The 67091-nt window shown below is 56.5% G+C and overlaps 6 protein-coding genes across 10 annotated transcripts in view; 5 read left to right on the top strand and 1 right to left on the bottom strand.

The window, feature by feature from the left end:
• The window catches only part of LPCAT4 (lysophosphatidylcholine acyltransferase 4), a 15751-nt gene extending 10413 nt beyond the window's left edge, over window positions 1-5338 (top strand). The window contains exons 4-14 of one of the 2 annotated variants that reach the window (XM_037877080.2): window positions 1-3; window positions 108-168; window positions 1248-1306; window positions 1389-1423; window positions 1850-1904; window positions 2016-2098; window positions 2805-2930; window positions 3132-3255; window positions 3835-3933; window positions 4369-4525; window positions 4959-5338. The exon at window positions 1-3 is cut by the window's left edge and continues 110 nt beyond it. In XM_037877080.2, the coding sequence (XP_037733008.1) occupies window positions 1-3; window positions 108-168; window positions 1248-1306; window positions 1389-1423; window positions 1850-1904; window positions 2016-2098; window positions 2805-2930; window positions 3132-3255; window positions 3835-3933; window positions 4369-4525; window positions 4959-5098 (942 nt within the window). In that variant the 3' untranslated portion in view covers window positions 5099-5338. The remainder of the gene's footprint in view (window positions 4-107; window positions 169-1247; window positions 1307-1388; window positions 1424-1849; window positions 1905-2015; window positions 2099-2804; window positions 2931-3131; window positions 3256-3834; window positions 3934-4368; window positions 4526-4958) is intronic. The other variant, XM_043527203.1, reaches the window with a different exon arrangement.
• A 9254-nt stretch (window positions 5339-14592) lies between these two features.
• On the top strand, window positions 14593-16310 carry NOP10 (NOP10 ribonucleoprotein). Its single transcript, XM_007069707.4, has 2 exons — window positions 14593-14844; window positions 15982-16310. Exons 1-2 carry the CDS (start codon window positions 14791-14793, stop codon window positions 16120-16122), a joined length of 195 nt encoding a protein of 64 aa, XP_007069769.1. The 5' UTR covers window positions 14593-14790; the 3' UTR covers window positions 16123-16310.
• A 2512-nt stretch (window positions 16311-18822) lies between these two features.
• Window positions 18823-41011, top strand: SLC12A6 (solute carrier family 12 member 6). 2 transcript variants are annotated; one of them, XM_037915670.2, is made up of 26 exons: window positions 18823-19027; window positions 20180-21317; window positions 29739-29783; window positions 31380-31468; window positions 31922-32053; window positions 32328-32474; window positions 32884-32938; window positions 33159-33289; window positions 33446-33687; window positions 33866-34080; window positions 34485-34643; window positions 34819-34917; window positions 35137-35194; window positions 35691-35865; window positions 36282-36400; window positions 36592-36690; window positions 36870-36989; window positions 37538-37642; window positions 37722-37890; window positions 38342-38537; window positions 38620-38789; window positions 38906-39037; window positions 39258-39365; window positions 39446-39630; window positions 39866-39999; window positions 40079-41011. In XM_037915670.2, exons 2-26 carry the CDS (start codon window positions 21044-21046, stop codon window positions 40168-40170), a joined length of 3450 nt encoding a protein of 1149 aa, XP_037771598.1. In that variant the 5' UTR covers window positions 18823-19027; window positions 20180-21043; the 3' UTR covers window positions 40171-41011. The 2 variants fall into 2 exon arrangements, with proteins under 2 accessions (XP_037771598.1, XP_043382868.1); XM_043526933.1 differs by lacking the exons at window positions 18823-19027; window positions 20180-21317 and adding an exon at window positions 26192-26361.
• On the bottom strand, window positions 40651-43745 carry EMC4 (ER membrane protein complex subunit 4). 2 transcript variants are annotated; one of them, XM_043526938.1, is made up of 5 exons: window positions 43622-43745; window positions 42809-42894; window positions 42266-42380; window positions 41913-42066; window positions 40651-41241 (listed from the first exon to the last, which is right to left on the bottom strand). In XM_043526938.1, exons 2-5 carry the CDS (start codon window positions 42886-42888, stop codon window positions 41153-41155), a joined length of 438 nt encoding a protein of 145 aa, XP_043382873.1. In that variant the 5' UTR covers window positions 42889-42894; window positions 43622-43745; the 3' UTR covers window positions 40651-41152. The 2 variants fall into 2 exon arrangements, with proteins under 2 accessions (XP_043382873.1, XP_043382872.1); XM_043526937.1 differs by lacking the exon at window positions 43622-43745 and adding an exon at window positions 41382-41542 and having other exon boundaries at window positions 42809-42913.
• Window positions 43746-44331: 586 nt separating this feature from the next.
• LOC114022418 (mast cell protease 1A) lies at window positions 44332-50666 on the top strand. Of its 2 annotated transcripts, XM_037877208.2 has the most exons (5): window positions 44332-45377; window positions 45679-45826; window positions 47255-47390; window positions 49080-49340; window positions 49484-50666. In XM_037877208.2, the coding sequence occupies exons 1-5, from the start codon at window positions 45236-45238 to the stop codon at window positions 49631-49633; spliced, it is 837 nt and encodes a 278-aa protein (XP_037733136.1). In that variant the 5' UTR covers window positions 44332-45235; the 3' UTR covers window positions 49634-50666. The 2 variants fall into 2 exon arrangements, with proteins under 2 accessions (XP_037733136.1, XP_043382869.1); XM_043526934.1 differs by having other exon boundaries at window positions 49080-50447.
• Window positions 50667-53815: 3149 nt separating this feature from the next.
• Window positions 53816-60813, top strand: LOC102932252 (mast cell protease 1A). Its single transcript, XM_037915256.2, has 5 exons — window positions 53816-54442; window positions 55432-55579; window positions 56351-56486; window positions 57377-57631; window positions 60294-60813. Exons 1-5 carry the CDS (start codon window positions 54379-54381, stop codon window positions 60438-60440), a joined length of 750 nt encoding a protein of 249 aa, XP_037771184.1. The 5' UTR covers window positions 53816-54378; the 3' UTR covers window positions 60441-60813.
• Window positions 60814-67091: the final 6278 nt, after the last annotated feature.

Here is a 67091-nt window from a genome sequence, read left to right as displayed (position 1 = left end):
CAGGTGAGACTGGTCCCCCGCTCCTGCAATTCCCATCCCTTCCCCTGGATCACCCCCCCTCCCCCCCCCCCCGGGTATCTGACACTCTCCCCTTTACTCTCCCCCAGGTGCTCTTCTTCCCCGAGGGGACTTGCTCTAACAAGAAAGCCTTACTGAAGTTTAAGCCAGGTATGAGGCATGGCAGCACAGCCTGGCTCACACAAGGGTGTGGGGGAGTAGGGCGACCCCCACCCTGGGACCTCCTTCCCGCTGGCCAAGCAGGGCCTGGGTGTAATGACTCTCGAGTCCAGAGACTCCTCCCTGCGGGGTTGGGACTGGGGGGTGAGATGGGTAGTTGGAGCTGCAGGAAACTCCAGTGTGAGCAGCGCAGTCGCACTGGGTCTGGTGGGAGGAAACGTGGTTGTGGAACACGGTGTAATCCCCTGTATATGGTAAGGGTAAACCTGGAGTAATCTGCAGCATGGATTGAGAGTAGCGATGCCATTTGAAGCACAGACTTAAACCTGGAGTAAACCTGGAGTAACACGCTGTGTGTATTGAGAGCAGCTGCTCTGTTTGAAGCACAGAGTAAACCTGGAGTAAACTTTGAGTAACATGCTGTGTGAATCAAGAGCAGCAGCTCTGTTTGAAGCACAGAGTAAATCTGGAGTAAGATGCTGTGTTTATTGAGAGCAGCTGCTCTGTTTGAAACATAGAGTAAATCTGGTGTAAACCTGGAATAACTCACTGTGTGGATTGAGAGTAGCTGCTCTGTTTGAAGCACAGAGTAAACCCAGAATAATCATCAGTGTAAATGTGGCCAGTCTCAGGGCAATTCTAGAGAACCAATCTATGTAAACTAAAATGTGAACCTCAATGTAAATGTAGAGCAGCCTTAGTGTAAATGCTGGCTAACCCCCTATGTGTGAAGCTAGAAGAGGCAGAGAGTAACCTCAGTGTCAATCTAGAGTAACCCTCCAAGTTAACGCTGCAAAAATCCACTGTAAAGTTAGAATCAGTGTAAATCTGGAGTAGCCATCCGAGTAAACACTGTGTAAACTTAGAGTTACCCAAGTGTAAACCCAGAGCAAATGACAATAACCCACAGGGTGAGTCTCAGTGGAAAGGCTGTTAACCTCTCTGTGTGCCTGACATAACTCCTTGCGTGTATGCAGGTGACACTGTAACACCCTACACCTCTCTCTGCACCTCCGTGTAAATCCAGAGTGAAAGCCTTGGTGTAAACAGGTTGTCTCTCTCTCTCCCAGGTGCCTTCATTGCTGGGGTTCCTATCCAGCCCATCCTTGTCCGGTACCCCAACAGCCTGGTGAGTGTCTGGCAGGGATAATGGGCTGGGTGGATGGCGTGGTCGGGCAGCACAACCAATGCCTCTGTTCTTCTCTTGGCAGGACTCGACAACCTGGGCGTGGCAAGGCCCCGGAGTGTGAGTTATGCATGGGGGAGGGGTCTGTCTGTCTCTTGCCTCTTGCTGGAGGGAATGAGCCCTGCTGTGTATCTGTCTGTCTGCTGCCCCTTGCTGGAGGAGATGAGCCCTGCTGTGTATCTGTCTGTCTGCTGCCCCTTGCTGGAGGGAATGAGCCCTGCTGTGTATCTGTCTGTCTGCTGCCCCTTGCTGGAGGAGATGAGCCCTGCTGTGTATCTGTCTGTCTGCTGCCCCTTGCTGGAGGAGATGAGCCCTGCAGTGTGTGTCTGTCTGTCTGCTGCCCCCTGCTGGAGAGGATGAGTGCTGCTGTCTGTCTGCTGCCCCCTGCTGGAGGGCATGAGCCCTGCTATGTGTCTGTCTGTCTGTCTCCCTGCTGTACTCTTGGACGACTAACTTGGGGTGTCATGTCTTTCTCACCCTCGCCAGGCTCAAAGTCATCTGGTTGACGGCATCACAACTCTGCACCACCGTGGAAGTGGAGGTGAGATTGCACAGCACCCCCTAGTGCCGTTCCAGGGCAGTAGGGCCAATGCCCCACAGCTGAGCTCCCCACACACTCCCTGCTGCCCCCTAACCCCCTCGTCTTTTGCAGTTCCTCCCCGTCTATCAGCCCAGCGCTGAGGAGAGCATCAACCCCACCCTTTATGCCAGCAATGTGCAGAGAGCCATGGCCCGGTGAGCGGCCCTGTTGGGGGGCTGACTGGGCTCCCTTTGGGGGTCACTGCAAGGGGGTAGGATGGGGGGCCCCCATGGGGTTTGGCAAGGGATATTGGGACAAGGCGGTGGTGGGGAGGTTGGCGTGAGGCCCCGGGGGGTGGGCCTAGGGTGTCTGGGGTATGTGGGGTGTGGGGTTCATGGGAGGGGCACATGGTACCAGGGAGTTGGTGTGAGGGGGCCGTGGGCAGCAGTTGTCACAGGATTCCTGGAGGCAGGTGAGGGGAGCACAGAGGGGGCTGGCATGGGAGGGCATGGGGGGGTTGGTGTTTGGGGTCTCAGGGGATTGGCATGGCTACAATGTAGGGGATGGTGGGTTATCAGGGTACTCAGATGGGGTTGAAGCAGGGGATATGGGGGTTGGGCCATTTAGGGGTACGCAGATGAGTTGGCATGGGGGTCCTTGGAGGGGTTGGCAGGGGGGTTATGGGGTCAGCATGGCCACATGGAAAGTTTTTGGGGAGGTTATGGGGGGTCAGTGCTCTGAGGGGTATGCGAGGGGTATGTATGAGGGGTTGAAGGGAAGTACATGGGTTGTTTGGGGTACGGGGGTCGGGGCACTGTAGCGGGTACAGTGGGGTTAGGGGCACTCGGGGGGACACAATGGGGGGCTCGGTGTGGGGGGGACCCCTCGGTCTGACCACTCCCTGCCCTTGTCTCCCCGCAGGGCGCTGGGCATCCCGGCCACCGAGTGCGAGTTGGTGGGGACCCTGCCGGTGCGGGCGGTCGGGCACCTGCGGGTGGCGCTGGAGCCCCGGCTCTGGGAGCTGGACAGGGCACTGCGGAGGGCCAGGTGAGGGGCCGGAGACAGAGGGAGAGGGGGGAGGAGGTGGGGGGAGATTGAGAGAAGAGGGAAGGGGTGGCAATAGGGGCAGGGGAGGATGGATGGGCAGTGGGAAGGGACCGACAGAGGGACAGTGCTATGTTGGGGGTGGGGCTGTGCTGCCCCGTGTCTCTGACCCCTCTCCCCCCATCCATCGGGATTCCCCTGCAGGTGGGTCACGGGGGGCCCCCTGCCTGACGGTGGAGCAGGGCCTCTGGGGTGCCAGGAACTCGCCCGCTGGCTGGGGCTGCCCCACCCTGAGGCGCCTGAGGGGCTCTGTGCCTACTTCCAGCAGGTACCGGGGGGCAGGAAGGGAGCAGGAGAGGGCTGAGGAGGAGAGCACCCCAGGAGCGGGGAATGGAAGGGGATTGCCCAGGGGCTGGGGGGAATTGCCCCTGGGTGGAGAGGGGAGAGGAATTGCTCCAGAGGTGGAGGACTGGGATTGCTCAGGGGGCGGTTGCGGGAGGGGAATTGCCCCAGGGTTGGAGGAGGGGAGGTGAATTGCCCCAGGGGTTGGAGAATTGCCCCAGGGGTCAGGGAGGAGAACTGATCCTGGGGTTGGGGGAGAGGGGGGGAATTGCCGGAGGGGGTGAGGAATTGCCCTAGGTGTGGTAGGGGAGAAGGGGATTGCCCCAGAGTGTGGGGAATTGCCCCAGGGTGGGAGAGGGGAGGGGGATTGCCGCAGAGGTGGAGAATTGCCCCAGGGGGTGGGAAATTGCCCCTGGGATCGGGGAGGGGAATTGCCCCAGGGGTGGGGGAGGGGGAGGGAGGGGGATTGCCCCGGGGTGCATAGGAGTGCACCCCTGGGCAGGGGAAGGGCTTGTGGGGGGCTCTGTGTCCAGAAGTAATTCCCATCCGTGTGTCTGTCCACAAGGACCCGGGGGGTGCCATGGATGCCCGGGCGGTGCGGCTGGCCCTGCAGGCGCTGGAGGGGGGACGTAGCCCTGAGGACCTCACACTCCTGGCCTTTGAGGTGGGGGGCAGGGAGTGGGAGGTGGGGGAGGGGCTCTGGCAGGAATAGGGCAGGGATGGGGCTATGGGGGGATGGGTTGGGAGTATGGGGGGGAGGGGTCTGGGAGGGTATGTGTGGGGATATAGAGGGTGGGGGGAGGAGGCTGGGGTTGGAGGATGTGCAATGGGGGAGTATGTGTGGGGGATATGGAGGGTATCTGGGAGTGCGGGGGGATTTAGGGGCTGAAGGGAGATATGGGGGCTATGGGTGAGGGTATCTGGGGGATGTGGAGAGGATAAAGGGGCTGCGGGGGGATATAGGGGCTCTGGGTGGGGTATATCTGGGGGCCACGGGCGGGGGGATATGGGAGCTGTGGGAGGAGTATTAGGGGACTGGGGACATGGGGATTGCGTGCGGTCTTTCTCCCGCTCACACCGTCTCTCCCCCTCCCCACAGCTGTTCTGCGAAAGGGGGGCCGGGCAGGGGCCCCCACGCCTGCCCCGGGAGGGTTTCTGTGCCATCCTGCGCCTGCTGCTGGGGACGCCCTGGGCCGACGGAGCCAAGCTCTACACTGCACTGGGCGGGGCTGAGCCCCACCATGGGCTGAGCATCGGTGAGCACCCCAGACAGATGGGGGGCCTGGTAGACAGACAGATGGGGGTGGACTGGCAGACAGACAGCTGGGAGGACCCAGAAGACAGACAGACAGATGGGTAGACAGAGAAACTGACACGGGGGGAAGAAGAGAGAGAAAGAGAGGGAGGCTAAACATGCAAGGCAGACAGACAAACAGAAAAGAGGATAGGGCAGAAAGACGGGCAGACAGACAAGAGGGCAGATAGATGGACGGAGAGACAGGCGAGAGGGCAGACAGATGGATGGACAGTCAGACAGACGGATGGAAGAGAGGGCAGACAGACAGAAAGGTGGATGAACAGACTGATGGACGGGGAAGGGGGCAGACAGACGGACGGACGGATGGACAGATGGGTGGCCGAGACAGCCCAGTGGCTATTTGTCCCTCTCCTTCATTCTCTCCCTGCCAGGTCAGTTCCAGGATTTCGCCCTGTGCCACCCCGACTATGCTCCGCTGTTCAGCACCTATCTGTGCCTCCCAGTGCCCGCCCGCCGGGCCCACGCCCCCCATGCCAACGGCCTCTCCCCCGCCAAGAGCAAAGCAGACTGAATCACGCCCCACCCTCACCATACAGTGACACCCCTTCCCCAGCACACTCGCTACCCGGGACACAGCCAGCAACTCAGGGCTTCAGGAAATGGGGAGGAAACAGCCAATTTTGGGGGGAGGGGAGGTTATTTTATTTTAATTATTTTGGAATTTATTTTATTTTTTGGAGTGAAGCGGACGGGCTGGGTTTTTTCTTCTGTTTTGTAAAATGCAAACAAATGCTATTTTATATATCAAATATCTATATCTCTATGAAAATATTATATATATATATATATATACACACACACTAACTTTTAAAGCAAAGGCGGTTTTGAGCGGCGTTCCTTGGAAAAGAGGGTGTCGGAGGGCCTTGTGGCTGGGCCTTCACATGGACGGAGTGGTTTCAGTGGTTTCAAGGTCACCTTCATGCCACATCGTGAAACTTCAATGGCGGTTTCCAGGGGGCCCCTTGGAACAATACCGAAGAATTTCCAAATCTAAGGTAATTACCCCGATCCAGGCCCAGGGCAGGGGGCTGGCTGGCTGGCTGGGGGGGGCGGGAAAGGGACACAGCCCTGGGTAGCCCCCTCAGCAGGACCCCAGTCTCAGGGTTGCCAGAGATGAAGCCGGATTCATGACATCATGATGGGGCCAAAATACTGATCCAAATCCCTTTAATCAACTCAGTAAATGACAAGGTTGCTCTGCCCCCGGTACCGTGTTTCCTAATGGTGCGGTCCATTCAACAGGAAGCAAATCAGTGTCCTCTGCTTCACCTTCTACGCTCCAGGAGGCGGGACTTTGAGAGTTGGGAGGAGTCGGCTCCTCAGCATGCCAAGGGATGGGGCGGTTTTCTAGCCAGTGAGGACTCTCCATTTCATCCTCAACGCTCCACGGGACAGGGGGATCTGCCAGAGTGCTCTTTGTTTCATCCTCAACATTCAAAAGGGTGGGGCTTGGGGGAGAGAGGGCCCAGCAATTGGCTGAAGAAGGAATTTAAGGCATCCACAAATATCCCTAGCTGGAGCTTTTCGGCCAATTGCAGTCAATCCTCATCATGGCCGCCCTCTCTCATTGGCTGCGCAGGCGCTTGCTCCTCCTGGCGGCCATATTGTCGCTCCTCCTCTTATGGCTGCGCCGAACGCCAGTGTCCATGGCATGTGACCCGTCGAGCACCCCACCTGGGCACAGCCGTGTGGAGCGTCTCCTCATGGGATCCCATCTCACTGGCTCCCAAGTCGGGGAGAGGGCTCTGCCGTGGGACCCCACTCGGTCCCTCGGGGCAGGGGCAGAGCCAACAGGTCCCTCGGGACTGGAGAGATGGAGTTTCGATGCCAACAGAGAGGAAAAAATGGATAGCTCTTCATCATCTCCATCATCATCATGATGTTTCCCAGCATCCTCCATGCCCCCCGGGGGAAATTCTGAGCTGGCCGTCTTGGAAGGGCCATCGCCCATGGCTGAACTGGCCTCTCCAGCCTCCTTTCCATCATCCCTTGAACTGGTCCCATTGCCACAGCTCCTGGTAGCTCCTGCCTCACATTGTCCTGGATCTCCAGGTCCGGCCATGGTTCTGACTCCAGTGCCTTCACTGTTGCCACCATCTTGGAGGTGAGGCTGTCTTGACCCCATCTCTATTGCGAATCTCCATTCTAGCTCTGCTCGGCGACTGGACTCAGTGTCTGAAGCCACCCGGGCCTCAGTAGGTCCCTTCAGGCCACTCAGGCCAAGCGGAGATGGGTCAGGATGCTGGCCGTGAATGTTGGACACTGGTGGCAATTTACCCTCCCCTCGCCCATCAGCACTCAGAGGGTGAGCAAAGAGGCCTAAGGGCTGCCCATTGGTCCTGCTGAGTAGTAACACTGTAGGGTGGCCACCACCCACCCTAGACTCCACTTTGGTTGGTTGACTTGCTTGACTGCCATCTTGTTCTCCAGACCTAGTGGGAGTTGATGCTGGGCTTTCTTCTCCTTTCAGGTTGTTCCCACTCAACTTCATGCTCCCAGGCTGGAGGTCACGCTCTCTCAGGGTGGCTTCACTCCAATCAGCCTCCTTCTTGTTTTGACCTCTGACCTTCCCTTCTAGGCCACCATCTTGTTTTCCATGTCCATTGAGAGTTGACTCTAGAGCTCTTTGTTTCACCAGCTTTTCCCTGTGTGACCTCATGGTATTGGCTTGGCCTGTGGCACTTGGGATGTCTCCCAATGGTTCCCATCCAACCTGTGGTTGGCCTTTGACCATCTCTCCTTGGCAGCCATCTTGTTGCCCATGTCCATTGAGAGTTGACTCTCGAGCTTCTGCTTCCACCAGGTTGTCTCCTTGACAATTACACTTTGTTCCCATTGGCGCATCTCTTAGTTCTTCCCCATCAGCACTGGCTTCAGATTGACTTTTGACCTTCCCTTCTTGGCCACCATCTTGTTTTCTGTACCCGCTGGGAGTTGATGCAAGGTTTGCCGATCCTACCAAATTGTCCCCTTGTGACCTCACGCCCCAGGCCTGGCTGCCAGGTTGTATTGTGCCCAGGGGGACTGCTGACTCTTCCATTCGGCTTCCATCCTGGCCCTGCCCCTGAGGCTGCTGGGACACCCTCTCAACTCGACTCCTCAGTGAGACTAATAGTCCCCCTTCACCACCACATTTGCGAGGGGACAGACATCTTGGAGCTGCCGCGTCCTCTGGTGCCACATCTCCTGGCTGCCATTGGCATGGCTGGGATGTCCGTACAGGTGCGGGGTTGGGCACCTCTGGTGGCTCTGTCCCCAGAGCCCTGCACTTGGCCCCGCTGCCCCTGGGGGGTGAGGCTCCGCTTATGACCTGCTGACAGCTGGCTGGTCCCTTTTGGCTGCTGCCTTCATCCTCCTCTTCGGACTGGGAGGGGGTGGAGTCCGAATGCGGGGCGGGGCACGCCGGGGGGCTGAGCTCATCCTCCGAAAGGGCTAGGAGACGTTTCTCAACCAGCTGTGGGGAGAGAGAAAAAGCGGTCACCGGCAGGGGGCGGGATATTCTGTGTAAAGGGGGCAGGGAGACAACTGCTCTCCCTTGGGTCTGGCTCCCCCTCAGTGGCCGTGTGGTGTGGTACCTGGCTTGGGGTGAGTCCCAGCTCTTGCTCCAGCTCCTCGCTGAGATCCAGGGGGTCGCGTCTCTTCTCTGGAGAGAGCAGCTGGGCCAGGAATTGGGGGTGGATCACGGCTTCTACCTGCCGAGCCAAGGGGCAGGGGAAGCGGGGTGAGAGCAAAGCCCTGGTGCAGTGCTGCCAACTGGGATGCCTGGGTCCCATCTCCTGTCCTAGTCTCGCCTCCTGCGGGGTGGGAGCTATGGGTTCCCCTTGGGATGAGCACCTTACACCGCCGACCTGGACACCTGGGTCCCATCTCCTGTCCTGGTCTTTCCCCATGTGGGCCGGGGAATATGGGGAACCTTGAGGGTGAGCACCTGGCACTACCATCCTGAACGACTGGGTCCCATCCCTATCCTGCTCTCTACCCATGGGCTGGGAGCTATGCAGCCCTGCCGTGCCATCCCGGACACCTGGGTCCCATCTCCGTCCCAGTCTGTGCCCCCTGAATGCTGGGAGCTGAGGGCCCTGCGGGTGGGATGTGGTGCCCCCTAGGGGAGACACTCACCTTGCAGACAAAGCTCTCGTCCTCACAGAGCTGCTCGACGTACTGCAGTAGCGCGGGGTCTGGGAGCACCCCCTGCGCCTGGCTCTGGGGCTCACCACGCCCACCGGCCTCCTCCTCCCAGCTGGGCCGCAGCCCCTCCATGATCTCAGCGTACTGCCGCACGGCCTCAGGCGGGATCTCCCGCGGCTCCCCTGGGGCCGGCAGGCCAGGCGGGCGGCGCTGACGGCGCCGGGGCTGGCGCCCCTTGGATGCTGCCTTCTTGGGGATGTACACTGCCAGGGAAAGGGAGAGCGCCGGGCAGAGACTATGGGGATGTCCACTCAGTGCACTGTGTCCTCAGGAACCCCACCCAGTGACAGAGCACCCTGCATCCCCAGGGACGCCCCCACCCAGCGCCACCATGGACCGCCCACCCAGCGCCCCCTGGTGCAGGGATGTAACGTCCTCCGTGCCTCCACCCAGCCAAAAGGAACATGCAATGGCACCAGGCTAGTAGGGAAAAAATGTACAAAGGTTCTCAGTCTGTGCAAAAATATCCTGTGCGAAAGTGCTGGATGTGTGCAAATGTTTTAAGTATGTGCAAGAACTGTGCAAAAGTGCTAGATGTGAACAAAAAAAAAACCATGCAAAGATTCTAGGTCCACGCAAAAAAAAAAAAAACCCACACAAAAGTGCTGGGTATGTGCAAAAAATGTGCAAAGGTTCTAGGTATGTGCAAAAACTGGGCAAACGTGCTGCGTACATGCAAAACCTGCAAAGCTAGGTAGATATGAAAAGTGCAAACGTTCTAGGTACTGTAAGAGGCGCAAAGTTTCTAGGTATGTGCGAAAACATGCAAAGATTCTAGTGCATGCAAATTAACATGCGCAAGTGCTGGGCATGTGCAAAAAAAGAGAGAAGGTTCTAGGCATGTGCAAAAATTATGCAAGAGTGCTGGGTATGCACCAGAAAACCCAGGCCAAGTCGCTAGGTACATGCAAAAACCTGCACATTCTACATTCTAGACATTCTAGGTACGTGCAAAAGCCAAAGTTGCTGAGTGTGTGCAAAAATCGTGCCAAAGTGAAAGGCTTGTGCAAAAAAAAAACAAAAACAAAACCTGGGTGTGTGGAGGGAGCTCTGCAGTCAGTCAGTCAGTGACTATCTCCTGTCACCTGTGAAGGGGGGGTTCCCTCCACCCTCGGGTATTCTGGGGGGTTAGAAGGGAGGTACCTTGCTGCTGGCCAGCATCGGGGGCTGGCGGGCTGGGAAGCTTGGGAGGATCGGCGGGTAGGGGCTGGAATTGGGAGCTGTTCAGGAGCTTCATTTTCTGGATCTGCAGCTCCTCTTCGGCCTCAAACTCCATGAACCTGAGGAAGAGGAGGAGGGTCGGGCTCGGAGTGGGGGCGACTTCCCCGGGATCTCCAGCGCAGTACTTCGGGGGCGGGATCCCCAGGGCCAGCCCCAGGGGCAACACTCACTTCTCGGCCATCTCGTAGAAGATCATGCGCTCGAAGTTGCTGCTGCGCTCCCATTCCTGCACAGCCCGTGGCACCCCCTCCTCCAGAGCCAGCTCGGGCCGCAGGCGGGTCAGCGACCGCAGGACAGGGCTGTGGGGGAGCCCAGATCAGCACCGGAGGGAGGTCCACACTCCCGACCCGCAGCCCCCTGCTAGCCCAGCCTTGGGCTCCCCCCCCAGCCCCAGCTCTGCTGGTGCCCCTCACCCCGGACCTGCAGCCCCTGCTAGGCCAGCCCTACCCCTCCAGCTCTGCTGGTGCCCCTCAGCCCGGACCTGCAGCCCCTGCTAGGCCAGCACTACCCCTCGAGCTCTGCCGGTGCCCCTCGCTCCCGACCTGCAGCCCCCTGCTGTCCCAGCCCGAGTCTCTCCAGGCTCTCACATGAAGAAGCAGGCCAGCGCCTCGGCGTCGGGCGTGCCCGGGAAGTGCCGCCTGGCCAGGGTTTTGTAGCGCTGCCAGCGCCGATAGTTCTCGTAGACACCCTTGGAGGTGCAGGAAGCGGAGGGGTCGCTGGTGGAGGGCGCCCGGACCAAGGGTGCTGGAGGAGTTTCCCTGGGCCCTGGTTCCTCCCCGGCCTTGCTCAGTAGGACGGTCCTGATCCCAGTGGCCAGCTGGAGCCGGAGGGGAGCCCCATCCCGGCGCGGGGGGGCCCAGCCCGTCGGCGTCCCCGTCAGGATGATGGTCTGTGCCCGGGGCAGCTCCTGGGCCCCCTCCGGCTTCAGCTTGACAATGAGCTTGCCCCCAGGGATGTCGGGTGAGGTCAGGAGCAGGGCGGCACCAGGGAAGGTGGGCAGCAGGAGAGGGGGCAGCGGGGGGCCGTGGCGGGGCTGGGAGGTCATGGCAAGGAGGGGTGAGAGGGTTGGGGAGCATGAGGGGGTAGGGAAAGGGGAGGCCGTTCTCTGCAGAGGGTGTCGGCAGCACCCGCCAGAGAGCAAGGGCTGCTGGGAAACTCAAACCCCAATCTGGCCCCAGGGCCGCCGCCCACCCACCCCCAGCTGCCAGGTCAAATCAAAACAAATCCGGAACCCCGAGACATCGGGGGTTCCAACCGGGGGGGGGGCATTCAGAACCTGATCCTGAGGTTCCCCTTCCCCAGCTCTGCCTGTGCTCCTCAATCCTGACCCACAGGCCCCTCCTATCAGACCTTGGCTCCCAGCCCCCCAGTTCACCTGGTACCCCCAATTCCGACCCACAGCCCCCTCTATTCCAGCCCTGGGCTCCCCATCCCCCAGCTGTCACGGTGCCCCCCAGTCCCAACTCATCATTCCCTGGTTTGCTCCTGTGACTTTGAGGTGAACATTAGAGCAAGCAGGACACCCCCCAAAAAATGTACCCAGCTGCCAGGCTTTCAGTGTGGCCCCCCGATACTAAGGAAAGGAGCCGCATGGACATACTCATGTCCAGGCCAGAAGGAACCATTGTGATGATCTGTATTAGGGTCACTCAGAAAAGGTCCAGCCCGACCTATTTAAGGACATGGTGGGGCAGAGGGCGCGGACTTCTGCTGGCGCCGGTGAGTGCTCAATCCCCTCTGCCCCGGCCCTGCCCCGACTCCACCCCTGCCCCACCCCCATTCCAACCCCTTCCCCAAAGTCCCTGCTTCGGCTCCGCCTCTTCCCCTGAGCACGCCGCGTTCCTGCTCCTCCCCCCTCCCTCCCAGAGCCCCTTACGCTGCAAAACAGCTGTTTTGCAGCAGCAAGCACAGAGAGGAGAAGCGAGGACCGGCGTGCTCAGGGGAGGAGGAGGAGGCGGAGGTGAGGGGGGGGCGGGGAGGGGAGCTTGGGTGCTCCAGCCCCGGAGCACCCACAGAGTCGGCGCCTATGTGCTGCGGCCCAACAGATTTCACAGACCAAGGTGCTGACACTTCGATGCATCTCTTTACCAGAAGACAGTTTTTCACCTGTGCAGAACATGTAGGGAGTCAGTCACTAAAGATCTGAAAAATTGAGAAGACTGAAAATTTGGTAGAGAGCAAGTACCTGCATAAGAACGTCTTGAATGCATAGGACATCCATGAGGATGGGACGGGGGGGGGTGGGGGCAGAATGCTGGGAGATGGTGCCACCGTAAACAGTAGAGCTGCTGAATTTAAGCGAGAGCGGATCAGCACAGAGGGTGAGCCAGAGTCAGGATGTCCCAGAGATGCCACTACACTAGAAGGACAGAAGATCAACAATCAGGTGCACAGTTCTTCCAGACTGAAGACTCGGGCACAAGAAAGGGGTCAGCAAGGCAGGTGCCCCGAACATGAGAGCACGACCTGATGTTTCCAGGGATAATCTGGAGCTTTTTGCTTCTTCAAGACAATGTGTCACCTTACATGTCCCAGTGGCCACAGCTAGCTAATGTGGCTTTCAACTGCTTCCCATCCAGCCTCTGCGGCAGATCTGGCTCCCTTAGATGTCCACCTGTTCCCCAGATTGAAGAAGGACCTTCATAGGTAGAGTTTCAACTGTGATAATGAGGCAGTCGCAGCAGTGCAGGCATTTCTGGCCATGCAGAGCAAGAACTTCTCCAAGAGGGGCCCATGCATTGGCATCAAGGGGAATTATAATAAAAATAAATAAACAGCCGAACGCAAATGGGGTTTTTTTCCTTTGTCAGGCTAAAACTTTCTGAATACCCCTTGTATTGCACGGGCCAGAGAATGTCCCCCAAATAATTCCTAGAGCGGATCTTTTAGAAAAACATCCCATCTTGAGTTAAAAGTCGCCAGCGATGGAGATTCCACCATGACCCTTGGTCAGTCATTCCAGTGCTAATTACTTTCACTGTTTACGCCTTCTTTCCAATCTGAATTTGTCTAGCTCCAACTTTCAGCCATTTGATCCTCTTAGACCTTTGAGCTCATCATTAAATATTTGTTCCCCTTATAGGTACCTATATCATGTAATCGAGTCACTCCTTTACCTTCTCTTTGTTTAGCTACATAGCTTGAGCTCACTGAGTCTCTCATTCTAAGGCGTGGTTTCTAATCCTTTAATCATTCACACATTCCCTATTTACAGTATAAGGCTAATTAAAACAGGATTAGGGGATGACAACTCTCACAGTGCATTGGGATGGGAGAGATACTACAATTCCCAGAATGCACTGGATGTTAGACTACAACCCCCATGGATCAGTGGGAGCTAAGAGACTACATGTCCCAGGGTGCACTGGGGAGCTGAGAGACTCCAATTCACAGGGTACAGTGGGGCAGCTGAGCCACTGCAGAGTTTGTCTGGGGAGCTAAGAGGGGGCAAATGATTTAGGTCGGGGGGGGGCAAACTATGGCCTGTGACCCATTTTAAGCCAAGGTCCTGGGTCAGGGGCCACACCACACGGCTTGGCCCCGCTCCTGCCAGGGTGTTGGGTCGGGACTGCATCACCTGGCTCAGCCCCACTCCAGGCAGGGAGCAGGATCAAGGCTGCTCCTCGCTCCAGCTGAGGTGCAGGGTTGGGGGCTGCACCACGCGACTCCCGGAAGCCATGGCATGTGTCCCGCTCTGGTTCCTACGTGCTCCAAAGGGAGCTGCAGTGGCGGTGCCTGCGGAGGGGGCAGCGTGCAGAGCTGCCTTGCTATGCTTCCACGTAGGAGCCGGAGAAGGGACATGCCACTGTTTCCGGGAGCTGCTTGAGGTAAGGGCCACTCTGAGCCTCTCCCTATGCCCCAACCCCCTGCCCCACCCCTGTTCCCCCTCCCGCTCTCCAAACCCCTTGATGCCAGCTCAGTATGCCCCAAACCACTCATCCCCAGCCCCATCCCAGAACCCACACCCCCAGCCAGAACCTGCACTCCTTCCTGCACCCCTGCCCCAGCCCTGATCCCCCCCCCGCTCTCCAACCCCCTTATTCCCAGCCCAGAGCACCTTCCTACACTCCAAACTCCTCATCCCCAGCCCCAACCCAGAGCCTGCACCCCAACCCCAATTTTGTGAGCACTTATGGTCCACCATACAATTTCTATTCTCCGATATGGCCCTTGGGCCAAAAAGTTTGCGCACCCCGGTTTAGGTCATGGGGCTGGAAGAGCTCTATTGGTACCAGGGAGGTTAGAAGCCCAGAAAGGACATATCCCAAAATGCACTGGGGTGCAGATCATTGGTGTGCCAGAAGGCTAAGAAACTACAACTCCCATAATGCACCGGGTTAGCCAAACAACTACAACTCTCTAAAGGTTTTGGGGGCAGAAAGAGAATGGCTCCCAGAGTTCACTGGCGCTGAAACACACTACAACTCTGAGGGTAGACACCGTGCCGCTCTCTTAGGGCACTGGGGCAGTGCACTATAACTCCCAGAGTGCATTAGGGTATACACCCTCCATCTCTCCTACGTCATTGGGGCTCGAGGTCCCTCCCCTAGCGTGCATTAAGGTACAATTCCCAGAGTGCCCTGGGGTAGAGACCCTACGGCTCTCCTAGGGCATTGGGGCTAGATTGCACTACAACTCCCAGGGTGCACCGCGGGCAGTGGGCGGTCCCTCTCCTAGAGCGCATTGGGGCTAGAGCGCACTACCGTTCCCAGTGTGCGCTGGGGCTGGCCTCCCTCCGGCGCAGGGTCCCGGGGTTAGCAGCACGTGCGTTGCGGGGCGGTCCGGCTGTGCAGCATGTTCCTGCAGTATTATCTCAACGCGCAGGGGGACAGGGTCTACACCCTCAAGGTGAGTCCCCCCCTCTTCCGGGGTGCAATCCGGATTGCAGAGCTGGGCGACTCCCGTCCAATCCGGAACCTTCCGAGCCTTCCCTAGTGCTCCCACTCCCGGCCCTGCCCCAGCCTACCTGCTGCCTGCCTCCAGGGCTCGGCATGCAGCAGCTGAGGAAGCCCAGGGCTGGGCTAGTAGGGGGCTGCGGGTCGGGAGTGAGGGGCACCGGCAGAGCGGGGGCAGGGGGCTGCGAGTCGGGAGTGAGGGGCACCGGCAGAGCGGGGGGGGCAGGGGGCTGCAGGTCGGGAGTGAGGGGCACCGGCAGAGCGGGGGGGGCAGGGGGCTGCAGGTCGGGAGTGAGGGGCACCGGCAGAGCGGGGGGGCAGGGGGCTGCAGGTCGGGAGTGAGGGGCACCGGCAGAGCGGGGGCAGGGGGCTGCGAGTCGGGAGTGAGGGGCACTGCAGAGCGGGGGGGGGGGCGGGGGGCTGCAGGTCGGGAGTGAGGGGCACCGCAGAGCGGGGGGGGGCAGGGGGCTGCAGGTCGGGAGTGAGGGGCACCGCAGAGCGGGGGGGGGGCAGGGGGCTGCAGGTCGGGAGTGAGGGGCACCGGCAGAGCGGGGGGGGCAGGGGGCTGCAGGTCGGGAGTGAGGGGCACCGGCAGAGCGGGGGGGCAGGGCTGGGCTAGTAGGAGGCTGTGGGTTGGGGGTGAGGGGCACCAGCAGAGTGGGGGGGCAGTGGGGTGCGGGTCAGGGGTGAGGGTCACCGGCAGAGCGGGGGGGGCAGGGGGCTGCGGGTCGGGAGTGAGGGGCACCGGCAGAGTGGGGGGGGGCAGGGGGCTGTGAGTCGGGAGTGAGGGGCACCGGCAGAGCGGGGGGACAGGGGGCTGCGGGTCGGGAGTGAGGGGCACGGCAGAGCGGGGGGGGCAGGGGGCTGTGGGTCGGGAGTGAGAGGCACTGGCAGAGCCGGGGGGGCAGGGGGCTGTGGGTCGGGAGTGAGGGGCACTGGCAGAACTGTGAGGGGCAGGGCTGGGCTAGCAGGAGGCTGCAGGTCGGGAGCAAGGGGTGGGGGAGCACAGGGCTGGGATAGCAGGGTGGCTGTGGGTCAGGCCCGGGTTGTTCTAACATGTCTTGTCCTTCCTCTGTCCCGTCCCTGGCAGAAAGTGGACCCCTCTGGCCAGCTGACCTGCTCTGCACACCCTGCCCGCTTCTCGCCGGATGACAAGTACTCCCGCCACCGCATCACCATCAAGAAACGCTTCGGCGTCCTGATGACCCAGCAGCCGCAGGCCATCTTGTGAGCCAAGTTCCCAGCCTGCTGGAGCTGCAGCTGAGCCGAGATGGGGTCAAGCCGCTCCCCGAATCCAGCCCCTGGCTCCCACAGACCCTGTGCTCTGCCCCCCTGTGAGAACCCGGGTTAGATTGCCCATATCGAGCTCCAACTGGATATGCTGTTCCTCTGGGGTGCAAATAAATTGTATTGATCCCATATCATCTGTCAGGTTTTGATCATAGACCCCTAGATTTCAAGGCCAGAGGAGATCATCTAGTCTGGCCTCCAGGGTAACACAGGCGGGGGAACACCCCCAAAATAATTCCTAATAAACCTGCCTAGTGGTGATGCTGGGCCAGTCAGTTTCATGCTAGGGGATCTCTGCCTTATTTAGCAGGCAGAGATCCCCTTCAGGAGAAGGTGTAGGGCAGAGGGGCTGATTTTCCATCTCTGGCGAACTTTAGAGGGAGACAGGGTTGTTTTTCACAGCAGATTTGCTCCAGGTAAAGCAGGAATTAATTCGGCCCGTGTCACCGGTAGGATTAGACCAGTGGTTCTCAAGCTTTCGAGACTTCTGTAGCCCTTTCAGGAGTCTGATTTGTCTTGCTTACCCCCAAGTTACATCTCACTTGAAAACTACTTACTTATACAAGCATACATAAAAATACAAGAGTGACTTAGCACACTATTACTAATTGCTGACTTCCTCATTTTTACCATATCATTATAAAATAAATCAATCAGAATATAAATATTGTACTTACATTTCAGTGTATAGTATGTAGAGCAGTATGAACAAGTCATTGTCTGTATGACATTTTAGTTTGTCCTGACTTTGCTAGTGCTTTTTATGTAGTCTGTTGTAAAATGAGGCAAATATCTAGATGAGTTTATGTACCCCTGGAAGACCTCTGTACTCCCAGGTGTACGTGTACCCCTGGTTGAGAACCACTGTACTAGACAATCACCCTCTGTAGGAATTGCTGATCTCGGCCATAAAGATTATAGAGACTGGCAGCGCGTGCGAGCAAATTTGAAACGGGAGAGGGACTGGCAGGGTAATGGGGCTGGTTTGGGGAGAGGTGGCTGGACTGTGGGACCACTAACGGAGGGATCTGTGGGGAACGCTACAGGCCTGTTGGGAGGGGAGGCTGAGGGGCGATTTGGATAGGCTCTCCAGCTCATCTTATTTAAATCATGGAGAGAGGAGTAAATTCATCTCATCCCCAACACCTCTTGGGGAATGATGGCCCCTGGTGTCCTGCAGGGGGCAGCATCTGCCCGGCATAAATGGAGATGGGCATTTTGGGTGGAGCACCAATCGGGCAGTAGGAGGGTATGAAAACAAGCCCTGGGGTGCTGGGGACCCAGGGCAGATTAATGTACGGCAGGGCACAGGATGCGGTAGAAGCGAGCACGGAAAGCCCTGCTTGATCCACTGCGAGAATGTGGAGGGAACCCAGGAGTCCTGGCTCCCAGCCCCCTGAGCTGGCCAGGAGACCCCGCTCCTCTCCCCAGTGCAGGGAACCCAACTGGACACGTCCTACATGCTCTGTCTGCTCCCTCTGGCCCTGGGCCAGCTTTGCTCACTTCACAGGCAGTGGCAAGGGACCAGGGCTTGGCAGAGGGGAAAGGGGTGGCACCTTGGTCCCAACGCCACGCTTGGCACTGGAAGGCTGCAGAGCTGTGGGGGAAAGCCCAGGGCTGGGATAGTGAAGGGCTGCAGGTTGGGAGGGAGTGGCACCAGCAGAGCTGAGGGGGAAAATCCCAAGGATCTGCGGGTCAGGAGTGGGACACGGCAGAGCTGTGTGTGGTGGGTGGGATCGGGGCTGGCGGGAGCTGTGCTCCCTGCAGTGCCTTTCACGGGGCCCCAGGACAAGCTCTGATGGCCAGCTGGAGCTGTTGGCGGTGGGTTCGATGCCTCAGGCCCCTCGGCGAGTGCCAGCAGTGGAGGCGGCATGTCAGTAACCCTGGTGCTGGCTCTGCGGGCTGTGCCAGTCCAGCTCTTGCCAGGAGAGGAGTGAGGGCGGCATCCATCCCTGGCATGAGCGGGAAGGGGCTCAGCCTGGGGCCCCTCACGGGACAGCTCACATCTACAGCAGCCTGATCCCTGGAGAGAACACAGGGATGGGGGCTTTGCTATGGGGAAGGGAGCTGGGGGCACCACTCCCACCCTGCTCTGGGGGTGGGGGGGTATCAAAACCCTGTCAGGCTGGAGGCAGGAAGTTGGGGTGACCCCCAACTGCCTTCCCCTTCCCCACACCCTGCTCCCCCCTTCTCTCACCAGAGACTGCCCTCTCCCCAAAGCCCCCCGGTTTGCCCTTCCCCTCCTCTGTCTCCCAAATAGCCCCTTCCCCACAGTTACCCCACCTCTCCCACTGCCCTCACCCCCAAAGACCCCCCTCCTCCTGCATTTGCCTTTTCTTATCCCTCAAATGCCCCCTCCTCTAATTTGCCCCAGCCCCTAATGCCTCAAATGCCCCTTCCCCCCACATTTGCCCTTCTAATGCCCAACCCCCGAATTTGCCCCTCCCCCATGCCCCAAAATGCCCCTCACACTTGCCCCCCATTCATCCTGACCCCTAATGCCCCTCCCCCACATTTTCCCCTTCCACATGTGCCATTGCCCCTAGCTCGCCCCCTCCTTCATTAAACTACGACTCCCAGCGGCCCCCGCGCTGTGGTATTTCCCCCCCTCCTCTGACCCCTCTCCTCCCCCGCCCATAAAGAACTAGACAGACGCACAGGAAAAGCCCTAGCTCTTCGGTTCTGCGCATGTGCCGAGAAAGGGGTGGGGGAAGCGCGCTTCCTGCGAACCACCCCCTCCTCTACTGAAGCCGGCAGCTGACAGCGCGAGCGGCAGCAGGAGCTGCAGCCCCGGCACGCGGGGACCCTGTGGAACGTTGAGGACCAGAGGCCAGCGCGCGCCTGAGGTAAACGGCTAACGGTCCCCAACAGCTACCCGGGGCTTTTCCCACGCTTTCGGGCGAGGAGGGGGCGCTGCGGGGCGGGGGGCTGCTGCGCACGCGCAATGTGAGCCCCCCATACTATCGCACCCCCCTTGCGCCACTGACCTGGTCACAGACTCTTGCACGCCCTTCCCTCCATTGCACCGACATGGGGCTCTCACACATCCCTTGCTCCATCAGTTCCCCATATGTGGTTTGTGCACCCATTGCTCCCTCGCAGGGCTCTTGCATGCTCCTCATACCGATGACCTATGTGTGGAGCTTTTACACACCCCTTGCACGATCACTTCCCCATATGTGGCTTGTAGGCCACTCGCACCATCTCCCCCCTCACAGGGCTCTTGTGCAGCCTGTGCGCCAATGATCTGCCCAGGGGGCTCTTGCATACCCCTTGCACCACCGGCTCCCCCACATGCGGCTTGTGCATCCCTTGCACCATTGCTCCCTCACAGGGATTTTGCACACCCCCACACTATGGACCTGTTCATAGGGGTCTCGTGTGACCTTGCACCACTAGTCTCCCCCATGGGACTTTTGCACACCCTGGCACCAATTCACAGGGGGCTTGCCTGCCTTCTGCACCACTGGTTCCACTTATGGGGGTCTCACAACCCTTCCAGTAGTGACTTGAGAGACCCACATCCCTTGCACCATTGTTTTCCTCACAGAACTCATGCATGCCCTTGCACCAGTGATTTATTCATAAGGGTCTTACACGTTCCTTGCACCATCATTTCTCCTCTTTGGGGATCGAGCACAGACGTCCCACTCACTAGGATTTTGTATATCCATTGCCGCCCCAACACACTGGGGGTCTTGCACCATCATCCCTGTCCTGCAGTGGGTTTGCATGCCCTTATCTCATTGACACATTGGTGATATGTATGCCCTTGCATAATTGTATCCCCTGTATATGGACTATATGGGGGCTTCGCATGTTCTCATGTGGGATTTTCTCACCCTTGCATGACTTCACGCCTTTATGTGAGTTTCATCAGGATCCTGTAGAGAGTTTGTGGGCCCTTGCCCTAGGATCCTCTGGAATAGGCATATTCCCTTGCGCTACTGTCTGTCCTTGCACTAGTCTGACATTTAATAGTTGTCTTCTCACCCCAGGACCCTGTTGAAAAGTTGCATGTTTCTGCAGCAGGAATACTCATGCACCATAACCCTACCAAGACCTCAAGAAATAGTTTCATATGTCCTTGCACCAGGACTCTGTGCAATAATCATCTCCTTGCATAAGGATACTCTACCTCCTTGTACTGGAACCGTGTAGAATAGCTGCCATCCTGCACCAGGACCCTTGAGCTCCTGCACCTTCATGTTACACCAGGATCACGTGAGATATTTGCAGCAGGACTCTTTGGGATACTTGCTTTCCTTGCACATTACACTAGAAACCAGTGGGTAATTCTTCTCCTCGTACCTGGATCCCTTGGTCTCTTCTGCCTCCATCGTTGCACTAGGACCTTGTAAAATTCTTTTGCCTCCTTGCACTGTCTCATTTCCATAACCAACAGACCCCTTGCTTGAACCACCTTCCCTGCAGGATATTTGCAAACAACTGCTTGCCCCAGGACTTGAGACGTTCTCCTTGCACATACTGTCCCTGCAGTGCACTTCTCCAAGGATTGTCTGCATGCCAAAGCCTCGGGCTAGGGCCTCTGACAAAAAAATCATTGACTAAACTAGACAGCTGTGAAATATTTGCATGGTAAACCATGGGTCAGCTCCCGTGCTCCACCTTTAGCCACACCTGTGGAAAACTCACTTGATAACCACTGGGTGTCTGGGCACCACATTACACCAGACCGCTGAGGATCCATGCTAGACATGAATCCACTCGGTGGTGGAGCCTGCTGTTACCCCACTCATTTCGTTACCCTCCTAAATTATCGTTTCACTTTTATTTGTTATTGTTTCTGGACGATTAGAATTTAAAGCTTCCAGGAAGGTATTAGATTTCTCCACGCACGCATGCACCAACGCCAACTGTCTCCTGCCAAAATGGCTTCCGTCCGGTTCATGGTGACCCCTACGAAAATCGACGACATCCCAGGGCTCTCTGACACTAGTCCGGACCTCAGCTCCCGCTCCAGCTCCCGGGTCCGCTTCAGCTCCCGGGAGAGTGTCCCTGAGACAAGCCGCAGCGAGGGCATGAGTGATTTCTCAGGGGCCACCACCTCGGTGGCCACTGTGGCGGGCGAGCTGGCTAGCGACAGGACGTCCAACCCCCATGACATGGCGGAAGGTAGGTGGTACATGGCCAATCGCGTGCATGAACATGAGAGGCTGGGAAGTCAACAAGGTTCATGTGGCTACCACTATGGTGGTTTGGGCTGATGTGGGAGGGTGGAAGGAGACCTGGGTGCATTGGAGGTGGACATCTTGTGGGAGAGTGGCGAGAGACATGAATGCAATGGAGGTAGGCAGTTTTTGTGCATTGGCGCTAGAGCGGGACATCTCCAGGGGATGTTGGACAAGTCCACTGCAAGTTACGGGTGCATTGGAAGTGGAGGAAGACACTATGGGTGCATTGGAGATGGCATACTTAACTTACAATACACCCATCTGTTGGCCAACTTGTGGTGTGCTGGAGATGGAAGGAGATCTCTTTCACCTGCACTAAAGAGGGATGACTCAAGGGTTGTTTGGAGATGGAGGGGAATCAGTTATGGGTGACTCCACCATAATTCATGGCTGCAGCGGGGTGGGCCAGTTTATGGTGGCTAGTGTATCACCAGGTGCAGTTGTCTTGCCAGTTCTCTGTCGCTGCCTATTAGGTGCCTCCTAAATGCTTTGATCTTCCCATTTGCTCACAACAAACGGGAACACACTTCCAGCTTCCATGTTGGGGGCGAGGTGTCTTGGTTGCCAGCTTTAATGTAGGTGTGGCTGGACGGGGTGGTGTTTTCACAGAGGGTTATAGTGCATTGACTCGATTGGTATCCCTGGCTCAGCCAGTACCCTTTTTTCTTCAGCCTTTTTCCTGCATGGGAAATGCTGAGCAAGGCTCAGGGGAAATGACTCGGGAGAATTGAACTTCCCTTTAATTGTGTTGATTCCCTTTTTCATGCAGACTCAGATGAGAGATGAGTCCTACATCTTGGCAGTGGGGCTTTGGTCACCACTGATTCAGAGTCACGGCTCCTCTCGGGGCCTCCCAGCGTGGGTTATGATACAGGCCTGATAATGCTGTGGTCTGCTGTACGTGCACATAAATGCTGTGTTCGTCTCATAGGATCTGGGCGCAGGGATTGCTCACCCAGCACTGAAATGCGTCGACTTCTGGGGTGAAGCAGCTGCGTAACAGTGCATAATAATGATGCACAGTGCTGAGATGCAGCTGCCTCTGGTGTGGAGCATGGCTGCTGCTTTAACAGCCCCAAGAGTTTAGGATAGGAAGTGAAGGAGGACTTTGGATTGGGTTAAAATTGCAAGGAGAGATTTAAAGGAGGCAGAGGTGACTCTTTAGAGCTGGGATTTGCTGGGACGCTGTGGGTTCGTTCCCAGCTCTTGCAGTGAACATGAGTGTGCAATTGTGAGTCTGCCCTGGCACCAGGTCTGTTCATCTCCCGCTTGTCATAAGGGGCTCATGGATGGCCATGGTCCAGGGCAAAGCTGATCAGCCTGGGCTCAGGAAGGGAGAGCTGGTTTATAGGTATTGTCCGGCTCATACGCCCATACTTATGAGCCTTCTCCACTGGAGCACCCGGGATGATCCTGTGCTCCCCGTTCCCTCTGTGGGATCACTTGTGGGACAATACCCTGGTAAGGTCACAGATGTTTCACAAGACATCAAGGCCGCTGTGTTCCTCGAAGGGGGTCCTTTTGTTGCCATCAGAGGCCCGAAGCCCAGTGAGGCAGCAAAACAGGCCCTTCAGGAACTATAGAGCACAAATGCATGTGTGTGACAGGCCTGCAGCAGGAGGACAGATTGAGCAGACAGCTAGCGTCTCGGGGACTTAATGTCCCCAGCACCTCAGCTGTTTATCTCCTGGGAGAGGCTGGCTTTGCCTTTCTGGACATCCTTCGTCCTTGGACACAGGGAGAGCGGATGGGAACTGGGGAGAAGGCTGCTGCGTGACCTGATGTGGCCCCAAGGCTGGGATGAGTGAGAACACGGACAGACACACACAACTTCCTTGATTTTTTTTCAGTACATGCACAAAGACACAGATGTACAAGCGCACACGTGTGTATGGGGTTGACTTGTTTTCAGCAGCAGCTCATGCATACACAGAGACAGGTGCATAGAGCTTATGTGATCTTACACACCCACGCATGCGTGTAGTGCTCTGCTGATGTTCAACGCACACTCCTGCATGGGGGCCTACTTGACCCACTGACATGAGTGCCTGCTGCCCTCCATGCTGCGCTGTCTCCCCGCTTGTTTGTTTCACCCGCAGTCCCTGTCTCATGCAGCCCCCTCCTTCCCATCATCCCATGACAAATGGCCCTTTGCAGCTCCCGCCTACGCCTGTTCTCTGTTCCTCAAACAGTCATAGGGCTGGGAGAGCTCGCAGCCCGTGAAGGTGAGAGTGGAGTGCTGCCCTGGGCTCCCCTCAGTGCTAGGGGCTAGGTCCTGATCTCCCTTCCCCTCACCCCCGCCCCAGATGCTCACAGCTGGCTTTCTGGCCCTCCCTATCCATTGATTCCTCTGTCCAAGCTAGATAGATGTGTGTCCTTTCTGTGCTGTGAACAAAATGGAGTCAGGTCTCCACTGCAGTCAGGTGTGACTCTGGGTTGACTGCAGGGGAAGCGGAGGCCTGGAACCAGTCCTGATTCTGTGGCAGCTGAAGAGAAACCCTGGGGGGTGACTCCAGTTCTGCCCCATAGTGTGTGATCCGACCTCAGCCCCCCTCTGCTCTGGGGCATCACACAGCTGTGTGGGCGTGTGCGGCTGGGGCAGAGAGCGGAGGAGGAACTGAAAGGGCACAACTGGAACAGGAGGTGGGGCTCTGGGTCAGGACTGGAGGTAGTTAGCAAAATTACACCCAGCCTCCAACTATCCCAGCCCTGGCCGCTGTCCTCTCCCTCCCGCGCAGCTCTGCTGGTGCCCCTCAATCCTGATCCACAGCCCCCTGCTATCCTATCCCTGGGCTCCCCCACCTCTGCTGGTGCCCCTCAATACCAACACACAGCACCTGCTGCCCCAGCCCTTGTCTTCCCCCAACCCAGTAGTTTTGCTGGTGCCCCTCAATCCCAACCTGCAGCCCGCCTGCTATTCCACTTGAATATATATGATGGTGTAAATTGTGGTTTGGCCTTTTGATGGCAGCAGAAATAAAGTTGAATGATGCCTGACAGGAGAACACAAATTGTCCCTAATAAGGGAATTGAGGCCAGGTCTACACTACAGAGTTAGGTGGACGTAAGGCAGTTTACATCGACTTAGTTATGTCTGTGTCTATGCTACAGTGGTGCTTCTGCCAAAATCAGTAGGCCCACTACACCAACGTAATAACTCTACCTCCACAAGAGGCGTAGGGCTTATGTCGATGTAGTAAGGGTGATGCAGTGTCTCTGTAGACACTGCGTTATTTACGTTGGCTGTCTGCCCCAAACTGGGCTGGGGGGAAGGAGAGCATGATCCTGGCCCCCTCCCCCAGTCTCTCACTGGGTGGCAGCATGGGGGCTCCAGCTATCAGCACCAGCAGTGGGGCTCGCAGTGGGAGGCTCCCCACCCCTGCCCAGGGGCTGACAGCCCCAGCTGTGAGTCTGTACCTGTCTGTTTCACAGCTGGGAGCCTGCCAGCTGGGAAATTGACATTCTTGTCAGTTTCACGGTTGGTTTTATTATTTCACATTTCCTTTCCATCTCTCTCTGTCAGCTCAGGGGGGAGGGGACTCCAGCTGTGAGCTCCCCACAGGCTGACTTCCAGAGCCCAAGCCAAAATTTGAAATAATAGCTGCCATGAAACTGATAAGAATGTCAATTTCACAGCTGTAGGCTCCCTGCTGTGCAACTGAGCCCCCTGTGGGCACCACAGTAGGGGCTGTCACGGCTGGGGTGGGGGAGTGGCCCCGCTGTGAGCCCGGCATCCGCCTGACAGCTGGGGGCAGGACAACTGTGAGCCCCATGCCTACAGTTGAGGTTGTCAGGCCCAGGGCTGCCAGGCTCCAGCTGTCAGTGTCCAGCAATGTCCCTTTTCAGTCGGTGGATGCGCCCCTGGTGAGGACGTGCACTGCCAACAGAAGGAGCAAGTGTGGATGTGAACCACTGCTTTAAATACTGTGGTAGCTGTATGTCCACTTAATTTAAATCAACTTAATTTTGTAGTGTAGACAAGCCCTACATTGCTCTGTCCCTAATCCCTTTCCACGGATCAGCTCAGAGCAGTTTGCAAAAGTAACTAATTCACCTGAGCCAATGCAGGGGGTGGGAAGCCTCAACAGAGAACTGAAGGGGCCGCTGTGCCAGGGCTCTCCTCTGCTTTCTCAAGGGGTTATTCCAGGGCAGGGGGAGGTGTGGCTAACCCCATTCTGGAGTGGGAAGTGGTGTGGGTCCAACCCAGCATTTGTGTCATTCACTCTGGCCTGGAGTTCCCCATTGAGGCATTTCCTAAACTGATTAAGACCTTTTCCCTAACCTCTGCTCCATTATGGTATAAATAGAGAGGACGGAGTATGTAGGGAAAAGACTACCGTGCTCTGGAGTTTGCCCAGCTCCACCTCTCTTGCTGTAATCCACTAGACCCACTCCCCTCCCCTCCCCTCCCCTCCCAGAGCTAGGATAGAACCCAGGAGTCCTGCCTCCCAGCGTCCCTGCTCTAACCCACTAGACTCTACTCCTCTCCCAGAGCTGGGGATAGAACCCAGGAGTCCTGATCTGATTCCATCCTCCCTCTCTGAAAGCCATGCTACAGCTCAGGCAGCTACAGACTTCTCCATCCCAGACAGTAGCTGTGGGACTGTTAGCCAGAGCTGGCTGCATCATACTGCTGGGCCCGTGCAGGCCCCTGCCTCTCCCATGTTGCCTGCTACAGTTCAGCAGGAGAGTGAAAGCAGTTGTACTTGGAGCAGTTAATCCTCTTAGTGCCAGTAAGACACACACAGCAGGGGAGGGCGTGTCCCCCCCACACCATCCCGCCTCTTCCCCTGGGGCCTGCCAGTCACCTGATCCCGTCACTTCCAGTCCCCTTCCTTGCCGGCGCTGGGGGAAGTTAGTCCAGAAAATGCCTCACTTCACTGTTACCAAGGTGGACGATGAGGAGGAGGGTGGGGTGGAAGAAGGGGCCCAGGAAGGAGCCAACAGGGCTGGCATCTGGATGCCCAGAGAGATCATGGTGTCAGGTGAGCCGTCATCTAAACACGCCACATTAATCTGCTTTACCTGCATCTGTCTCTTGGCTGCTCCTCCCCTACCTGGGCTGCCCCCTCTATCTTGGGGGTGTGTGTATGGGGGGCAGTATCTTTTTATTGGCCGCTGCCTCCACATTGTCGTCCGTGCCCTCCCCCCCCCCCCCCCCCCCCCCCCCCGATCCAAGCACCCTCTCCAGCCTGCCTTCCTCAACCATCGTAGCAGCCTCCCCTGGGCTCTTCCCAATCCCTTGCATGATTTTCAGTTAAACACCAACCACAGCTCCGCTACTGATTAGTGAAGGAAGTGCGCTCCAGTGGTTAGAGCCAGGCAGGGGGCCTGGGAGCCAGGACCCCTGGGTTCTTCCTCTTTGTAGCTGTGTGCTTTCTGTGCTGGTTCTGCCCCTGCTCTGGGCCTCACTTTCTCTGCTGACTGTGGATGTGGGGGACCTGTGGAATGTGCTGCAGGGTCTGATCCTGAGCCCTCCAATCTCAGTGGAATCTTTCCATGGATTTGGATCAGGCCCGGAGACCCTGACAGAGAAGGGGCTGTGGGAATGCCCTGTGCTGTTACGCTGTACAGGGTTGGTGTGCATTTGGGTCCAGTGTGGGTCTGGACAGGCAGTTTTTGGGAAGGGATCTGCTGGGTGACTGTCCCCTCGGGGATGGGGGATGCACCTGGGGATGGGCAGTAGGGGCTCCTGTCATAGTGGGAGTGATGGGGGTAAGTAAAGGGGGGTTATGTGTTTGCTCAGACTCTAGACAGCTCTTGCCACCAAGAGAGAGGGAGCAAACCCCAGTGTCCTGGCAGAATTCAAGCTCTGGTGATTCTGTCCTGGTCAAGCCACATGGCACCCTCCTTCGCTTCCTGTCCCAAACCTACATGACAGCGCTGTGTGGCTGTTACCCAACTGCTCCCACCCCAGAGGTGGCCACCTCTCAGTCCCAGGCTAGCCATTTGTGTGCAGTCTCGCTGTGCGATTGTTATGCAGCTGTCAATCCGCACACCAGAGGTGGCTGTATCTTGGCTCTGGGCAAGCAATCCCTGTGCAGCGTTGCTATGTAGCTGTTACCCAGCTGCCCTGCCCCAGAGGTGGCTGCATCTCAGTGATCCCAGTGTAGTGTTTTTATATCCCTCCCTGCGGATTGACTGAGAACCTCATTAGATGGTGACCCTAGCCCCCGCATGCCTTCCACCCCTGTGCTTAACCCTTTCCTTTCTGCAGTACCCCCTGTGGTTCCTAATCAATAGTCAGTAACGCTCAGTGGCTGGAGCACTGGGTTTGCACTCTCCTTTGGCACAAGCCTCTGAGATTGGCCTCCCCTGTCGACCTAGAGGGTGTGCTCCTGGGAGAGGGTGAACGTTGTGGGAAACTCTTGCGGCATCTGCCCCTGCTCTGGGCTTGCACAGAGGAGCCGGCCGGTGCTAGCTTGGCTCTTTCCCCTGGCAGGGAATTTCCTTCCATCTCTCTGACATTTTCATTCTTTCTTTCTTTTCCCTGCCCCCTCCTGGCTAGACCAGACTCTGTGTAGCCTAGTAAATGCTCCCCGCGGTATCTTCCACCCACTGTGCCCAGATCTCAATTGGACATTGCACATGGCCAACATGACTGTTCTCAGCTGCAGCTGGAAAGAACAGTGCGGGGGGGAAGGGGGTTACTATACTACCCTCTTCATACAAAGCCCCCGTGTTAGTCCAGCTCCCTAGTCAGGACTCCTGAGCTCTCACTGTGGTGTCTAGTGGTTGAAGCAGGAGGGGCTGGAGAGGGCTGGGTGCCAGGACTCCTGGGTTCTATCCCAGTCTCTGGGATTAGGGAGGGTGGGGAATGTCCAGCCAGGGCTGGATCAGGGCAGGCGCCCCCTGGAGGGGAAAGGCCTCATGTTCCTAAGTACGTAACGATTCACCACCCCTGCCTTGCCCAGTGGTTGAGCTGGAGGAGGCCTCGTGTCACACAGCAGCACAGCTAATTCGATTTAGCTCCAGCATGGAGGGCAGGCTGCAGCCTGGGCAGCGTCAAGGATTATATCCCAAGCCTAGCCCCTGGCTTCCTGCCAGTCCGCCCTCTGCTTGTCAGGGCTCATGCTGCCTGTCTGCTAGATGGAGAGGAGATGGCCTATGAAGGTACTCCCAGCTCTGGGCTGCACAGCTACAGCGACTCAGATGGCGTGCTGAGAGCCAGGACTCCTGGGTTCTGTTCCTGCTCTAGTGGTTAAGCAGGAGGGGCTGGGAGTCCAGACTCCTGGGTTCTTTTCTCAGCAGAAAGTATAAATATGGGATAGAGGGTCAGTGACAGAAAATCTACCCAGCTCTGTGGAGTGGGAATGTAATGCAGCTGGCCACAGGATCAAGAGTCTGTAAGTAGGGATAGAACCCAGGAGTCCTGTATGGTGTCCTAAGGCACTGACCCCTTGAGGGACCCTTTTCCACCCCACAGGTGGTTCAACTCCTTGCTTTTCTCTTTCCCTGCTCCCGAAACAGGACCACCTCTGGGGCAGTGTGTGACTTGGAGCGGGGCCAGCGCTGGGACAGATCTGTTCTCCGGGCAGCTGGAAAGGGCAGGATCCCAGCTGCTTCCCTGTAATCCCCAATTATCCTGGGCCGTTCCCTGACCCAGCGAGCAGGGACAAAGCCCCAGTCTGGTGCCAGACGCTGCCTCATCCCCTGAGCAGCAGGGTCAGGGGACAGACACAGCTGGGGGGAGCTGTGGGGCTGGACTCTTTCTCTCTCTTACCCTTCTTAGTCTCTTTCTTTCCCTCCCGCAGCAAGTGGGCTGTGGTGAATCCTTGGGCTCAACAAAGGCTTGATTCATAGCCTGTCCCAGGGCAACCATCACCTCAGCCCAGTCGCCCACCTTCCTCAGTCACGTTGCTCTCTGCTGCTTGAGGGTTTAGGTGACAGGGAAAGATCTGAGGAGTGGAGTCCAATCTTGGTAGATTGGAGTCCAGCCTGCCGTGTGTGTGTCTGGGTGGGAGATTGACAAGTTTCCTACCCTGCTGTGTAGAGCACCCTAGAATCAGTGCCCACTAGAGGGAAAAGACCCCCATCTCCCATTCCTGACTCCTGTGAGTCAGCCAGTCCCCCACACTTGGGTCAGGTTGGAGCTGGTGTCTCTTAGAGGGGAAAGGCCCCATCCCCACCTCCCGAACTCTGCTATATAATTGCGCTGGTTTCTTTTTATATTATTGCAGCTCCTTTTTGGTTTTGAAATCATGCTCTAAAACCCCCAGAATCTTTGCTCATTTCCCTTTCTTTGCTAACATGTATCAGCAGGAGGAAATATATTTGATCAGAGTCGTTTGTTTGGTTTTTTCATTCTTTTTTTTTTTTTCTTTTGTGATTCATTTTTTCCCATCTTCTGTTTGATTTTCAGACGTGAGTCAAACCTCCATCACAGGGGAACAGTGTCAGCTCTTAGGTACGGTATTGCTAAGGAGTCGTGCGTGTCTCTTTCTCCTGAATGAGCCTGTGTGTGTGTGTGTCCGTCCATTTGTGCCTACCCCCTCTTGCAGGAGGGGATGAGCCCTGCTTTGTGTGTGTCTGTCCCTGCTCTCCCCCACCGAAGCCCTGCTCTGTGTGTGCATGTGTGTTTCACCCCTCCATCAGACTGCCCTAGGGAGAGGGTAACTTATATACCCCTCGCTACTAATTCCCCTCTTACCCCGTACCCATCTGCTCTTCCTAGGATCATTGCAGGCACCTGCAGCCTGAGCATCAGGCCCAAAACTGAGGTGTCACTTTGTCCATGGTCCTTCTCAGCCCGATTTCACAGTCCGAGAGGCGGTCTGGCCTGTTGGAACTGGGCGACAGGACTCCTCAATTCTACTTAAGCCACTGGGGTGTTGGGGAGAATGCCCCTACGAAGCACCCACCCTGCTCCCTGCAGCACAGCGCCCCCAGGGGCCTGCACTGACTGGGAGGGGAGAGCGCCCCCTGCTGAGCCCCTTCTCTCTGCAGCACAGTGTCCCCTAATGCCATGCTGACGTAGTCTACCTTGGCTTTTCCTGCCGGGGAGCCCCCAGCCCGTGGATCGGGTGCTGTGGAGCTCGCTTGTTAGTGCCTCGCTCTCCTGCTGACTTTGTCCCGCATCAGCGGTTGGCTGGTAGCGGGGCTTTCCCTGTGCTGTGTACAAAGCAAACATCGAGGCCCTGCTGCCGGCAGCTGCACCACCAGCAATGCCCGTGGGAGGGTGACCTTACGCTGCCGCAGAGTGGTGCTAGGGGCATGATGCTTTAGGGAGTGGGGTGGGGGCTCTCCCCTGGCAGTCTGTGCTGCCCCAGGTCCCCAGTGCGGCACTGGGGGGCGCTGTGCAGCAGGGCAGTGGCGTGGGTGCTCTCGCAGCGCGAGCCATGCCAGGCGAGCGAACCCTGGGCAGGGTTCTGCCAAGCGCCCCAGAGGCCCGGCCCGAGTTGTGGGCCTGGGGAGCTCTCGCGGCCCCTGCCCCCCCAGGTAGTAGAGAGTGGTTATTCCAGTGCCGCTGCCTCCCAGCTGAACGTGCGGAGGCGGCTGCAGGTTTGTACTGTGCAGGCATCTACCTGTGATTCCATGGCCTGGGGGCCGGGCCGGGCTGGGCAGGGCAATAAAGGAACAGGTGGTGGTTCTGCCCAGCCCCGCTAGGAATCTTTCTCTGAGCAGGCAGCAGCCTGACTGTTGACTCACCTGTCGCCAAGGGGCAGAGAGAGGGTGAGACCCCAAGTTAGAGCAGGGAGGGGCTGGGCACCAGGACTCCTGGGTTCTATTCCCCCCCCCAGCTCTGGGAGGGGAGTAGGGCCTAGTGGGTTGCAGCAGGGTGGGATTGGGAGCCAGGACTTGATGCTGTGCCTCAGTCTCCTTCCATTCCAGAGGAGTTGTAGAGGTTTGAGTGTCTGTAAATTGGTGCTGCAGTCCCCCTGCCAGGAGGGAGCAGTGAAGGGCTGGGCTCTCGGAGAACCCTGGTAAGCTGGTACCGGGCTGAGACCCCCCAGCTCACAGCACCTCACACTGGGTTCTCCTTTTCCCCCTTGTCTTTCCTCAGACCCAGGGCGCAAGAAAGACATCTATCTCAACAACACCAGTTATGAGGATGGGGATGAGTACTTCGACAAGAACCTGGCGCTCTTCGAGGTACCCCCGGTGGAATCTGCCCCCTGCAGGCAGGGAGGAGAAGACAGGCTCACTCCAGGGCAGAGTGGGGAAGGTGGGGGGGGGGGGGGGGGTCAGTTGCTGCCCCCCGGTGGCCAGTGCTGGGAGGCTGAAACCTGGTTCATGTCCATCCAGGAGCTGTGACACAGCCCTGTCTCCCGATGGGGTAACAGGGCCTGGGGGTTTGCCCCTTCCCCCGGAGCTAATCCAGCAGCCAGAGTCAGCTGTGCTCTTCCTCCGGCTAGTTCTCTGCTGCTGGGATGGGGGTGACGGGGCTTCAAGTTCACACCCCTTTGAGATGCACGTAAGCAGTTTACACCTCTTGGAGCAATGGACTCGGGCTGCATCCCAGCGACGGGCTCAGGCTCTCTGCAGACTCAGGCAGCGTCGGTTGCACAAGGACAGCTCCCCATTTCACCCCCTCTCATCCTGTAGGAGGAAATGGATACCCGGCCCAAGGTGTCCTCCCTGCTTAACCGCATGGCGAACTACACCAACCTGACACAGGGGGCACGGGAGCATGAGGAGGCTGAGAACATTGCAGAGGGCAAGAAGAAGCCCACAAAGGTGAGGGGCTGCTGGGCGGGATTGAGGGCCATTGGCCAAGCTGGGACCAGGCTGGATCCCAGGGTTGGGATGGCATGGGGCGGAAGGGTGGGATGGAGGGGCACTGGCAGGGTTGAGGGGCACTGCGGGGAGCCCAGGGATGGGCTAGCAGGGGGCTGCAGGGCGGGATTGAAGGGCACTGGCAGGACTCCAGTCCTCTTAGTCTATCCTCTCCCAGCGCAGGAGTCCTGCCTCCTAGCACTCCTTGCCCTAATCACAGTCTCTCTCTTTGCAGACGCCCCAGATGGGCACCTTCATGGGCGTCTATCTGCCCTGCCTGCAGAACATCTTTGGGGTCATCCTCTTTCTGCGCCTCACCTGGGTGGTGGGCACGGCCGGAGTGCTGCAGGCCTTCGCCATTGTCCTCATCTGCTGCTGCTGCGTGAGTGTCTGCCCCCAGTGGGGCACTAAGGGGCGCTGGCGCTCTGCCCTTGCGGGCAGTGCTGACCCTAGGGTGGCACTATCGGGCGCTGTGCTGCAGAGAGCGTCCCGGCCAGAAGAGTGCAGTGAGCTCTCTAAGGATTGCGAATCCTGGTGTCCTACCCAAATCTGGCCGCAGTCGATACAGTTCTGCCTCTCCAGGCCTCCCCTGCATCCATCATTGGCGATGTCATTCTCCACCACTTCCAGTTCCAAGCCCTTGCTCCCTGCTCACCGGGCCTCTCCAGCTGCCTCATCCCACCCCAGCGGCAGCTGCATTCAGTGCAGACCGTGTGAACCTGATGTCTGCTCCCAGTTCAGCGTGTTCCTCTAACACCACCCCCTGCTGTCCTCTTTTACCTTCTCCACAGACGCTGCTAACTGCCATCTCCATGAGTGCCATTGCCACCAATGGAGTCGTGCCGGGTGAGTGGGTCAGGCCAGTCTTCTCTCCCGGATTGGCCGGCCTCCCTATCCCCTCAGCCCTGGACTGGGCCCATCAGCTAGGCCTCAGTTTTTCCCTGTGGTGGTTGTTTCCTTCCTGACCCCCATCTCAGGACATCTGCTGCCCTGGCGCCTGTGGATGGGGAGCCCTTGGGACAGTCTCCCTAGCCACTCCCTGACTGTCTCTGTCCTCTCTCTCCAGCTGGGGGCTCCTACTTCATGATCTCCCGGGCGCTGGGCCCCGAGTTCGGGGGTGCTGTGGGGCTCTGCTTCTATCTGGGCACCACCTTCGCCGCTGCCATGTACATCCTGGGAGCCATCGAGATCTTCCTGGTGAGAATGCTTCCCCCTGGGGGCCTGGGGTCGGGGGGTGTGTGTGTGTGTGACATGTCCCATTCCCCACCCATGTGAACCAGCCGGCCCCCCACCCTGGGGTGGCTTGGAGCTGGCGCCTCCTGGAGGTGACGTCTCTCTCTGCACCCCACACAGATGTACATTGCCCCCGAGGCAGCCATTTTCCGCAGCACTGATGTGCTGAAGGAGTCGGCAGCCATGCTGAACAACATGCGGGTCTATGGCTCGGCCTTCCTCATACTCATGGTGCTGGTGGTCTTCGTCGGCGTGCGCTACGTTAACAAGTTCGCCTCGCTCTTCCTTGCCTGTGTCATCGTCTCCATCCTAGCCATCTATGCTGGGGCCATCAAATCCTCCTTCGCCCCGCCCCGCTTCCCGTAGGTGCCAAGGGGCTGGCAGAGGGTGCGGGGTGGATTGGCACTCCTCGGGGGTGGGACTTGCTCAGGGCTGATCTCGGCTAGGAGCGCTGTGGGGGGCTCTGCGCTCCTAGGGGGGTTGTTCAGGGCTGATCACAGCAGGGGGCTCTGTGTCTATCTGCCTTCCCGCCCGGCGCAGGGTCTGCATGCTGGGGAACCGCACCCTCTCTGGCCAGCAGATCGACTTCTGCGCCAAGACCCAGGAACTGGGCAACTTGACGGTGCCCACCCAGCTCTGGGGCCTCTTCTGTAACTCCAGCAAGCAGCTGAATGCCACCTGCGACGAATACTTTGCTCACAACAACGTCACCTCCATCCAGGGCATCCCAGGCCTGGCCAGCGGCATCATCACTGGTGAGGTCCTAGCGCGGCTGGGCGGATCCACACACAGCTGCAGCCCGGTGCCATCTGGGCACGAGCTCTGTCAGCTACGGAGCCCCTCAGCCCTCTTTCTGAGGCCCTCGGACCAGCACTGACCCCCAAGACAGTCCAGTAGCTTAAACGCAGGCACTGCAGCTCGGGAGATTGGGAGGGAGAATGGGACCCAGGCATCCGCGATGGCAGCGCGCTTCCAGACCCCCAGCCAAAGGATGAGCGGGCAGTTTTCATGGTACCGGCTAGAATTCCTGGGTTGTACAGACAGACGTCGGGTGCCGACTCAAGAGACCCTAGTGGCTCTGGGACGGGACAGTACAATCCCCTGTGGTTTCACCCCGTGGCCCCGGCCCTGCTGACTAGCCGCTTCTCCCTCCCTGCAGAGAACCTGTGGAGCAGCTACCTGCAGAAGGGGGAGATCATCGAGAAGCCTTCAGCCCACTCCGTCGATGTGCTGGGGGCCATGAGCCAGGAGTATGTGTTGGCCGACATCACCACCTCCTTTACCCTGCTCGTGGGCATCTTCTTTCCCTCTGTCACTGGTGAGCACTGCTGCTATGGGGGATGGGGGACCGTGGCATCCAAGACAGCAGCACAGGGCAATCACCCCTAGGGGGCCCTGCAGGCTCCCACCGCTAGAGAGTAGGACCCTGGCGTCCGGGACAGCGGTGCAGGGTGCTCACCTGGCAGCTGTTTCTCCTGTGCCGATCTTTGCAGGGATCATGGCTGGCTCGAACCGCTCCGGAGACCTGAAAGATGCTCAGAAATCCATCCCCATTGGCACCATCCTGGCCATCCTCACCACCTCCTTCGTCTGTATCCTGCGGGGGCTGGCATGGTGGCGGGGGATGGCACGGACAGGGCAAGGGCAGGGGAGGGACGTGCCTCGCTCAGGGTCAGAGCATGCCAGAGCCCACACAAGGCCTGTGGAAAAGGGCCCCCACCACAGGGCGAGGCTGTGTGGGGCTGGGGGGATCCCTGACCACCCTGCTGTGACCCTGGGGCCACGGCCACCTTGACTCCACACTGCCATAGATCTCAGCAACGTGGTTCTGTTTGGGGCCTGTATCGAAGGGGTGGTGCTGCGGGACAAGTGAGTATTGGGGGGGGGAGGGGGGGTGTCTGCCCTGTGATGTCCCTGCCATCACCTGCTGCTGGGGCTGCCCGACCTCTCCATAACGCCACCTCCTCAGGGGGCGTGGGTCCCCCTGCCCATAGTGTTCTTTCTGTGGGGTCCCCCCAGAGCACCTCTCCACTGGGACCCCCTCCACTGGGTCGTTGTCCACTTAGGTCTCCTGGTATACTGGGTCCCCCCCAGCCCACGACACCCCTCCATTGGGTCCCTGCATCCACTGGGTCCCCATAGTGCCTCTCCAATGGGTCTCCCCCAGCCTATAGCACCCTTCCGCTGCGTCCCCCCCATCCACTGGGCCCCCCCAGCCTATAATGCCCCTCCACTGAGTCCCCATTGCCCCTCTTCTCATTGGGGCCCCCGTCCATGCGGTCCTCCTGTCTATAGCCCCTCTTCCCTGTCTGAGGCTCCCCCCCCCCCCCCCCCCCCCGGCTGACGGTCCCTCTCCGGGCGGCAGGTTTGGCGACGCTGTGCACAGGAACCTGGTGGTTGGGACGCTCTCCTGGCCCTCACCCTGGGTCATCGTCATCGGCTCCTTCTTCTCCACTTGCGGGGCTGGGCTGCAGAGCCTCACTGGTGCCCCCCGGCTGCTGCAGGCCATCGCCAAAGACAACATCATCCCCTTCCTGCGGGTAAGAGCGCGCCCCGCTTCCCTCTCCCTCCCACAGTACCCAGCTGCCCCGCACCAGAGCTGGCTGCATCTTAGCAGTGGGCGAGCCATCCTTGTGTAGTGTTATGTGTAGCTGTCACCCAGCTGCCCTGCCCCAGAGCTGGCTGCATCTCAGCACCAGGTGAGCTGTCCCTGTGCAGCTGTCCCATAGCTGCCCCGCCCCAGAACTGGCTGCATCTCGGAGCTGGGCAAGCCATCCCTGTTGCGGGGTTGCTGTATGGCTGTTACCCAGCTGCCCCACCCCAGAGCTGGGTGCATCTTAGCGCTGGGCGAGCCACCCCTGTGTAGTGTTGTGTAGTTGTCCTCCAGCTTCCCCACCCTAGAGCTGGCTGCATTCTTGCCTTTCTGAAGTGGGTTTCCTGTGTGCTGTCGCCCTAGGTTTTCGGCCACAGCAAAGCCAACGGGGAGCCGACGTGGGCTCTGCTCCTGACAGCTGGTATTGCCGAGCTTGGCATCCTCATTGCCTCGCTGGACCTGGTGGCCCCCATCCTGTCTATGTAAGGTCCCCGCCGAGTCACGTGGGGGTGGGCAGGACTCTGTGGAGGGGGCAGATCTCCCCCCCCAGCTGGGATTTGGCATCTGCATCCCAGAGTGGGGAATCCCGTGGTGGCCTGTCACCCTGCACGCCCTACGGGGAGCCCCCGAGGCACCACCCCCCTGACTGTCTCTTGTCTGTCCTGGTCCGTAGGTTCTTCTTGATGTGTTACCTCTTTGTCAATCTGGCCTGCGCCTTGCAGACCCTGCTGCGCACCCCCAACTGGAGACCCCGCTTTCGCTACTACCACTGGTAAGGGAGCCCAGGGGCCTGGGTTCTGTCCCAGCACCGGGAGGAGAGTGGGGTCGAGTGGTTAGAGTAGAAGGGGCTGGGAGCCAGGACGCCGAGGTTCTATCCCAGCTCTGGGGGGCAACTGGTGGGTTGGAATGGGGGTCCGGACTCCTGGGTTCTCTCTTTCTCTCTCCCTGCAGGGCGCTCTCATTTGTGGGCATGAGCATTTGCCTGGCGCTCATGTTTGTGTCCTCCTGGTATTATGCCATCGTCGCCATGGTGATCGCCGGCATGATCTACAAATACATCGAGTACCAGGGGTACGTGTCGCCTGCGGACCGGGCAGGGCCTGGCACCCCTTGGGCTGCATGGGCCACCCCTGGAACTCCTGGGTTCACCCATTTCCTCCCTGACCTTGGGGAGTTCCCCATCCCCTCTGCCTCAGCTTTCCCATCTCCTGCCTGCTAGGGAGCAGAGTGGGGCTTGGGCTCCATGGGGCAGGCAGCCCTCGCCTTCTCTGGGGGCCTCCAGCCAGGGGCCTGTGGGCAGCTGTGGTAATGGGAGACACCCCCTTCCCCCAGTGGCCACCCTGCCGGGATGTAGTGCTGTGGCTCTGTACAGGAAGCCCTGTCTCCTGGGTTGGAGCTGGAAGCCAGGACGCCTGGGTTCCGTCCTAGCTCTGGGACGGGAGTGGGGTCTGGTGGTTGGACAAGGGTGTGCTGGGAGCCAGGACACTTGGGTTCTGTCCAGTCTGAACTTGGCCAGGTCCCTTCCCCTGCCTCAGTTTCCCCAGCTTACTCACGTGACCCCACCTCCTCGGTGTGGGGTGGACAGCTTTCGGCTGAGCACCGTGTGTCTCCCGCCACAGAGCCGAGAAGGAGTGGGGCGATGGCATCCGGGGCCTGTCGCTGAGCGCCGCCCGCTTTGCCCTGCTGCGCCTGGAGGAGGGGCCCCCCCACACCAAGAATTGGAGGTAGGAGAGCCCCCCCATGCCCCGCTGCTCCATGGGGTGAGCCCCCTCTGGCCCCCACGTGACCCCTCGCTCCCCGCAGGCCCCAGCTGCTGGTGCTGCTGAAGCTGGACGAGGACCTGCACGTGAAGCACCCCCACCTGCTGACCTTCGCCTCGCAGCTCAAGGCGGGCAAGGGCCTGACCATCGTGGGCTCCGTCATGGTGGGCAACTTCCTGGAGAACTACGCCGAGGCGCTGGCAGCTGAGCAGGTCAGGGAAGGGGGAGAGAGCGCCCCCTGCCGGGCGCTCTTCCCTGCCCCCCTCCAGCACCATGGTGCCCCCTGCTGAGCCACCCGGCCCTGCTCTGTGTGACACAGTTCCTCTGTTCCCCACTGGCCACCCGGTGCCCCTTGCTGAGTCACACCCCACTGCATGACACCCCTTGGCAAGCGCCCCACCCCCTGCTCCATGTGGCACAGTGCCCCCTGCTGAGCGTCTCCCCCATGCCAGCAACACGCTGTCCCTTGCTGAGCCCCAGGACAGTACCTCCTGCAGAAGCCCCCTGGCCCCTGCTCTGTGTGGCACACCATCCTCTGCTGAGCGCCCCGGACCCTGCTCTTTGCCCCCCGCCAAACCCCCACGAGTGCTGTGGCTTCCCTTGCAGAGGCTCCCGCCCCCAGCAGCACAGCGCCCCCTAGCTGCTCCCCTGTGTGTCTTGCAGACCATCAAACACCTGATGGAGGCAGAACGCGTGAAGGGCTTCTGCCAGCTGGTGGTGGCAGCCAAGGTGCGGGAGGGCATCTCCCACCTCATCCAGTCCTGCGGCCTGGGCGGCATGAAGCACAACACGGTGGTGATGGGCTGGCCCAATGCCTGGCGCCAGAGCGAGGACGCCCGCGCCTGGAAGACCTTCATCAGTATGTGGGGGCATGGGCTTGGGGGGATCCCCCCCGCTCCCCACTGGTGCCCTCTGACCTCCACCCACTCTTGTCCCCGTAGGCACCGTCCGGGTCACCACAGCTGCACGCCTGGCCCTGCTGGTGGCCAAGAATGTGGCCTTCTACCCAGGCAATGCGGAGCCCTTCGCTGAGGGCAACATTGATGTTTGGTGGATCGTCCACGATGGGGGCATGCTCATGCTGCTGCCCTTCCTGCTCAAGCAGCACAAGGTGCTGGGGGGGGGCTTGGTGTGGGGAGGGGGGACTGGGGCGGCAGGACTGGGGAGCTGGGCTGCAGATGCTGACCGTTCCAGTGATTGGTTTCCCCCACAACCCTGTACCCCCAGGTGTGGCGTAAATGCAACATCCGCATCTTCACGGTGGCCCAGCTGGAGGACAACAGCATCCAGATGAAGAAGGACCTGGCCACCTTCCTGTACCACCTGCGCATCGAGGCAGAGGTGGAGGTGGTGGAGATGGTGAGAGACTCGAGGGGGCGGCTGGGGGGGAGAGCAGCAGCTGGAGTGGTCTCTCTCTTGGGAGCCCCCGGTATAGGCCCCACCTCTTCATGTGGGACAGCTTTGTCCAGGGCTTGGAGCGGGAGGGAGCCAGGACTCTTGGATTCTGTGCCAGCTCTGGGAGGGGCGTGGGACAGGTTGCACCTCTGGTCTCAGCTCACCCCATACGTGTCCCATGCAGCACGACAGCGACATCTCGGCCTACACCTACGAGCGGACCTTGATGATGGAACAGCGCTCCCAGATGCTGCGCCACATGCGGCTCTCCAAGACCGAGCGGGACCGGGAGGTAAGTGGGGACAGGGGTGGGAATGGGCTGCTCCCCTCCCCCATGGGTACTCCCTCACTCACCCCCTCGGCTTCCCGCAGGCCCAGCTGGTGAAGGACCGCAACTCCATGCTGCGCCTGACCAGCATTGGCTCTGATGAGGACGAGGAGACAGAGACCTATCAAGAGAAGGTCCAGATGACCTGGACCAAGGATAAGTACATGGCGGCCCGCGGGCAGAAGGCCCGGACTCTTGAAGGCATGCAGGACCTGCTCAACATGAAGCCGTAAGCCCCTCCTGCTTCCTATCAGCCCCCAGGGACCACCCCCACCCCCCATCCTTGGAGGTGGTGGTGGAGGAGATGCCCTAACATGAGGCTAGAAATGCCATGCCAGGGGAGGAGGAGGAGGAAAGCATCAGGACCCCCCATGGAGCCACCCTGCACTGTCTCACCCTCCCCAAGCTCTCCCTGTGCAGGGTTCCCCCCCAGTAGCTGCCCCTAACCCTCCCGCCCCCTGCAGGGACCAGTCCAATGTGCGGCGCATGCACACGGCTGTCAAACTCAATGAGGTGATCGTCAACAAGTCCCATGAGGCCAAGCTGGTCCTGCTCAACATGCCGGGTCCACCCCGCAACCCTGCGGGCGATGAGAACTGTATCCTTGGCATGGGGAGTCAGGGGGGGTGCAGTGTCTGTCTGTCTGACCAGTGTTGGCTCCTTGACCCGCCCCTCAGATATGGAGTTCCTGGAGGTGCTGACCGAGGGGCTGGAGCGGGTGCTGCTGGTGCGGGGGGGCGGCAGCGAGGTCATCACCATCTACTCCTAGAGCACCCCCCACGCCCCCACTGGCCCCTGCCACTTCATTCCACTGCTGCCCTCCGGGGCATGCCAAAATTCAGTGGGGGCATACCTCCATGGAGCACAGTTACCCCACCTCTCTACCCCTACAGGGCAAGAAAGGGGGATGGCACCAAAGGGACTGGGGTATTAGACCCAACAGGGCAGAGTCGCAATGGGGCAACCCTCACAAAGTAGGGATGGGAGAGATTTCCCATGGTGCCCATCACCACGCAGTGCCAAAGCTGATTTGCTTCCTTTCCCTTTTAAGCTGCTGTGGAAGGGTTGTGGGCTTCCTACCTTCTCCTACCCCTTTGTGTACAAGCAGCATGGTTGCTGTAATGGTGCCTGCTGGCGGCAGGCCAGTGCCAGTCACTGATCCAACTTCCTTGGCCTAATGCACAGGGTGCCTGTTGCATGGGGCCAGAGGGGGGCTGAGAACCAGGAGAAACCACCAACTCATCACACATGTGGCTTAAGTTTTTATTTCACATTCACTCCTGCCCCATAGCCCTAGGGTTGCTGGATCCGGGGGTGGGGGTGTCCTCACCGCCCATCCCAGATGCTGTTGTCTCTCAGCACTAATCATGGCAGGCTGGACAAGTGGTTTCTGGAGCCCCCAGGGCAGCCTTGAAACAGGCAAATCCAATCTCCTCTCCCTTTGTGGCTTCAAGTGGAAGACAGGGCCTGGCAGCCACTACTTGATCCTTGGGGGGTGGGGGGCTTTTAATTTATTGGGGATCAAGCCCCAGTTTACCGTGTTGGGGGTCAGGAGGGATTTTTTTTGCTCTGTACCAGAACTGTGTAAAGAATAAAATTTTATACATTAAGTGTGGCTCTGAAGGCCAGAGAGGGAGCACAAGGGCTGGGTTTGCCTAGGGGAGGGAAGATCTGGATTGTTCTTGTAGGGTGCACCCTGCCTCCCACCCCACACAGCAGCTTCATTAGCACACCCCCCCCCAAGGGGGAGGCTAGCAGGGGGTGATGGGGCTGCCATCACTCCACGGGCTACGAGCATTGTGGGTCACAGCAGCAGCCCCCCGCCTGTGTACTCCATCCGCTGCAAAGAGAGGGGAGAGGAGGTCAGCGCAGCCCTTCCAGCCCCCACCCCATCTTCCTGCAGGCCCCACCCTCTGCCCGAAAACCTCTATGCTGCCCCCAGGAGCTGAGCCCTCCCCCCACCCTAGCCTTCCCCCTCACCTCAGGGGGCTCGATGAAGGCCAGCCAGTCAGAGGCATGGGTGGGCAGCAGCCCCATGGACTGGCACTTGTAGACAGCCAGCGCCAGCCCCAGCAGGTTCCCGATCAGATACACCAGCCCCTGCAGGAACTTCTGGCTAGAGCTCTCCAGAAGCTTGAAGGCTGGGTGGGGGGGCAGGAAGAGGACAGTCAGACTTGGGGGGCAGGAGCCAGGGTTGCAGGGAGGCTCCAGCCACCAGCCTGGCAGGAATCTGGAGCAGGGCAGGGTTAGGGGAGAAGAGCTGGGACTGCAGGGAGTCACTGATGGGCCCGGAGTGGGGGAGGGTTGATACTCACTGGTGGAAATAGCCATGGGGACAGAGGAAGGCAGGTGGTGGGAGCAGTGGGGGGGGATACTCACTAGCAGAGAGGGCCAGGTGGAAGTGTTGGGAGGAGATGGGGGATACTCACTAGTGGGGATGGCCAGGAGAGGGCACTGGGAGCAGTGTGAGCCATGGGGGGCAGGGAGGGGGAGGAGACAGGGGATACTCACTGGCAGAGATGGCCATGAGGGCCTGCAGAGGGCGCCAGGCCATCATACAGACCATCATGGTGGGGAAGATGGAGATGGTGTTCCCAGCCATGTACATGATGAAGAGGTTCATGGGGATCTGCTTCAGCGGCCCCAGCGCCACATCCCAGCACCGCTGGTGTGGGGGGAAGAACAGATGTCAGAGGGGCCTTGCCCCACCTGCCCCAACCAGCATCCTGCTCTGAGCCCCCCACCCCACCCCCTTGGAGAGAACTGAGGTGTCCAACCCCCTTGCACCCCACACCTGCAGCCAGAACCCAGGTGTCCTGGGGGTTCCCATCCCCCCAGGCCCTTGTTCTTCACCCCCACAGTACCTTCTCCACCAGGATACGGTCGGTCTCCTGGACGCTGGTGTCAGGGACCTGCTTGTCTGAGTAGCCCACGGGATAGAGGGATTCACCTTGGCCACTGCCCCGGTCGCTGCGGCCCCTGGGGAGAGAGGAGTCGTCGGGAGCTTTGTGCACCTAGGGGAATGCAGCCAGCTCTGGGGTGGGGCAGCTGGGGAACAGCCGCACATAACACCAGAGGGGGGCAGCTCGCTTGGCACTGAGATGCAGCCATCTCTGGCGCCGGGCAGGTTGGGAACAGCCCCTAATAAATTGGGGGGGGCAGGGTCCCCTTTCCTAGCGAGCCACCCTGCAGGCTGTAAGGGGATCCCAGCCTCTGGACCCCCGAGGGTGTTTCAAGCTCCTGGAGCCTGATCTGGGGGCCCTGGGCACAGACCCTCTACTTCGCACCCCCTCTCCGAGGGCAGAACCCGCTGCCAGCCGCCTGGCCCCACACCCGCTGTCCAGCCCTCCGGGGGCTCCCTGGCCGCCAGCCCCGCAACAAACCCCCGGCCGGCCCCGGCCCCTCACCTGCCCCCGCTGCCCGGGCCGCCCAGCTCGATGGCCCACTTGAAGCGCCGGCCCCGACTGGCCACCAAGGGGGTCCCCATCTCCGCCTGCAGCCGGGTCAGAGTCAGAGCCCGAGCCGCAGGGAGCCCAGGCCCCCCGCCCCGAGCAGGGAACCCAGGCCCCCCGCTCCCGCCCCCGCCCCGAGCAGGGAGCCCAGGCGTCCCGGTCCCGGCCCCGGCCCCGGCCCCGAGCAGGGAACCCAGGCCCCCCGCTCCCGCCCCCGCCCCGAGCAGGGAACCCAGGCCCCCCGCTCCCGCCCCCGCCCCGAGCAGGGAGCCCAGGCGTCCCGGTCCCGGCCCCGGCCCCGAGCAGGGAGCCCAGGCCCCCCGCTCCCGCCCCCGCCCCGAGCAGGGAGCCCAGGCCCCCCGCTCCCGGCCCCGGCCCCGAGCAGGGAGCCCAGGCCCCCCGCTCCCGCCCCCGCCCCGAGCAGGGAACCCAGGCCCCCCGCTCCCGCCCCCGCCCCGAGCAGGGAGCCCAGGCCCCCCGCTCCCGCCCCCGCCCCGAGCAGGGAGCCCAGGCGTCCCGGCCCCGGCCCCGAGCAGGGAACCCAGGCCCCCCGCCCCGAGCAAGGAACCCAGGCGTCCCGGCCCCCGCCCCCAGCAGGGAACCCAGGCGTCCCGGCCCCGGCCCCGAGCAGGGAACCCAGGCGTCCCGGCCCCCGCCCCCAGCAGGGAACCCAGGCGTCCCGGCCCCCGCCCCGAGCAAGGAACCCAGGCGTCCCGGCCCCCGCCCCCAGCAGGGAACCCAGGCGTCCCGCCCCCCCGACGCTCTCACCCGGCCCAGCGCCCCCTTGGAAACAGCTAATTCCCGATTACAAGAAGCGACTTCCGCCTCGGTTTCGTACGTCACTTCCTGTTGCTGGGGCAGAGGCCGCTCCTCCTCCCCCCCCACGGGGCGGGGCGGTCTCGCCAGAGTGAGTCTGGGGAACCCGGAACCGCTCCGCCCCCAGCCGGCGGGCCTTAAAGGGAATGCCGGGGAATTAAAGGGGAGGTTGGGGGAGTTAAAAGAGAGTACGGGGGGCTGAAAGGGGAGGTTGGGGGAGTTAAAAAGGTGTACCGGGAGAATTAAAGGGGAGGTTGGGGGAGTTAAAAGGGAATACTGGGGGAATTAAAGGGGAGGTTGGGGGAGTTAAAAGGGAATACTGGGGGAATTAAAGGGGAGGTTGGGGGAGTTAAAAGGGAGTACCGGGAGCATTAAAGGGGAGGTTGGGGGAGTTAAAAGGGAATACTGGGGGAATTAAAGGGGAGGTTGGGGAATTAAAAGGGAATACCAGGCGAATTAAAGGGGAGGTTGGGGGGTTAAAGGGGAATACTCAGAGAATGAAATGGGAGGTTGGGGAATTAAAGGGGAGTAGGGAGGATTTCCAGGGCATTCGGTGGGAGTTTGCGGGGATTGAAGCGGAGAGTGGCAGCAGTTCAAGGGGCGTGTGGGGGGTGTCACAGGGGAGGGAAGGATGGTGAGGGGATTAAGGGGGTCGAGGGTGTGATGGCCACTAACACAGGGTTGTTAGAAGACATCTGGGGGTCTGGGCAGGTTATCGGGCTCTGTACATGTGAGACGGGGGCATGAGGTGGTCCATGGGGTGTTTATAACCCTCCCACCCACGACCATATGGACCCTCCAGAGCAGAGACAGCACCATGCTCCCACACACAAGGGGAGGCAAAGGGAAGGGATCGGGGGATGGGGGCACCTGTGCCTCCTGATCCAGCTCCACATAACACCAGGCGTCCCCTCCTGACAGCGGGAGGGTCTCGGGGACAGGACACCTGGGTTCTCTCCTGGCTCTGGGAGGGGAGTAGGGTCTAGTGGTTAGAGCGGGGAGGGGTCTGGGAGCCAGGACATCTGGGTTTGATCCCAGGCTCTGCTGTGTCATTTCCCCTCTGGTGCTGCACAGTCATAGCTCCCAGCTATACGGTGTCACAGAGGTTGCCACATTCCCTTCGAGTGGTCACAGACTCACCGGGGGGCTTCTCAGAAACCCTCCCGCCGCGGTCGCTGTGATCAGGGCCCATGGTTGGTCTGCCCAGCCCCATCCTGTTCACAGTTGGGCCACTGTGAGAAAGATCAAAGGACCACGTTCCCACCCGCCACCCAGATCACTCGCTATCACACACAGCCCCCAGCACAGAGACATGGGCAGGGAGCTGAGCAAGGATGGGACCAGATGAGTAAGAGCCCCAGATGTGCCCAGCTGTGAGCCCTCACCCGGAACAACCCTGGATTCTGCTGCACACATCCCCCCACCAGGGTCTTCTCTGTCCATCATCCATCCAGTTGTGCAGGGACCCAGCTGCTGGGCGACGCACAGCCTGTCCTTCCCCTCAGCCTGTGTGGTCGGCTGTGGTTGAACAGAGTCTGAACCTGCCGTTCAGATGAGCACATATATATGACCTGCAGGTTTCCTGCTGGGTCTATAAATCACCAAGGGCTGAGGCAGATGCGCTGTCCCCTTCCCCGGATGGCTCTGATAATGCAGCTTCTGCTCCTGCTCCCCACGGCTTTTTTCCTGCCCCCCGGGGCTCTGGCTGGTGAGTATGGAGGGAATCAGGACCCGTTCAGTGCTGTTGTGGCTGTTAGCACATCCTGGGTCCTCCCCAGAGTCAGACACTTCTCCCTTGGGCGTTATGCTCACCCTAGGACCCAGCTGGGATGCCATGGGTTGAAGAAGACTGGGGCAAAGTTGGTGCCATTGCTAAAGTTGCATAGCCACAGGGGGAGATGTAGGGCCCGTGTCCACATGGACATGTGTCCACATGTTGTTTGTGAGTCAAGCTAATCTGCCCAGAGGCTGACATTAATCATATCCTGGTGTGGGGATATCTCCACCAGGATGGATCACTGGTGGAAAGGAAGCCCGGTCCCACTCCAAACCCTACATGGCCTTCCTCAACATCAGCACGAAGCATGGGCATCAAAGGTGTGGAGGATTCCTGATTCAAAAGGACTTTGTGCTGACAGCTGCGCACTGTGACCTCGGGTAAGTGCCTGCTTCTTGACTCTCAGTTTCAAAGTTGTTGCCTCCTGGGGAATCCCCAAAGAGGGGTCAGCTGTGGCTTACTGCCCATGGGGGTAGGTGGGAATGTTTACACTGCCTGGGTGTCCACTAAAGTGGAATTAAATGCTGATATTTAATTTGTCACCAGTAGGGTTCAGAGTTAACGGCCTGGCCAAGATGAACAGAGGCAGGGCTATCGTTCCAGGCAGTCTCTGTGGGCGTAAATCAAGCTCATGGGCTGGTGTTTTAAAGTCACCTAGGGGAACTGGACAACCCACTCCCATTACATCAAACCAGAAGGGTCCAAATCCCCAAATCTCAGTCACAGAGTTCTTTGTCCTCCCAGTCCTAGAGAGGACCAGGAAGTGTTAATAAAGTGGGGGACTTAAGGATATCTTTGCAGCTGCTGGGGCTAGATGGTTAAGTCTTTTTATAAATGGCACAGTTTGCTTGATCCTGCTGTTTCCTGATTTGCAGAACACCGATTGAATGAATTTTACTTTTCGAAGAGATGAGATGAGATTTTCAAAGGTGCCTAATGGACGTGCATGGCCAATCCCCATTAAAATTAAATGTGGGGGTCTAAAAGCCCTTGGCAGCTTTGCAAATCTCGGCCGATGTGAGGTTAATTATAATATCTAGCTCTTCTCATCTGGAGATCTCAAAGCACTTGACAAAAGGGGTTGGAATCATTATCCTGGGGATGTATAAAAAAGGGGAATTACAAGTAGGAGTATAGGAGTTATTTTACCCCGGATTTGGTCCTGGTGCGACCGCTGCTGGGATCCTGTGTCCAGTTCTGGCACCCCACAATTCAGGAAAGATGTTGACAATTGGGAAAGAGGTCAGAAGAGAGCCACAAGAATGGTTAAAGGATTGGAAAACCTGCCTTAGAGTGAGAGACTCAAGGAGCTCAATCTGTTTATCTTAACCAAGAGAAGGAGGTCGGACTAGATGATCACAGTGGTGCCTTGTGGCCTTGGAATGTACAAATCCCCATTCTACAGATGGGGAAACTGAGGCACAAAGAGGGGCAGTGATTTGTCCAAGGTCATCCAGCAAGCCTGTGAATAGAACCCAGGTCTCCTGAGTCCCCCTCCTGCACTCTACCCACTAGACCACACTGCCATAGGGTAACTCCTCACGCATGACTTGACAATAATAGCTCCACCCTCATTCAGCTCCATGGAGACGTTAATTCTGAACCCTACTGACAACAATTCCTCTCTCTGTACATAACTGTTTCACTGCAGCTGCTTTTAGTGGCTTTGAAAATCTCTGCCTCTGGTTCCTATTTTAACACCCCAGAAGGTTGGGGCAGCATGGATGAGTTTTGGGTGGGGGAGGCCAGTGGGATCTAGGACCGCCCAACCCTACCCCATTCCCAGCCACGACTCTCTGCATTCCCAGAAAAATCATGGTGTATCTGGGAGCTCATGATGTGACCAAGCGGGAGCGGAGCCAGCAACGCCTGGCTGTCCGACGGAAAATTCCCCACCCGAAATACAACAACAAGACACAGGAGAACGACCTCATGTTACTCAAGGTACCAATGACTGATTTTCTCCTGTTACATCCCTGTTAGTCTGTCTGTCTCCTCCTGGTGGCTCTTGGCTTAGAGAGTCAGCTCTTTGAGGCATGGACTGTTGCTTCAATCTGTGTTTGCACAGTGCTTGGCACAATGTGGTCATGGGTCGTGACTGGGGGTAGCCGTGTCAGTCTGTACCCACAAAAACAACAGGGAGTCTGGTGACACCTTAAAGACTAACAGATTTATTTGGGCATAAGCGTTCTTGGGTAAAAAACCCACTTCTTGCATCTGAAAGCTTATGCCCAAATAAATCTGTTAGTCTTTAAGGTGCCACTGGACTCCCTGTTCTAATAAATAATATATAGCACCTTGCACAGTGGGGTCATGGGTCATAACTGGGGCCCTAGGTGCTACCATAATACACCTAATAAAGCATAATAATAATGACCCCATATTCAGAGTATTCAAATCTTGACTCAACATGACTTCTTTTGTTTGTTTTTTGGTCAAAAATGGGGGGGTTGCCCCAAACTGGAACCTTCCTGAAGAAACGTAGCTTTTGCCTAACCGTGCCTGTAAAAAAATATAGCAAAATGAGAAAATTGCTGAAGAAATGTGGGGTTTTTTTTGTTGTTTTTTTTAAATGAAGTTTTGAAACACTGGAGGAATTTTCCACTTTTCACCAGTTTTTATTCCCCTGCCTCCAATACTCAGAGATAAAAGATGAAAAAGTGCGAGGGAGTGACAGAGAAATTTGTTTTCTCTCCCTTATTTATTTTTCCCCACTGGCAAAAAATTAGGAAGAATTAAAAAATAATAGACATGTTTTCTTTCCTCCTCTATGCTAGGCAAATGTGGGAAACGTGGGGTCCCCCCCCCCAACACATTCCCACACTTGGTTCCTTTTTTTGTTTCTTGTTTTGCTTTTCACTGCAAGAAAAAAGGTCAAAGCGACAGAAAGTGGGGAAAGAATCTCTGAACTTCAAAATGGGTTTTTTTAACTGAAAATTTTTATTTTGCATCTGATTTTTTAAAAAAATATGAAAAATTCTGAATGGTATGAAAAATTGTTTTTCCCCCTGTAAATTGATCATTCTCCTCTCCAGACATATACCGGGCAGGGATCTCGTCCCCTCCTGCAGAAGGGAGCGGCGTCTTTCTCACATACACACAATCCCAAAACCAAAATCCTTCAAAAAATGTGGTTTCAGAAGTTATTTGTATTATGGTGGCATTTCAATCAAAATCAGGGCCCCATTGTGCCGGGCGCTGCACAGACCCTGACCAAGATCAGGGCCCCATTGTGTCGGGCGCTGCACAGACCCCGACCGAGATCAGGGCCCCATTGTGCCGGGCACTGCACAGACCCCGACCGAGATCAGGGCCCCATTGTGTCGGGCGCTGCACAGACCCCGACCGAGATCAGGGCCCCATTGTGCCGGGCGCTGCACAGACCCCGACCGAGATCAGGGCCACATTGTGCCAGGCGCTGCACAGACTCAGTGAACCACAGCTCTGCCTCAAAGAGCTCACACTATAAATAGACAAATGGTTGGCGGGGAAACTGAGGCACAGAGTGAGGCTGTGATTCGCCCAAGAGCATTGGAAGAGCCAGAAGCAGACCCCAGGTCTCCTGAGTCCCAGGCCAGTGCTTTATCCGCTAGGCCTTGCTGCCACCCTTTCCCTTGCCCGCTCTCCTTGCAGCTGAAGAGAAAAGCGAAGCTGACGGCAGCCGTGCAGCTCGTCCCCCTGCCCGAGGATGGTGAAGAGGTGATGCCAAGAGAAATCTGCAATGTAGCGGGCTGGGGGAATACCCGGGCCAGGGGGTTTTCCCTGCCAAGCACGCTGCAGGAGGTCAACTTGATGGTGCTGGAGGAGAACAGGTGCATGCGCTACTCCCATTTCATCCCCAACTCCATGCTCTGCGTGGGCGACCCCAAGGAATTCAATAAATCGTCCTTTAAGGTAAATATCCCACCTGCCCTGCACGCATCCTCCCAGCTTGGCCCAGCACGGGGCGACGCTGAGACCCTGAGCTGTACCAAGGGACATGCACCCATGGGAAGGGCAGCTGAAACCAGCTTCAACACCTGGCGTTTATTTCGCAGGGCGACTCCGGGGGCCCCCTGGTCTGTGACGGGACGGCCCAGGGCATCGTCTCTTTTGGCAAAGTTGACGGGTCCCCCCCCAGGGTGTTCACCAGGGTCTCAACGTACATCCCCTGGATCAAGAAAACAATGAGAAAGCTGCAGGATTAACCTTAGGCAAGCACCTTCTTTGCTTTCTGCCTCAGTTTCCCAGCTATAAAAGGAGCGTTACAATCCTCACTTAGCTGTATGGATTTATCTCCTTGGAGCTGTGTCTCGAGCCCAGCCACTATGGTGATGGGCTCATGGTAAAGCCAATCAATAAATAGTGTCTTCTTGGTGTTTCCTGGTGCACATTATTTTAAAACCGTAAACAGGCCCCGTCAGACATTGTAGGTTTTAGCTTTAGAAACGAATCGCGAGGTCCCAGGATACTAGAGAGACAAGGTGGATGAGACAGGCTGGTCCAATAAAAGATACCACCTCACCCGCCTTGCCTCTCTGTGATTCTGTAAAGTATTTTCTGGAAAGTCTGCTGGTCTGTGTTTGAAAGTATCAACACCTGGAGGTTTGTTCTGGTGGTTAAAGATTTTTTCATTTCATTTTTTTGGTGATTGCCTCAAACGTTTGCAAAACCCTTCCCTCCCCACTTGGAAGTGTACTCTTTGGTCAAAAAGATGGGAAATTTCTGATCCGTTCTACAAACTGCTCGACTTGACCGAAAATCAAGGGGAAAAAATGTCATGAAAGTTTTGTTCCTTTCTTTTGGGGGGCATGGGGGGAGTTACAATTTAAACTCCCACAAAGAATTTCATCCAGATCTGAAAAACTCCCACTGAATCTTTGATGACATTTTCTCAATACTTCTGTCAGGGTTCCTTCCCCTCTCTGAACTCTAGGGTACAGATGTGTGGACGCACATGAAAGACCCCCTAAGCTTATTCTTACCAGCTTAGGTTCAAAACTTCCCCAAGGTACAACCTTTGCCTTGTCCTTGAACAGTATGCTGCCACCACCAAGCATTTTAAACAAAGAACAGGGAAAGAGACCACTTGGAGACGTTTTCCCCCAAAATATCCCCCCAAGCCCTACACACCCCCTTTCCCGGGAAGGCTTGAGAATAATATCCTAACCAATTGGTTACAAAATCATCAAAGACCCAAATCCCTGGATCTTGGAACAGTGGAAAAATCAGTCAGGTTCTTAAAAAAAGGGTTTTATAAAAAAAAAAGAAAGGTAAAAATCATCTCTGTAAAATCAGGAGGGAAAATACTTTACAGGGTATTCAGATTCAAAACACAGAGGATCCCCCTCTGGGCAAAACCTTAAAGTTACAGAAAACAGGAATAAACCTCCCTCTTAACACAGGGAAAATTCCCATAAAACAAAAGAGAAACTGATCCGCCTTGCCTGGCTTACCTATACTGGTTGCAGTATTGGAGACTTGGATTAGGATGGGTTGGAGAAGATGGATATAATAATGTTCTATAAAATCATGACTGGTGTGGAGAAAGTAAATAAGGACGTGTTATTTAATCCTTCTCATAACACAAGAACTAGGGGTCACCAAATGAAATTAGTAGGCAGCATGTTTAAAACAAACAAAAGGAAGTATTTCTTCACACAACGCACAGTCAACCTGTGGAACTCTTTGCCAGAGGATGTTGTGAAGTCCAAGACTATAACAGGGTTCAGAAAAGAACTAGATAAATTCATGGAGGATAGGTCCATCAATGGCTATTAGCCAGGATGGGCAGGGATGGTGGCCCTAGTCTCTGTTTGCCAGAAGCTGGGAATGGGTGACAGGGGATGGATCACTTGATGATTCCCTGTTGTGTTCATTCCCTCTGGGGCACCTGGCCTTGGCCACTGTCGGAAGACAGGATACTGGGCTAGATGGACTTTTGGTCTGACCCAGTCTGGCCGCTCTCATGTTCTTAATGAATTATATAAGGTTTATGTACTAGGAAAAAGAAATAACAGAGTTATTTCAAGGTTAAAGCAGGCAAACATATACACCCCAATGAGTTACCATCTAAATCCGCAGAGTGCCAGAGCTGTAGTGGTCTGTCAGTTCAAAGTGTCTCTCAGGGCAACCCCTGGGGAGCTCTGGTGCCAGTTTGGGGTCTGTAGCCCACTCAGACGTCAAACAGTCCAAAAGAGAGAAAATTGCCTTGTGGCTTCCTTTTATTTACGTCATTCAGCTTCCAAGCCCACAGCACTTCCTTGCACATCACACTTCCCAGCAGCCAGAGGGCTATTAACTAATTTTTTGTATTGTAATGGTCTGGGACGGCCCATCTCATTTTGATGGTCTGTCTGGATGGATGCCAGAAGGGGGGGCAGAGGATTCCCATGCCTGGGTTCCCAAGTTCAGAGCAAACACTTCCAATGTTATAAAGCAAAACGTTCATGTTTCCTTATAGCCTGGAACACAGACATTGCACGTGAGATTGATGAAGGCAGCAAGGTACAAGCATTTCATAGACTGTAAACACTGAATATGTTCTTGTAAGACTCCTCCCTCTTTTGAGTGAAATTAACACAAGGGTGAACCGTCTGGTCTCCAGCTACGAGTTTGTTAGTTCTTAGTTAATGCCAGCTGCCTGGGCCTGCCAGCATCACACCATGTAGTCCATCACCAGCTAACCAGGGAGGTCTGCCAGCTATCTCCTGTGTGAACGAGCTGTCCCCCAACCATGAGATTTCCTGGATGGTCACTCCAAGCCCATGAGCCATAGGTGTCAGGATAGAAACACTATCCCTGAATTAGTACCTGTACGCACGACTCACAGCGAGCATGAAGCTTGACAAGCTACCAGCTTTCAGTAGAGTCCTGACACACTACCCTTCAGGGCTTGTTAGGATATAGATATTCAGGCCTGTCTGTAAAGGCCTGTACTTTAAGAATTTAGGTGTATTCTTATCACTTGGCTAGTTAGAGGTATAAAAGAAAGAATCAAAATCACTGTTTGCCAGTGTAAGGGCCTTCTCTTACTGTGACAGTCTGAGGCCCTGTTCTTAGGCTAAGGCCTTTGGCTAAGCAGCAGAGGCAGCCATAAGCTAGGAAGCGAACAGTCACATCCTCACATTCCAAACTAGTCACATTGAAATAAGGTGCTATTGGGCTGTCAGGCACTATCAGGACAGGATTGTATTCCTATCACCTCCAGAGAAAGGGAAGTGCCTAGAAAATGTAAAAGGAAACTTAGTTTGATAGCATCCTGTCTGGCAAGAACTCACTTATCAATAGCTGGGATGTGAAATCCTCACTTCTGTATTGTTTTGTCATTATAGTTCCCACTTTGCTATTGTTTGTCTGTATAATCTCTGTCTGGTTCTGTGATTGTTTCTGTCTGCTGTATAATTAATTTTGCTGGGTGTAATCTAATTAAGGTGGTGGGATATAATTGGTTAGCTAATCATGTTACACTATGTTAGGATTGGTTAGTTAAATTTCAGTAGAATGATTGGTTAAGGTATAGCTAAGAATATTACTATATACATTAGGGGCAAACAGGAAGTAAGTTGGGATTCGAAAATAAGGAAAAAGGAACTTGTATTTAAGCTTGCTGGAAGTTCACCCCAATAAACATCAAATTGTTTGCACCTTCGGACTTCGGGTATTGTTGCTCTCTGTTCATGCGAGAAGGACCAGGGAAGTGGGAGAGTGAAGGAATAAGCTCTCTAACAGGGCTAAACACCAGGGAATTGGTGTGTGAGGTGTAGTGAGTTTGTCAGGTCTGAGACAGGACTGGCTTGTGAAGGACAATGAACACGTTGTTGGTTGACACCAATGGGAGGGGGACTGGCTGGATCAAGGGATGGGAAATTGGATGTGGGGCCTTTCCCCTTTTGGTGGTGCCGGCTCTGATCCAGCCCCACAGTTGGGGACTGGCTGGCTTAGTGGGGTGGGGAACTGAACATGGGGCCTTTTAAACCTGCGACATGGTTTCTAATCTGCAGTGATTACTGCCTCTATCTTAGGGCCCTGGGAGGGGAGTGGGGTCTAGTGGTTACAGCAAGGGGAGCTGGGAGCCAGGACTCCTAGGTTCTATCTCTGGTTCTGGGCGGGGAGTGGGGTCTAGTGGGTTAGAGCAGAGGGGGCTGGGAGCCAGGACTCCTGGGTTCTGTCCCTATCTGTGCTGTGTCATTTACCCTCTGGTGCTGCACAGTCATAGCTCCCAGCTGTACGGCATCACACAGGCTGCCACATCCCATTCACTTGGTCAAAGTCTCACCAGGGGGCTTCTCAGGAACCCTCCTGCCGCAGTCGCTGTGATCAGAGCTCACGGCTGCTCTGCCCAGCCCCACCCTGTTCTCGGCTGGGCCACCCTGAGAAAGATCAAAGGGCCACGTTCCTACCCACCACTGAAATCTGTCACTGTCACCCACTGCCTGCACCACAGAGACATGGGCAGGGAACTGAGCGATGATGGGCCCAGGTGAGTAAGAGCCAACAGATGTGCACGGCTGTGAGCTGGCAACCAGAAAACCCCTGGATCCTTCTAGACGTATGTCCACCGGAGTCCTCTCCATTCAGTGGTCCATCATCCATTGAGCTGTGGAGAGACCCAGACAGGCAGCATCCATCCAGCTATGCAGGCTTCCTGGCTGACACAGGTCGTGTACTTCCCCTCACCCCATGTGGTTGGCTGTGGTTAGAAACTGAGATGCCTGAGCCCTGCATTTAGACGAGTGTGTGGGTAACCCTCAGGTTTCCTGCCCCCAAGATCTCCCCCCTGCTGAGTCTATAAAGCCCCCAGGCCTGAGGCAGATGCACTGTCCCTGCACTAAGAAAAGGAGTACTTGTGGCACCTTAGAGACTAACCAATTTATTTGAGCATAAGCTTTCGTGAGCTACAGCTCACTTCATCGGATGCAACCTGAAACCTGTCCCTGCACTGACTCCAAATATGAAGGTACAGATCTTGCTCCTGCTCCCCATGGCCTTTCTCCTGCCCCCTGGGGCTTGGGCTGGTGAGTACGGCTGGGATCAGGGGCCCCTGGGATTTTGGGGTGAATGGGGGGTCTCAGGGATTGGGTTCAGTGGGTGCTATCTAGGGGCCTGTGACAATCTATACCCATATGTTCACCTCTTTTACAGGACTATGATAAATTTTATACAAAGCATGACTTGTGAGGTATCGTCTAAAATTCATACTTTGCTGATCATTACTGTCCTGGTAAAATATGTATGGCAGCTAAAGTTATAATATTCTACTGTATGGTTTTACTAAGATATGGTCCAAGTCTGGGGAGCAGCCACAGACCAGTTCGCCAGAGACAGAAGACTAGCGAATGCCTCAGCCAGGTGTCAATGTAATCAATTGGACTATCACCTGATTAAGTGGCCATTCTTGAGCAGGAAAGAGGACATGGGCGAAAAAATTACATTGTGACAAAGAAACAGCTTGGGGTTCCTGTTCACACACTTTCTGTATCATGAACCTCAGCTGGTGATGGTTCTTGTAGAGGAGAAACAGCTATAAGAAGGGTGAGCAGATGCCCAAAACGATCTCTCCCTGTCTCTTTACCCACGGCATTGACAACACTGGAAGTGCAAAGGGAGCAGCATTAGACTGGGGGATGGAACCTGACTGAAGGAAATTTAGCCAGTAAGATTGTCAGTGCCCTTTTGGGGCTTGCCTGGCCTAATGTGGGGTGACCTTGGCCCTGAATGCCATTAACTCAAGGCAGTGCAATTACTGACCCACTCCCTGTGCATTTGGCACTGATTCTCCACCCAGCGAGGACAGATCTTTCAATTTACCTCCCAGTCCCATGGGGTGTCCAGTCTGGGGGAAAGCTGAGGGGACAGAGTTCCAGGCGCAGGGATCCCCCAAGGAGAGCATCATACGGGGTGGGTTGAGGCTGTGGGGATTCCCCTTCGGGATGGGGAGCTCAGTCCCAGCCCGGCCCAAGGAGACGATGGGGTTCTTTGTATGAACCTGGTCTCCCCTCCACAGGTGAGATCATTGGGGGACAGGAAGCCCAGCCCCACTCCAGGCCCTACATGGCCAATCTGGAAATACGACGCGGAGACAAGAGCTATCGCTGCGGAGGGTTCCTGGTGAAGACAAACTTCGTGCTGACGGCCGCTCACTGCCAGGGAGAGTAAGCGCCTCTGTGCTGGGGATGTCAGGGCAGATCGGGGTTAGTGGGTGATGGGGGAGTCAGGAGCTCTGGCACCGTCGTAGGTTGCAGGGAAGGAGCAGTTAGTGCGACAGGCTGGGAGAGCAGAGCCCAGGGGTCTGATCTGCTCCGGGGGCGTCGGTGTGTTTCTCGGGGCCTTGGCAAACCATGGTCCAGCTCCAGTGCTGGGTAAATCAATGGGGCTATGGCCATTGACACCAGCTGGGGTCTGGCCCATTGCCCAGACCAGGGCAGGGAGGGGCTCACAGCCCCAGGGCAGCTCTGCAGGGCTCTGAGCTGGGGGGAGCTAGGCATAGACCCCTGTGTGGATCATGCTGGATGGGAGCTGAGACCCAGGAGCGGGGAGAACAATAAGGAGTGAAGCAGCTCAAGGGAACAGCACAAGGGACTAGTGGAGATAGGGGCTGGGACCCCAGTGCCACTGGGCAAGTGTTTATGCTGCAACCAGTGCCCACTAGAAGGGAAATGCCCCTTGTTCCATTTCCCCCCACACACACACACACCTTCAAGCCAGCCAATCCCCAGCAACGGAGCCGGGTCGGAGCTGGCAATGTGTACAGGGGTATGTACATTTTTGCTGGCAGAAGCTGAGCCCGAGACCTCAGCCTGGCAGCCCCAGGCTGCCCCGTCCCCTCCATGTCACTGTTCATGAGTCAGACCCTCATGTGCCCGTCTGCCCCTGACATACGCTCCTGCCCCTAACGCCCCATGGATTGCTCCTGGGTTTTACAGCGAGATCACTGTCACACTGGGAGCCCATAACATTAGACAACAGGAAGAGAGCCAACAGAAAATCCCTGTGAGGCGCCAGATCCTGCACCCGCGATACAACAGAGACACCATTAGCAATGACATCATGCTGCTGCAGGTACGGCCCCCATCCGATCGCGCCGCCCCAGTGACCTCATACTCCTGCAGGTACCGTCCCCACCCCATCACCCCACCCCAGTGACCTCACACTGCTGCTGATACTGGCCCCATCCAACGTTCTCACTAATTATTACCATCCATGTGCAGAATGAATATTGTTATGTGCACCAATATGGAGGGGATGTGTGGTGGGGGTGGGGCCGAGGGGTTCGGCGTGTGGGAGGGGGCTTAGGGCTGGGGCAGAAGGTTGAGGCTTGGGGGGTGAGAGCTCTGAGGTGGGGCCAGGGATGAGGGGTTTGGGGTGCAGGCTGCCCCAGGGCTGCGTCGGAGAGAGAGGACTCCCCCCAGCCCTCTCTCCCTGAAGAAGCACCTGGGCTGAGGGAGAGCATCTCTCCCAGCTGCAGCAGCTTCAGCGGGAGCCCTCTCTCCCCGTGGCAGCCTCGGGGTTGGGCAGGGCGGAGAGGCGTCTCTCCCTGCCGCACCGCAGCCCTGGTGCTGGGGGAGTTGCTGCGGCCCCGCATGCCCCAAGCTCCCCCATCACCACCCACACCTCACCCCACGCCCGTGAGTGCAATGTGCACATCTGTGCGGCCCTTGGTGGCCTCCTGCATGGCCGTGGAGGCGTGCAACTTACAGGGAATGTAGTCCCCCTCCCCTCACCCCGCCCCCAGTGACCACACACTGCTGCAGGTACCTTCCCCCTCTCATCCCCCTGCCCCCAAGGACCTCCTACTGCTGTAGGTTCCACCCCCATCCCATCACCCTGCCCCTTGAGTCTTGAGTTTCTGAGTTGTCTCCATCTGACACACACACACAGACACACACACACATACACTCTGACTGCACTTCATGGGCTGTTTCATTCCCCTCCCCTCTTTGCCCCAACAGCTGCAACACAAGGCGCGTCTGACTAAAGAGGTGGGACTGATTGATTTGACTTCTGCTCATCACAGAGTGAGCCCGGGGACCATGTGCAGCGTGGCTGGCTGGGGGAGGACTAGCCTGACTGATACACCCAACACCCTTCAGGAAGTGAACCTGTTGGTGATAAGCGATGAGACCTGTTACAACCGGTACCGTTACTATTACCCCTCCAGCATGCTGTGCGCAGGGGACCCTGATGACCAGAAGTCAACTTATCTGGTAAGTGGCTGATTGGCTTGGGCTCCTGCTGCTGGTTGTCCTTCCTCAGCTGCATTGTGGGGTCAGCCGCGGCTCACAGGGGCCTGGCAAGTGCAGTGGGACCTCAGCCCTATTGATTGTCTAGCCCTAAATGACTAGACCCTGGTAACGTGCCTATCCTACTGTAGAGCCTTCCACCCAGGTCGTACACTGACACCTTCACCTCCTTATTGTCACGCATTGGCCAGGGGTATCCCGCGGCCCCTCCCTGCCTGATTCACACACCATGGGAGTGTGGAAAGAATGACACAGGGTGGCAGGGTCCAAATAACGACATTCATTAACGACGCACAACCCATGAGGCCTGGCTCCCAGCCCACGGCTGCTCTGCTCGGGTTCCGGTAATGTAGGAGACATAGGACAGTGTGAGCCCCACTGGAGGGCTCCCACGCTGTTGACAGGAACATCACCCAATTCCTGAGCACTACAGTCGGTGACAGCCCCAAGCTGGCTCTTTCAATCTTTCAAATCCTAGACGAGCCCCTCCTAGGAGTCATGGCATGGCAGAGTTGAGGCCAGACCAGACCAGATCATCCAGTCTGAAAATCTGCAGATCACAGGCCACCAACCCTGCCCAGCATCTGCACACTAAAACCAACAGCCAAAATGTGACCAAGGCATCACAGCCCACAGGCAGGGCTTAACTTGTAATCAAAGAGGTGTCAGGACTTAAGCAATTAGGTGCCAGGGCTCAAGCAATTTTTTACATTCGTACCTGATACAGCAGGCCCAGAGGCGCCAGGGCTATGGACGGCCAAGTCTGGTGATGCTGGGGCTCAGCCCGGGCACAAATTAAGCACTGCCCACTGGAGACAAACCTGTGGTGGCGACAGGCAGAGAACAGGAGGGACTGAGGGGCCACCAATGCCCGAGGCCCCACAGTGGCAGGAAATGGATTAGGAAAGATGTGCCCAGATTGTTGCAATGGGTGACCCATGCCCCAGAGGAAGGTGAACCCCCCTGCGCCCTGCAAGGTCCCCACCACTCTGACCGGGGGAAAGATTCCTTCCCAGCCCAGAACATGTTGATCACTCAGACCCTGGCCGTGTGAGCAAGCTCCTGAAAGGGAGAACCCTCTCTATCACCTCCCGCATCCCATCCTCAGCCCCGGCCACTTCGGAGGCTTCAGATCAATCCCCACCACCTACTCCCCGTTTACACAACACATCTTGAGTGACACATCTGGGATTGATCCAGGGACATCCAGAGCGAAAGGCATGAGCTGCCCCAGCTAGCACTGCAGAGCTGTTGGGTCCCACCAGCTGGCGTTGGCTATGATGATAAAGTCTCCATCACTGGCAATTTTAACATCAAGCCTGGATGGTTTTTTAAACCATCTGCTCTAGTTTAACCAGGAATTAATTCAGGACCATCCAATGGCCTGTGTCATGCCAGCCTAGTGTGGGTCACAGCTGAGAGTGCCAAATTCAGGACAGTCTGGTACAAAAACCAGGGCAGACACAGCCCCAAACTGATGGCTTATTCTGTAATTCGATTTCACCAGGCCAGTAACAAAAGTGAGCTTCTCTCTCACCCCACTGATTAACAAGAAGCCAAAACGCATGTCCAGCCCTTGGCTTACCACCCAGGCAACTGGTCTTTATGCTGAGAGGTTACAGAAAACCAGATTCATCATATACAGGGATCTTCTAATCCCAAAGGATCAGCCACTTCACCAGGTCAAGCTATAGTTCCGCTCTTACCTCAAAATCATGCTTGTAGCCAAACCTTTAGTAACTAAAAACTAAAGGTTTTATTATAGAAATAAAAGAGACAAGAGTGTTATTAAATGGTTAAAAGAATCATATACATTACAAGTGACTTTCAGAGTCTGTAGATCAGGTTCATAGCAGTGATGATAAATTGGCTAGCTTGCAAAAAGTCTCTGTGGGTCACCCAGACAGGTTGTGGGGTCATTCAGTCCATTGTTCAAATCTTCCTTGTTAGAAATCACAGTCCAGAGAAGTGAAGCAGGGATGAAGACAAAGAAGTGATGTCACCATCTCCACTTTTATACTTTCAGCCCAAGTGCATGGAAAGTTACTGGCAAAGGTGGAGTCTTATATCACAAGTCCTTATCCCATGTCCTTCCATGCCTTGCTGGGTCACTGGGCCTCCATTACCCTTATGCTCTTTCAGGAGTCCTCTGAAGAGGTCCCTTGATATCCATCAACACATGGCTGGCTAGTCCTGATGTAAATCTGCCTGGTGGGTGTCACCCAAGAGCAAAACATATTTGAGATAGACCTAGCCAATATTCATAACTTCAGATACAACGATGATACATGGATTTAAACAGGATAATCACACTTAACAGATTATAACCTTTACAAGGATACTTTACAAGACATGCTTTGTACAAGATTGATTGCAATTTTGTAACAATAGTGACTGAATTATTGTAACTAATCATCTTTATTTTTATACAGCATCACACAGGAGGTCAGACTAGATAATCACAATGGTGCTTCCGGTCTTAGATTCTATGAATCCCCCATCTTGGGCTTCTCAGTGCTAATTCATTTCTTTTTTGAAGATGCTCTGGCTTTAATGGCCCAAACAGTGATGTCCTGGAGTCCTGATCAGTGCATTAAAACTCATCTCCCTGTTTATTCTGGGGCAGGGCGATTCTGGAGGCCCGCTCGTGTGCTGTGGAGTTGCCGAGGGCATCGTCTCCAAGTGCATCAGGAACAGCATCGCGCCTCCTGCTGTGTACACACGGATTTCCCACTTCATGCCCTGGATCACTGACACCATGAGAGGAATCTAGCAACACAGAGCCCCTGGCCAGCCACAGCCTTCTGCTACACAACCTGCTCCTGCAAACATGTGATCAGACTTCCCTCTTAGTCTGGGCCTAGCTATTCATTGATTTATGATCAACATAGTCCTTGTGGCCAGATCAGAGATGGCGCCCTGTAATGGGGAAAGGCCCCGGGTCCCATTCCCCACCCCTCTGAGCCAGCCAGTCCCCCACCCTGGGGCCAGACTGGAGCTGCCACCCCCCAGGGAGACCACATACCACGTTCCTTTCTGCTTGTACCCTGGATAGTCTCTGTAAAGCGCTGAGGAAAATATGCAACGTTCCCTGCTCTGTGGATCACAGATACAGCTTGTGATACACTAAATGGCTTTTTGCAGCAGCTGCTGTTGGTGTCTGGACTCCTGAGTGTTTCGCTGATCATGAGAGGTGGGCTGCCCCAAACTCCTCACACAGCTCAGTGTCCCTCTGAGTGAGGGTTTGGGTGTGGGGGTTGTGGGGTGTGAAACTACAGTTAAAGGGGACGTGTGGGGAGAAGGGAGAAGGGCCCCAATTCAGCCAGGCACTGAGCACACTCCGACATTACAACCCATGTGAGTAGCCCCTTTGCATCCAATCAGAATATGCAAGTGCTTAAAGTCAGACACCTGATTATGCACCTTGCTAAATCAGAAGACAAATAGGAGAGAGAGAGATAGAGAGAGAGAGAGATAGATAGAAAGACATAGGGCCTGCTTTGCAGAAGGGCTGCGGCCCCCCAGGCTGAGCCTCCCCCAGCCATCGCTCCGCTCAGGCAGCGCCCATCCCATGAACATCAATGCAGGGAGCCTAGGGGATTTAAGAACCAGGTTCAAGGCCTGCTCCTGTCAGCTCCCTTGGGAATCCCAACCCTTAGGCTGCCTCTTCACTAGGGAACCAGCTGGTTTATTTACCCCAGGGTAACGGACATGGGCCAAACCCTGGAGCAGACCCAGCGGTTTGTAGCTCTCACCCATGTCACCCTGTTGAGTGACCATGTATAGGAGATCCTCGTCATTACCTGACCTGCTAAGTCGTGTTAAAACTGCAGCCTGCCCTGTCCTCACTGGGCCTTTCCCGTGTGTTAGTTCCCCCTGGGGGGCCACTTCCCATTCCAAACACACCTGTTCCCAGTGTGGACAAGGCCAGTGGGAAGGGAACGCAGTGAAGGCTACGCTGAACGGATTGCAGATCAATCCCCGGCGCTGATCGCCTCTTTCCCACCTTCCCTGCCCCACCCTGCCATGTGGCCTGCTGCGTTTCATAGAATCATAGAATCATAGAATATCAGGGTTGGAAGGGACCCCAGAAGGTCATCTAGTCCAACCCCCTGCTCAAAGCAGGACCAAGTCCCAGTTAAATCATCCCAGCCAGGGCTTTGTCAAGCCTGACCTTAAAAACCTCTAAGGAAGGAGATTCTACCACCTCCCTAGGTAACGCATTCCAGTGTTTCACCACCCTCTTAGTGAAAAAGTTTTTCCTAATATCCAATCTAAACCTCCCCCATTGCAACTTGAGACCATTACTCCTCGTTCTGTCATCTGCTACCATTGAGAACAGTCTAGAGCCATCCTCTTTGGAACCCCCTTTCAGGTAGTTGAAAGCAGCTATCAAATCCCCCCTCATTCTTCTCTTCTGCAGACTAAACAATCCCAGCTCCCTCAGCCTCTCCTCATAAGTCATGTGCTCTAGACCCCTAATCATTTTTGTTGCCCTTCATTCACTGCTACATTGCCAGCAATGAATAAAAAAAGTTTTTTTAAAAAAAGTGATTCTGGGAGTGAGCGATCAACATGAGCCTCGATATTCAGAGCAGCTGCTGCATCTGCCAGGCCCAGGAGGGAATTTACCCCTAGGGAAAGGTTGGGCTTGTGGTAAATGCACTGGGCTGGGACCTAGGACACTTGGGTTCAGAGATTTCACGCAGCATGTCATACCCCTGGGGGAATTCTGCGCACAACATTTCGAAATTCTGGATATTTTCTTTGTCAAAATAACAAAATAGAATCACACCGGTTTCAATTATTTTGAATGATATTGATATTTCAATGATTTCAAAATATGTGGCAGTATGTATATCTGTAACAATACAGAGACACACAAATTGTCCCCCAGCAGTAGAGAGTTAAAGCAACCCCTACGACAACCCAGTTCCTGTTTCTCTGCCCCCTCCTGCCCAGAGCCCAGAGCAGGGTATCCCCCCAGCCCAGATAACTGTACCCCCTCCTGCAAAAGCCCAGCTGCGTGGCACCCCCCAGCTCAGACTCCTGCACCCCCTACCCCTGGAGCCCAGCTGTGGGCCCCCAACCCAGACACCCCCCTTCCCCCCAGAGCCCAGGGATCCAGAGGGGGAGACAGCCTGATGCTGGGTACCGGGCTTCTATGGAGTTTCCTGCCTGCTGCTGCCTTCCTCCAGGGCGTGCTGAGAACTGCAGCTGCCGGGAACCCCCCAGCTCCCTCCCTGCCCCCGGGCAGTGTCTTCGCTCTGCAAGCGGGTCTCTGCGGGGTCCAGCGCCCCCTTGTGGAGGCCAGCAACTGTGCAGCCCATTTCGGGGGCGGGGGAGGAGAGAAAATTCTGTGCAAACGATATTAATTTCTGTGCAAATTCAGCATTGGATAGTGATACAGAATTCCCACAGGAGTAAGAATGAGGATGTGGTGGGTGCCAGTAGGGAATTAGTCCCCTCAGGGCTGGAAGAGACCCTGCCTGCTGGGACAGAGATGCAAAGGGTATTTAAAAGCAGCCTAGCAATCAGCTCTCCTGACTCCAGAGGGTCAACTTCTGGGACAAAAGTGCGACAGGTTTGAAACTATTCTAGTGACAGAACATCAGACTGCTTCTTACCATCCTCATCCGCCTATCTATCCCCATCCATTGATCGATCCTATCCTGATCTATCTCTCTAGCCAATCCCCATCCATCCATCTATCCCGGCCACCTATCTATCCCCATGTCTATTCATCCATCCCCATCCATCTTTCCACCTCTCTGTCTATTCCCATCTCTCGCTCTCTCTCTGTATCTATTTATCTAACCCCCATTCATCTATGTCCCCATCTATCCATTCCCATCCATTTCCATCCATATATCTGTCTATCAATCCCCACCCCCGTCCATCTATCCCCACATATCTGTCCATCCCCATTCATCTATCTTTCTATCCCCATCCCCATCTATCTATCAATCCACATCCATATCTGTTTGTCTGGGTCTCGCCACGCTGTCATCCACCTATCCCCATACACACACACCTCTCTCAAGCAAGAGATGAGCTTTCGACACAGACCGCTTCTTCTGATCTGGGGAAAATTCTCCAGCATGTCCAAGCAAAGCAAAAATCAAAGCCGGCCTCTTTCCCACACAGACGTGAATAAAAGCTATCCCCTCCCCCCACCATGTCTCTCTAATATCCTGGGACCGACACGGCTACACGAACATGGCAAACTACCCAAACAATTGTCCGGTTCCCAGTGATGCCTCCTACCTCTTGTTTTGGGGGAGTTTGAACCTGGTGTTAAAACGATGAGTCTGGAAAAGGTTTCAAAAACCCGTCCTAGGAGAAGAGGTGAAAAAAACTGAGCATGTTGAGTGTTGAGAAAAGAAGACGGATGGGGGGACCTGAGAACAGTCGCCCAGTATGTGAAGGGCTGTTCTAAAGGGGATGCGGATCAATGGCTCTCCATGTCCAGTGAAGGCAGGACAAGAAGTGATGGGTTAATTGGCAGCAAGGGAGATTGAGGTTAGACATTAGGATAATCTTTCTAGCTCAAAGGGGAGTCTAAAGGAGGAGCTCCACTAGCTATAGTAGACTCCTATCCTGTTACATGGACCGGCCAGTAGAGGGAGACAAACCCCTCACATTCTGCTAGTGGCCTGCAGCTCAGGAAAAGCTTTCTCATTCTGCCTGCTCCTCTAGGGTTAGTTTCAGTCCTTATTTGGGGGAGCGGGGAGGGGTCCATTGGCCCCAGACCCCTTCAGGGAACGGGAGGGGAGTCCATTAATTTCAGTAGATGTTCGATGAGGCGCTGGTGTGGGATTTCCTTGTGGGTCTGCTATGGAAACTCTTCTCCTCTCTTCCCACCGAACTGCCCTGCCCAGCCCTGGCAGAGCAGACGACGACTCCACGAACCCTGAGTGTAGTGCAGAAAGGCCCTAGGGAGGGGGAGTGGCTGGATCATGGGATGGGAAATTGGATGTGGGGCCTTTCCCTTTTGGGGGTGCAGCTCTGATCCAGCCCCGCAGCGGGGGGCTGGCTAGCTCAGTGGGGGGTGGGGAATTGGACATGGGGCCTTTTAAACCCTTCAACATGGTTTCTAATCTGCAGTGATTACTGTGTCTGCCTTATGGGTCTGGAAGGGGAGTGGGGTTTAGTGTTTACAGCAAGGGGAGCTGGAACCCAGGACTCTTAGGCTCTATCCCTGGCTCTGGGAGGGGAATTATGTGGAATGGTACTTGCGGTTACCAGGACTGGGAGTGACCTTGTTACCCCCATCCTCCAGGTTAACAGCAGTTGCCCCCGAGTTCCTTGGAACAACTCCCCTGTTACACCCAGCCCCTAATGCTGGCTACTCACAGAAATCCCACTCCTCAGCCCTCAAGGGAACAGCGTACCCATGTTTCCCCTTAACCCACTGTGACAGTGTCACACCCAGTCTTCGTGTGCACAGCGAATAAAACCAAGAGAGGGTTTATTGTGTTTCCTCTGGAAACAAGAGACAGCGCTGGATTCCAATGGGTACAGGAGCAACTGAACTAGGATGCCAGCAGCTAGGGTGGACGCTCGCTGATCGTTCCCGTGCCTAGCTAACCAACAGGTTTTCCCTCCCAGAATTCAGCCCATTGCAGAGCTGGCTGGCACCCCAGGATCCAGGCTTTCCTGAAACACCCCCATGCCCCAAGACGTCTCCTCTGGGAAAGGCTGCAGAGGGTCTTCCTCTGCCCTGTTTTATGCTGAATCCACTCACTGTCTCTTGTGGCAGTCAGGGCAAGCACCGGCCAGTTACTATGGTCATCTCTGCCTCCATGTGGCTTTGATTGTTCGTGTCTGGCTTTGACTGGTTCCCGTGGACTGTTCTGGGATTGGGCGAGGGTGGACAATGGGACTTTGTGACACGCTGCCAGGAGTGGCACACGACTGAAGGTGCCAGTCTCATGGCATCGTGGCCGAAACAGGGCAGACCCGCCAGACTGGTGTTGTGTTCTGTGATTAAATTTCACAGCACTTGTACCAAGTGTGATTGCCTGGATCACTATACCAGCTTTACCATGGAGCCCCGGACAGTCCCCTTAGATGCTTTGGTCTATCTCGCCACCCAGACAAACCGGACTCAGTAATAAATGGTCACTGGCACCAAAACTCACCCCATATTCAGGGTGCTCCCCGTCCCCAGAGACCCGTTGTGACCCATGGTGTCTGGGGCAGTCTTCACTGGAAATACCAAGGTCAGGACAGGCTGCAAAAGGGAGAGAAAATACTTCCAAGACTGGTGGGTAATACTGAATTTAATCTCCTCAACCAGTCACAAACTGTGCTTTTGATCCCCCACACTGGTTATCAAAAAGCAAAAAAGAAATCACACAGCCCCTTATTGCATTCCAGTTTTCTGGCTGCCAATCAGCACCTAGTTCCAATACAGTGAGAAGTTATTTAAAAACTGTGCTCACATATACAAAAATATGACCCCAAAGGACCAGTTACGTCATCAGGTCAGTATAGGTTTGCATCTTACCCAAAATACCACACTGCCAGCCAATCCTTTAGTATCTAAAACTAAGGATTTATTATAAAGAAAAAAGAAAGAACAAGAAGAGACATTTTAAATGGTAAAACAGTCAGAAACATATAGAGACTTCAAAGTCCATATATCAGGTTCCTGGCAGTATTGGTGAGTTTGCTGGCTTGAAAGTCTATCTGGAACACATCCACAGCTGGGATGGGTCATTCAGTCCTTTGTTCAGAGCTTCAGTTTGTAGCAAAATTCCTCCAGAGGTAAGAAGCAGGACTGAAGACAAAAAAGAGAAGACGCAGCTGCCTTTAATAGCCTTTTGCCATGCAGGAAGCCTTAGAGTTCTATCCATGGGCATGTCCCTGCAGGCCTTGCTGAGTCACAAGGCGAATCTGCCTTCTCTCAGTGGGTCAGTTGTGTAGCTGATGGTCCTTAATGGGCCATCAAGCAGGCTAGGCAGTGCTGATGCCAAACTGCCTGGGGGTGTCATAGCACAAGTTCGAAATACAGACATACCTACATATCTATAACTCATAATACAAAGGTGATACAAACGCATAGATGAGATTATCATATCTGGTAAATTATAACATTTTTACAGATACCTTACATGGCCTATCTGGCACAACTCATTGCAATTTTACAATATTAATATTCATAATATCCTCAAGTGTCCCCCAGATTCTATACAGCGTCACGCCAGTCACTTAGGCCATGTCTACACTAGCGAGTTTACAGTGACACAGCTGTACCAATGCAGCTGCGCCACTGTAAGATCCCTCATGTAGCCACTTGATGCCAATGGGAGAGAGCTCTTCTGTCGGCATAATTAAACCACCCCCAATGAGCAGTGGTATCTATGTTGTCAGGAGAAGCTCTCCTGTCGACATAGCGCTGTCCACACTGGCGCTTCTG

The sequence above is a fragment of the Chelonia mydas genome, chromosome 13 (genome assembly GCF_015237465.2).
Source record: "Chelonia mydas isolate rCheMyd1 chromosome 13, rCheMyd1.pri.v2, whole genome shotgun sequence".
NCBI classification, from domain to species: Eukaryota; Metazoa; Chordata; order Testudines; family Cheloniidae; genus Chelonia; species Chelonia mydas.
Note: the sequence above shows the minus strand (reverse complement) of the source record. Positions and strands in the feature narration are given on the sequence as shown.

Coding starts and splice junctions, on each gene's coding strand:
- NOP10 (XM_007069707.4), top strand. CDS start 14,791: ATGTTCCTGCAGTATTATCTCAACGCGCAGGGGGACAGGGTCTACACC. Junction 14,845..15,981: donor ACAGGGTCTACACCCTCAAG/GTGAGTCCCCCC, acceptor CGTCCCTGGCAG/AAAGTGGACCCCTCTGGCCA.
- LOC114022418 (XM_043526934.1), top strand. CDS start 45,236: ATGACCTGCAGGTTTCCTGCTGGGTCTATAAATCACCAAGGGCTGAGG. Junction 45,827..47,254: donor GCTGCGCACTGTGACCTCGG/GTAAGTGCCTGC, acceptor CTGCATTCCCAG/AAAAATCATGGTGTATCTGG. Junction 47,391..49,079: donor ACGACCTCATGTTACTCAAG/GTACCAATGACT, acceptor CTCTCCTTGCAG/CTGAAGAGAAAAGCGAAGCT.
- SLC12A6 (XM_037915670.2), top strand. CDS start 21,044: ATGCACCAACGCCAACTGTCTCCTGCCAAAATGGCTTCCGTCCGGTTC. Junction 34,644..34,818: donor CTTCTTTCCCTCTGTCACTG/GTGAGCACTGCT, acceptor CGATCTTTGCAG/GGATCATGGCTGGCTCGAAC. Junction 36,691..36,869: donor CGCTTTCGCTACTACCACTG/GTAAGGGAGCCC, acceptor CTCTCCCTGCAG/GGCGCTCTCATTTGTGGGCA.
- EMC4 (XM_043526937.1), bottom strand. CDS start 42,888: ATGGGGACCCCCTTGGTGGCCAGTCGGGGCCGGCGCTTCAAGTGGGCC. Junction 41,543..41,912: donor CCTCATGGCCATCTCTGCCA/GTGAGTATCCCC, acceptor CCCCCCACCCAG/CCTTCAAGCTTCTGGAGAGC. Junction 41,242..41,381: donor CCTTCATCGAGCCCCCTGAG/GTGAGGGGGAAG, acceptor CTCTCTTTGCAG/CGGATGGAGTACACAGGCGG.
- LOC102932252 (XM_037915256.2), top strand. CDS start 54,379: ATGAAGGTACAGATCTTGCTCCTGCTCCCCATGGCCTTTCTCCTGCCC. Junction 54,443..55,431: donor GCCCCCTGGGGCTTGGGCTG/GTGAGTACGGCT, acceptor TCCCCTCCACAG/GTGAGATCATTGGGGGACAG. Junction 55,580..56,350: donor GCCGCTCACTGCCAGGGAGA/GTAAGCGCCTCT, acceptor TGGGTTTTACAG/CGAGATCACTGTCACACTGG.